Consider the following 72,089-nt stretch of genomic DNA (forward strand, 5'->3'; position numbering starts at 1 on the left):
GTTTCTTGAATATGCAGACAGTCGTGTTTTTTTCATGGATCTGATTTTTTCCCTGAATCCAGAGGCTTGGAGATCCCTGTGTTATAAACTGAGGCAAATAATTTGTTCAGCCTTTCAAGAGTCAATCAGAAATTTATTGATTACAGCAAGCAATGGCAAGCAAACAGAGCTGGGTGCAGCCGGGGAGTCAGCGCTCCGCCAACGGCTCACACCATTTCCCCCTTCCCACAGTCTTTTTATACTCTTTTTCTTCCGTGTCCGCTGTATCTCTGGGTGTACTCTGCACTTGCGCCCTCTGTTGCTAAGGGGCCTTCTTTTACTCTCTGGTGGTCGTTTGAGGAAGGCTCCTCTCTTCTTCCTCTGTGAAAGTCCACGGCCCTGTAATGGTCTTTTCCATATAAGGTTATATGTTATATGCGCCTAAGCTCAAGTCCTGTTATCTACACAAGGTTTCCCCTTTGGATTCCTGTTATTTACACAAGGCTTCCCCTTTGGTTTTCTGTTATCTACACAAGGCTTCCCCTTTTTGTCTTGATGAACAAAGAGTCTTTTCTAACTTATTACAATCCCCCCTTTTCTTTTTCTTTATTTTGTTCATCAAACCTTTTTAGTTCTTGTAAGCTAAGGGCTAAGGTTTCATTAGTCTCAGGATCCTTCGGTGTGGGTTCATATTTGGCCTTTATCAACATGAGGTGAGTGGCTTCTAATCTCCCCTTTACTATGTCTATGATCTTATTAAAAATACATGGGCCGAAGGTTAGTCCCAAAATCAGCAAAATTAGGGGCCCTGCCATTGTGGACAATAGGGTAGTCAGCCACGGGGAACTGTTGAACCAGGTTTCCCTGACTACCCCTGTGTGATCTGCATAGATACAACACTCCTCTTTGAGTGCTGCACATAGCCCTCTTTGCTGTAGGAACAGGAGGTCTAATCCTCTCCTATTTTGCAAAACCACTTCAGATGGGGATCTTACTGATTTCTCTAAGGCTGATATCGACTGCTCTATTTGCTCTAAGTCTTCGTCCACTGCTACCCTTAGAGAGTGAAATTCTTTCGTTTGTTTTACTAAGGAGGCCACTCCCGTGCTTACACCCGCTCCCCCATGAGCATTCTTGAGGGTGATATATAATTTTTGGGATTATAACTACTTGTATGCAGTAATTTGAGGTCTCATTGAAAATTTCTAGGGAGACGCAGGGTGTGAGTCCTCTTTTTGCACAGATCCACTTTGTGTTTTTAGCAGGGAGTAACCACTTGGTTGGCTTATCCTCTCGTTTTGCTGTAGTCATTGTTTCGCACAGGAACTCTATGTGCTGGGGCACTCGGCTAATGCATCTCCCCTTCCCTGTTACTAAGGCTAATGTGTGCTCTTGCAAATCTTTCTAATTACATGAAGGGGCTTACTGCCATTTGCACGTCTTGCCTTTTCTGATATTCTAACAGTTTCATAAAATGGGGGTTTAACATCAAAACAAAGCCAACAATGCTCTGTAACCTGGGGGTTAGGTACGCTCCCTCTACTAGCTTCTAAAGGGTGTTAAATCAAGAATCCTCGCTAGGGGGTATTGTTGTCTGGTTATCAATAGTAGAATTTTCCATTCCTGAGTTACTTTGATTACTGATTATTTCAACATAACCTGGCTCTCCATCTTTGGCTATTACCGGGTTAGGGCCTACTGGCCGGGTATCTGGTGGGATAGGTTCCTTCTTACTGGGTTCCATGTACCAAAAAACCCATGTTCATCCTACTGTCCATCTTGGATCTGATGGTTTAGTTACATTCAGATACACAAATTGGCAATTCCCCTGATTGACTATGCCGCCCGACCAGTCCTTCTGCAGAGCTTTACAGCCATGGGGTCCCCAAGAAACAGTAAGCCATTGATCTCCTTCTACTGACCAATCCGATGCTATTGTTTCACAGCCCCAATACCCACAGAAGTATTCCCCGGGGTAATTGCAAGATCCCTTTCCTGGATTTGATGCTGGACACATATAGAAACCTATTTTATTTAGACATGGTTCGATGGGGGCCAATGTGCATAATGACGATGTAAAACTAGGAGATCTGGACAATATCTGAGTTTGAATTTCCTTCCTATCTACTCGGGTTAGTATCCATTTAAAGGGTTGATGTGAAAATTGAGAATATCCTCCTGGCAATAACATAATCAGAATTACAATAAGGATAACTTGCCAAGGAGGATGGAGTCCTGGTTTTGCACTTAACTCATAATTCCCTACCATTTCCCTTTTAGCTTGTTGCCCTTTTTGTCTACCTGGGGTGGTTGAGTCAGTACCTTTGGGGAGATTATCAATACCCAGTCGGTAATATTTGGAGTATCTCTGCATTATTCCACGTGGGATTGGGAGGAGCCTGGTTCTTTCCCCTCTGCCTCGCCCGCCGACTCGGGTGCTTCGAGCCACGGGGATTACCATCTTCTCAGCAGCAGCGGTACTCTCCAGCGCATCCATTCCCTTTTCCCCTTCTAGCCTTATACTGCTCCCAGTTCTTATCCTTGACCAGGGATGAGTCACACGGGATTTCTTTCAGTTCTTTCTGACAACACCGGTTTACAATATGGGCAACAAAAGGGGCAGGTTCATTCAGGTGGAAACAAAAATTCTCAGGGTTAACCCCTTTTCTGTAAACCTCCCACCACTCTTCTGATTTGAACCTTACCCACTTATTCTCCAATTCCCCTACCTCTAATATGATTCTTGTTAATCCTCGCTCTAGCTTGTAGCAGCTGGAGCAAATTCCAGTAGGTGGCTTTCCTTTGCAACAACGAACCCACCACCGTTCTTGGCAAGTTTTACAAAGCACACAAAAGGATAACAATCACAATGTATTTCTTTACACACTACTCTATAATCATCAGCCAAGGGGTAAGTGTATCCTTTCTGTTCCCCTTCTTGGTCTATCTGGATTACCCACACTGAGTCCGACAGTTTTTCTTCAAGGTGACCTTCAGGTTTCCGGGTTGGCTCGTTACTCTCCAATGGTCAGCTGTAGTCCTTTTGTCTATCGGATCGTAACCTACGTCTGTCAGTCACACTAGGGGAGCACAGTGAGGCTGCCTAACAGGGCAGGATGCATACATATACTTTCATTCGTCCACATTCACTTAACTTTATTTTTCACTTACTCTCACACACAACAAAACAACCACAACAACAAGGTACCTTTTATTTTTCAACACATCTATTAGACTTTTAGGTGTCCCTGGCTAGTCCCAGTGTTCTTGGATACCCCTCAATCTAGCTGTGTTGTTCCCAACTCCAGATCCTCTCAGATTTATCTTCAAACCGGCAGAATTTTTACTCAATCCTGGGTGCTCTCGAATATTAATATCTCAGCCCAGCAAACTTAATTCTGGGTGCTCTCGAATATTAATATCTCAACCCAGCAAACTTAATTCTGGGTGCTCTTGGAATGTTAATCCCTCAACCCAGCAGGTTTAATCCTGGATGTTCTTGGGCATTCTTATCCCTCAATCCAGCAGAATTTTTAGGGGCCCCTCCTACACATTTTACCTTTTATTTTTCCCCAATAGATTATGTCAAGAAAACCCTCTTTTTACCTTTTTTTTTTTTTTTCTAATTAATTACCTTTTATTTCCCCCCCCCCCCCCACCAAGGGGTCCCACTCTTTCCCTGAGACCTAGTCCCCGTTTCCCCGGAGGGGGATTCTCTCACTCTTTTTATCACTTGCTTTGTCTCTTTACTGGCCACTTTTCGCGCGAAAAAGACGGAAACGCATCATGGGAGACTACCGCTCTTGCTTAGCAGGTCTAGGGTAATCAGCACGTCTCTCATTCACACACATTCATCCCCCCTTTGTTTACTATTTCTTTCTATTGTGCTAAAACACTTTTTTTAAAATTAATAATTATTTAAATTAAAATATTAATAAAATTTATAGTTATTCAAATAACCAAATTAAAATATTAATAGTCAAATTAATAATCAATAGTACTTCTAATATTGAAATATTATGGTGTTAATTAATTAACCATCAATTGTTGTTAATTTGTTGTTTGCCCAGTCCCACATAAATTTACGAACGCTAAAGGGTTTAATCTAAATTACTGGGAAGGAAAGAAAAGGAGGAAAAAAATTCTTTAGTTCTTCCTTTTAATACTATGGCTATGCCACTCCTTTATCTTTTCCCAATCTTCTTCAAACACGTCCCAGGTTTTAGGGACTAGGTGGCTTTTCTTACAGATTAAATTCAGTATTTCACACTTTGCTTGTTCAACCCCTGGGTTATAGTATCTTGGCAATTCAGGGGTACATGCACGACATGTGGATCTCCGTCTATATGAAATATAATACCACCTCCTCTGACACTTCAAGCATCGGAGGAGAACTCAAGCTGTGTGCCAGTCTGGCTTCTAGCAAATGGTTGTCAATCCACACACGAAGCAGGGGATTACCCCTTTCAGACCCCACCTCAAGGGGTTCTTAAGCACCCATTCAACTGGCGGTTGTTCCCAGTCAAAGGCTAGATAGCAACTTGTTGAACTTTGGTATATCCCTCCCAAGAATACTCTGTCTCTCTCTCCGTCCTCCCGCTCTATGACTACCCAGTCCCCTGATGGGTGAAGAGACTGACTTGGTTCAAGCTGAAACCACCTGTGGAGAGCCTGTCTGGGAGGCCGGGCTCCCTCGGCCTGGGCTTGGAGTTCTGCAGCCACTGTGGGCAGATCACCTCTCACTTGTAACAAGAACTAAGCAGCAAACCCCGTAATGCAAAGGATCTCCCAGTGACAGCTTTTAACAGTAAAGGGCAGTGCTATCGCACAACAGACACTTAACTCTTAGCCCAGCCGGGTTTGCTGGCTACTTTTGCAAGCCCTTTACCAACCAGCGATGCTTTTAAGCGGTGCTTGTAACTCCCAACTTGTACCACGCTCCCACTAGCTGCACTATCAGCTAGCGGCATTCAAAGCAGCTTCTCAAACCGCGGCTTGTGCCCGCGCGCCTGCTGCGCTATCAGCTAGGCTGCGCCTAAAGCACCTTTGCAAGCCCCGACTTAAGCCCCGCGCCGCGCTCCCCCCCGCTTGCCAGAGACAGCCCGTGCCATGCATGCGCACCACCCGCTCTATCAGGTAGTGTGGGCTGAGAGCTGCCCCGCGCATGCGGAGCAACTGCTCGACTTCATATGAAATGAACAGGGCTAATGCCTTTATTAATGTTCAGCTCTTTATTAAAAAGATCAGCTGGGCAGGGGGCTCGACGCAGAGCTCGCCCCCGCGGTCGTAGCTTTTCCCAGGCAGCTGAAAGGAAGGAGGCGTGCAGAGTCTGTCACTGGAGTCCAGAGCAGCAGCTGTCCTTTCTCCTTTCCTTGTGGCACACCGGTGGCCCGAGGATGAGGAGGCATGGCGTGCAGAGTCTGTTGCTGAAGTCCAGAACAACAGCTGTCCCCGCTCCTTCCGTGGTGACAGCACCAGGGCTCTCTGTCTCTACCTCCCTGCTTCTCAGAGCCTAATATAGTCTGTTCTTTCTTAGGTGATGGCGACGGTTAAAAGTCAATCAGGGGATGTGTTTCCCTCTTCCTCAGCTAGGGCATTTGTCTAGACTCCTCTACTGTGTTCAGTTTTTGATTTTTATTCCTTTTTATCTCCTAAAAATACTCCCATGATCCTAAGGGGTTTTTATTTGCATGTTAGTCCCAGAATGGCAGCGTGGAGGGGTGGGAGGCCAGTTATCTCCAGGTAGTTTAGAGAAAACAAACAGAGCAATTAGCTAATTAGCATTTCAATATGGGTACTTAGCTAGAGCTAGTAGTTTCTGTTAGTGTTGCCATGGGAACTAGGAAGGCCCTGCCCGCGTCTCTGGGGAACACGTGGAAACTGTTCATAACACATAGACTGGGTCCCGTACCCTCCCCTCCCCCCTCCCCCCCTCCTGACGTTGTTGAACAGGACGGGAACAGAGAACTCCACATTAGAAGGCAAAGAAAATGAACTCCTTTATTTCAAATGTACCGCTCTATATATATAGAACATTGAGAAGACTAATTTCATTGGTCTTAGAGTAAAAACATCTCACACCATTGGTGGGCAGTGAATGACGCACAGAGGCACAACATATCTATAAACAATGTGAATAACAAGATAGATTAAAGAATTATTTACATTCTTTCCCAACTGCTTCCCAGGCTCTTGCCTGGTTAGAAAACCTTTCTCTTTCTCTCTGACTGAGTTGAGAATACCCACACCCTCCCCCTCCCCCCCCAGGTATCTGAGGAGTGAGAGGACATGGGGGCAGGGTGCGAGGACAGGGAAGACAGGGCGGAGAGAATCTTCTCCCTGGGACAGTGGGACAGAGGTGACAGAGCCCTCCCTGTCAGGGGAGGGTGGGGCTGATGATGCGGCAGGCAGGACATGGAAGGAGGGAACGCCCACCCGAGGGGGAACAGGGGGAGGAGTGGCAACCTGATGCCTTGAGTGGGCGGTGCCCACGCCCACAGGGAAGCAGGAGGGGGTGGGGTCAAAAGCGGGGGCAAAGGCGACAAAGGAAGGGTTGTGGGAAGGAGAAACCCCTCCACGTGGCTGTCTTCCATCTTGGGAAGACAAAGACCCTGACCACGTGGCCACGGCTTCCTCAGGGGAGCAAAGAAAAAGGTTCAAGGAAACAGAACTGTGTGGGGTAGTGCTAGAACTGGGATTTCTGACCAGGAAAAAGGGATTGGAAAAGGGGTTTGGGGTCAGTTCCTCAGCGAAGTAGCTAATTTTGCCAAGGCGGGGGCGCCGGGGGGGCTCGCGGGAGCCAGAAGAATGGTCCACGTTTGTGGAGCTGCCCTGCGCCTTAGAGCGGCGGAGTACTCCCCCCTGCCTACCCGGGTTAGGGGAAGAAGGGGTAGGAGAGGAAGGTGGGGAAATGGGTTCAGGGGAAGCAACAGATTTTCTCGATGGCTTTTTTCCTTCCCGGCCCGCGTCCCGCGCAGGCTCTGTTTTTACAACTTCTCATATTAACAGATGGAGGAGCTTGGGGAAGCAGTCTTTCACGGAGGGATCCCTGTCGATTCCCTCCACTAGCCTGGCTCCTACCCGCTCCCAGAACTCCGTTTTGTGAGCATCCTCTGCAGTTACGCGTGGGAAGGAAAAGCACAGCCAGCGTACAAACTGTTTAACCGAATTTTTGGGGTAGGGGCCCTTCACCAATAAAATTCCCTTACTTTGGGTATAGAATTCCCTCTGTTGGGTAGATAGCACGGTCCCCATGCTATTTGTACCCAACTACCTCACCCCTGGTGCAGAAAAAGCGGAAAAAAAACAAAAAAAAACCACAAAAGACCCTGGCGGCTGCCGCTCACGCTGCATGCTGCATGTTCCGTACCCTCGGAAACTCAGCAAAGCCCACCCACGTGAAGGGGAGTATTAGTCCAGTACCCCCCCGCTGCTAAATACTCACCAAACCGGGATCTTCGCAAATAAAAGCTGCTACCAGGGTTTTCGCTCCCGGGAAACGTCCGTTCTTTGGCTTTCCGTGGCTGGGATGAGTTGCGCTTCCAGTCCCACATGGGACAACACCGCGTGCTTTCCTGAGGGTGGCGGAGACTTCACTGACTTACTTCGGGGACACTCTGCTCCTGTTTTCAGTCTGGCACGGAGCACTTTTCCGTCACGGAGCACAACCCTGCAGTGGTGGAGATGGTTTCCCGCGCGGACCACGCTCGCTCGTCTCGGCAGCAGTGCTCGCTGGTCATCGGCGCGGCTTCGTGGTCGCTGCGTGGCTCCCAGTGCTCTGCAGTGACTCTCTGCCTGCTCTGGCTGCTCTGCGCTGGCTGTGGCCCCTACGTGGCAGTGCGTTATTTTTCTCGGCCCCGGTCAGCTCCCGAGTGCCCGGCTTGGGCTCCTCGGCTTCTTGTTGGGGTCGGCGCTTGGGGCGATTTCTGGGCGCTTCTGCTGCCATGCTCCGGGGTGGGCTGCTGTCCGCGCTTTGCTGTCGGCACGAGGGAGGAAACAAAGAGGCAGGGAAAACGTCCAAATCCATCCGCGTGGCAGCTGGATGCTTTATTGGCCGCAGGAGCCGCGATGGAGAAGCCGCAACCCGCTCCCAACCTCGCGTGGACGAAAGTGGCCCCGGGACCGAGGGGGGAGCAGGATGATATAGGGGTAGGACAGGGAGGACGGGGAGTCCTCCCGCCCAATGAATACAGATGCCGTGGCGATGACGTGTACCACAGCGACCAATGGGAACACGGCAGGGGTGGCCACGGGGCTTCGGGGCGAGTGGTACCGTGGGAATGGGGTGACGGGCATGGAATCCTCAGGAGTTGGCAGGGAGTGGTTGCAAGAGTGACAGGGGGAAGCTCCAATGGCAGGCAGCCTGAAGCTAACCACTGTGTGGGGGGGAAAACACAGGGGATACACGAGGGTACACAGAACCAGCAAACTAACAAAGATCAGAACCCCTAATCTGAACCCAAACCTGGGATGCAACAGTCAGTGTGTCCAAAAAGGCTGTGCAACTTAGACTGGAGCTGTGCTTGTTTACCTTTCTTGTGCATAAAGCTTAGAGGATATGGATTCAGTGCTGGGGAAATGGTTTTAAGCCAGCTGAGGTAATTTGCAGTGCTCACCTCTGTTACCATGGGAATATAGAGGTGTAGGCATTTCTGTTTACTTACCAAGTCAGTGAACACTCAGTCTGTGTTCAGTGTACTTAATTTTAATGTTGTGATTTTTATGCTCCTGTAATCCTGGAACAGTCCTTCAAAATCCATTTTTGCCAAGGTAAATATATTTTCCCTTAAGTTAACTGGGGCATTCCTTTTTTACATCCCTGAATGAATAGGAGGCTATATTCCATTTTTAAGGATGTGTTCATGGACTCTGAGACACCTGAATGTTATCAAAGATCTGTCACTGCGTCTCTGAAAGACTGAAATGAGCTTTATTACTGGTGTCTCCTTCAGTAGGAAATGTGTGGTTAGAGGGGTGGTCCTTTGATGTGCAATTAAACCCAGGAAAAATAGTTTTGTGTAATGTATAAATAGAAAAGAGGAGACATAAAGGTGCTGTTGAAATTTCTTGCTGCCAGTTTGGCATCCAAATATTAAAGGTGCATGCCACTACCTCTGCGAAAGAGTGAGTTGAGAGAAACATCTTCTCCTTCCCAAATTCCAGCCCCTTGAAAATTACCATTTTACTTACCTTGTAACTACTTTTTTTCACTTGGAAAACAAACAAAAAAACCAAACAAACAAAATAATCCAAACCAACAAAAAGTCTAAGAGGCTGACTTGATTTGTCTTCCTAGCAAAAATGAATTTTTTATTAGAAGAAAATGATGGTTTCTCTCTAAGACAATGCTTTCATTATATTGATTTTCTCTTTATCTCATGGTCTTTGAGCATCAGGGATAAGGCAGCCAAACACATTTTGATTAACCAGACAAATGGAAGCTACAGTATTTGAATAAACTTCAGCTGTTACTGTCTGCCATATCTGAAGGCCTGACTGATCTCCTGACAGTTTAACATTCACATAACTCCATAGACAGAGTGGAGCTATCATGCTTTACATCAGCAACAAATGCAATTTCATCTTCTGTAAGAGCCGTAATGAGGGATGCGGGTCTCCAGGTGGCTCTTCAAAATGCAGTTTATTACATCCAAGACTTTACAGCAGTCCAGGGTTGTGAGTGACAGAGCCTGTGCCTACAGCTGTCAGCTCCAGCTGCAGACAAGCCTGAAGACCCTTTAGTTTTGGTTACAATGCATTATATACTTTTCTTTGCTGAGCATCTTAATACAGAAGAACCAATCTATACCTTAACTTTTCCCAATAGCCTATCATAACTAGTATAATTACCATATTCATGTTACTATTCTCCAATCACTAAAAGTTAGTATGTTACAGTTTAAGCTAGAAGTTGATTTTCAGTTTTCTTGCGGTGGAAAATTCTGAGACCTTTTTCCTACTTGCAACATTGGCAGTCTTGTTTGCCTGTGCTATCTTTCTGCTTGGTAAAAACATCTTCTTGTTTGAGGTGGGTTTATCCTTTGCTCTAAGCCATAAAAACCCCTTCTAACTAGCATACCCTTTGCCTTCTTAGTTATCCAGTAAGACTGGATCAGCAATTCTTTTCTTCTATATCAAAACTTGCTTCCATCTCTATTTCATTCTCAGGTTCTAAATTCAAAAATCTTTCTGCCAAGCATACATATCTGTGAGACTTTCTAGTCAAACTTTCATCCTTCCCAACAGTCTTCTGGAAGAACCAAAAAGAGTTGATGCTGATGGATGAGGAAAACTATTCAAATTCAGAACTACAGGGGAAAATATAGTGGAAAAAACAGGGATGACAAAGGGTGCAGTTATCACCCTACCATGACCTGTCTTAAGAATGTGGACATCTAGTCCCAACTGGACTTCCAAGCTCCCTGTACAGCTGAAACAGAGCTCTGGGCACAGGAGAGAGCCATGTACACTAGATATCCTAACCACCACTATGGCTATCATCTCTGTACTATCTGAATGATGTTTGCACAAAGGTTGAATCAGGTCACTGTAAAGCTGGGTGGGGCCTCTTAGGTTGTCATATCCAGCCCACAGTGAGTGCATCCCCCGTGTCCTGTAATCCCTTCAACACAAATCTATTAAGTTCTATCTTAACCTTCATTTGGTTGGTTGTTCCCACTGCTTCTTCCAGTTTATACCCTAAATTTATTCATACCCTCTTCTCTCAGGCTCTTGGAGTGAAAATGAGCCTAAAGAGCTTTATAACCTCCCTGTTATTAAATCTCTGATTTATCAGTAGACAGAAAATGCCTCTGTCTTGTTGGACTCACACAAGCCAAGAAAGGTTTTCCTCTCTTTAGAGGAGCCCAGTGGCAGGCTGCAGGACTTCCAGCTGGTTGGTCCTCATCCTGCTGAGTTGCTAAAAGATGTTTGGAAACTCAAATCATCCCCCCATGTTGGAACCCTGGTTGCTGAGAATTTTAGATTTTCTGTGCTGACAGGCACTGATCCCCAAGAGAACACTGCATTTGACCTGAGGCCATGGAGAAGGCTTCCAAAACTGAATGATAGAACTGGGATTATGGGTGTGTAGTTTGAATAAAAGTGTGTAATATCATATGGTGGAAAACTTAGAGTTTAAGGTTTTAGAATATAATACTATATATGAAGCAAGATGGAGGTTTTAGGGTGGAGGCTAGTCCTTCTTCTTCACCTTCTTCCTCATTGTTTTGGGTGGTATTGTGTAATTGGATAAAAAAGTCCGCATTGCGGGCCACAGGTGGTTGGGTCAATAGTAAAAATAATTTAGGTGTCATTTCTTAATTGGACAGTTTATCCTTAAAAGGCCTTGTAGAGAGAGAGATAGGGCTCCATTTTTAGTTTGTTAGTGTGAAGTGCTGTAGAACTCACGATTTGTGAGACTGTAATATAGATGAGAACTAATAAACATCTGAGTCTGAACAAATTTGCCCTTTGCTGTTGGACTAACTCTGTTAATGCACACAGATTTTGCAATGGTAGGGGCCACTGACCCACCCAAACTGGATTTTCTGTTTTCCAGGTTAGTTTTAAAGTGTCACATGCTTCAATGGCCCCCATTAAAAATCTGATTGAATTCTAAAACCCCATTGGAAGAGAACATCCCTCCCCCATAGTACCATTGGCACTGGTAATACGAAGGGTTTGACTGAGGCAACGTGTCCCTCAGGGCCTTTGATCTGTATCAAGTGTCGGCTTTGATAGCTGTGGCTACTCCCTCCACTACTCCCTCAAGTGCCTGAGGCACTTCAGCAAGGGAACACTGTGGGGGCCATTTGGCTTGAGAGGTAACTGTAACGTCAGCCCCTGTGTCTATGAGACCAAGTGTTATCTTTTGTCCTATTAATGTCAGGGTACATAGGGTAATATAAATTGTACCCAGCATACTTGGGATGTTCCAGTAGACTCAAATCCCCCTTTTCGCGTTACGTCTGTGAAAGGTACGCTCATGGTTTGGGGAAGTAAAATTAATTGAACTATTCGAGTTCCTTGGGGAATGGTGCAAGGTGGTCGAGATGTCCATGCTATGATCATAATTTTATCGTCAGAGTCCATAACCCCAGGGAGAACAAACAGCCCCATCAAAGAGGTGGATGACCGACCTAAAATCAATGCATGCATATGCTGCCCTGGTGGTCTGAAAACTCCTGTGGGAAGCAAATGAACAGATGAATCAAGTAAGATTACTGTGATGGAGGTTGCCATGTCTAGTCTGGCCCTCCCTGGTGTGGAGGGTTGTAAATTGCTGATAGTCTGGCAAAGGCTGCTTGTGGCAGCTGGGCTGAGGCTTGCAATGGTCCACTCTGAGGCATTGGCTGGGGCATTTGTCTCTCTGCATGGTGCCGCCCCGTGCTTTGACTCCGGTTTCCCAATATTGGATGTCCTTCAAAATCATACTTGGAATGACATTGATTTGCATAATGCCTTCCTTTACGGCACTGAGGGCAAATACTGGGAGCTTTGGATCTGGCCTCCCCTGTTGTAGTTGAGACGGTCACAATACAAAGCAACACTCCATTTTCAGAAGGCTTCAAACCCGGTTTTATTATAGCATGCATGCTTTTTATACATTCTTACAAAATTCATAAGTTTACACTTTACTCCTTGGTCAGGAAAGACAAACAAAGTGCTTATTGGAATAGACAGTTGCAGCTTTCTCTTATTTATCCTTTCTTTCTTGGTTTCTATGTCAACGACCTTGGTAGAAAATTCTTTCAGGGGTAAACATTGATCCTCTTATCAAACTTCTCTCTGGCTCACAGAAGTTGCTGTAAAACCTCTTCCACAAAATCATTAGCTATACCAGCCCCCACAGCTTTATAAGTAACTGTTACCCTATGCTGAAGTGTGCCGAGGCAATTACATGCCTCAATCATTTCTAGCAGGGTGGGTTCCTCCTTAGGCAAGGACTTAAGTAGTTTTTTACAGTCTTCATTAGCATTTTCAACAGCTAATTTTAAAAATAACACCTCTCTGGCAGTGTTATTCTCAATTTGTCTTTCAAGAGCTTGTTTTAAGTGGTCAATAAATTGCATATAAGGCTTGGCCAGTCCTTACTTTACATTAGTAAATACGTTTTGGGGGGTTGCAGAATCGGGAACTTCTAAAAATGCGATACGTGCAGCTTCAGTAATACCTTTAAGGGCTTCTCTAGGAATGTGGGCATGCCCAACAGGGTCTGAGTGCATCCCTTCTCCAGCTAGCTGGTCAGTCATGAGGGCTGCAATATTCTGGTTTGCATGCCCTACAAATCTTACAAGCAAAGTCTCTAACCCCTTTTTCCACTGAGCATCAAAAATGGCATACTGAGTTTGGGTTAATAATAAGTTCACCAGTTCCTTTAAATCATGAGGGGTTATAGGATGAGTTGACAACATAGACCATAAAAGATGAGCAAAAAAGGGAGACTCCAGCCCATGTTCTGTAGCAGTGTGACGTAGTTCCTTAATTTCCGAATAAGCGAGGGTTTCCCACTTGTCATGGTTTGACACTAGCACAATGCCAGTGTCTCCATGAAAATACACCCTCCCCAGATGAGTGCTGTGAGATGCGATCAGCAACACAGCAGAGCAGGCTCAAGCTTAGAAATAAAGGAGAAAACTTTATTACCCTACAACTACAATAAAAGACACATACAGAATTCAGGATGAAAACCTTCCAAAACATTCCTCCTCCCCCCACCCAAACTCCAGCAAACCACAGTGAGACACAACCCTGGATTCCTGATCACATTACCACCCTTCCAATAATCAATACTCAGTCCATCAAGGGAGAGAGGAGTCTCTCCTGTACCATAGACCCCCAGGAAACACAATTGCAACCTCCTGTGTTTCCATGTCACACATGGCACCGCCCAGAGAAAATCTGCCAGTGTGACACCCTCCTTTCCATGTCACAGTGCTCTCACCACCGTGCATGGACAGACTGCTCATAGGGCTCCTTTAAGGATGCTTTGCCACGGACCAAAAGAGACAACAGTTCAGTTTCTCATTTTTGGACAACAGTCCCCCCCATTTTCTCTTCCCCTGGGGCCGAGGGTCTCGAGAATGGAGATCTTCTTTTCCCTGAAGACAGAGGGCACCACCACACCCTCCTCATCACTGCAGCAGGTCACTCTCTTGGCTCCAACCATTGCATCCCCCTAAAAATGCAGTCTCTGTTGCAGGAGAAATTGGTTCAACTTGTTGCTTCTTTTCTCTCCGACTTCCTTGTTTTCGCCTGGCTCCTTTTTCCCGGGGCGCCGGAGAGAAGCAACAAACACCTTTGTGGGTTCGCTTGATACAGACAGAGCTATTTAGAGAGCGCGATCATGACCGGGATAAAGAGACTCAAGAGACTGAACACTTGTTGTGCAGTCCAAAGTAGGTTGTATTTGCTCGAACGCCGCACATACAAGGGACAATGGTCTGGGGTTGAGTTACAGGTTTTATAGGGGAAAATAAGAGATAAGGTGAAACCAATAGAACAATGCCCAGTATGAATACATTATAGGTGAAATCCAATGGGAATAGCTTCAGGGGGAAGGGTAAATACATGTAAAAATACATAATAGAAACTCCAGCTTTAGGTTTAGGAAACAGAAACTCCCATTTCAAATTCACAAAGCTTTTTGCTCCATCTGCGTAGCTGTACACTACAACAGTTCAGTCTATGGCTATACAAGAAAAGTCCAGCCAAAAGCCACTCCATCATCTCCTCCCACCTAGGATTCTTCCCCATCTTCTTCTGACATCTCAGTCCCAGGCCATCTCTCTTCTCTTTCAGATCAAGGAGGAGCAATATTTCACAAAGCTTTCATTGTCCAAGAAGGGGTTAAAAGTCTTGGACTCCCAGGCCGGCTGAAATCTCTGCCCAGAACTCCAACTCCCAAGGCTGGGCACCTTCCCATCCCCTTCTCTTTCTCCTCTGCTGGCATACTGTCTCTTTCACTGTCTCTCCCTCTGGGCGGGGGGGGGGGGGCAGGGGAACAAAGACATCTCAGATTTTCTTCACCCTTCCGTCCACAGGGGCCGACCCAGTTCCAGTCCCTTTACACCCTGGGCCTACCTCTCCCAGGCTGCATGGCTTCCCCTCCCCCGCCCAGCCTGTGGCTGGGCAGGGGAGAGTCTGCACTCTTCGTTGACCGGAACCAAAGAGAGGGCTCCCCTGGGAGTTCTCTGCTTTTAACCCCCTGTGTTCTCAGAGGCGTGTCCACTGCCTTCAGTGGTCACTCCAAGTGTCAGTATCCAAACCTGACCACTGATTGGTTTGACCCCAACTTCCTGAGAAAATTCACTTCCCTGTCAAACCATGACACCACTGCAGGTTGTTTCCCCTGGTGCCGCAAAGCCTGACTGGAGTGACTATTTTCACTGTGATATTAAAATCCTTCTCCTTAAGAGCCTTTTTCTTTAATTACATCTAGTTATCATGAGTGTCAGGAGGGAAGAGGTCAGGCTCAGCATCTGGATTTATTGGTCCCAGATTGAAGGGGTCCCCCTCCTCCTCACTGCTAGAGCCACAGTCAGCAATATAGGCTGCTAATGACCGTGAGACAGGATACCTTCCCCTCCTTTGACTGGGCAGAGCAGGGGTTGATGGCTGCGGCCGCTTTTCAGTATCAGAGGTGCCAGTTTCAAGTGGGCAGGGAGAGTCAGAGCAGGGTAGGGGGCTGGTGCTATCCACAGCCTGAGACTGGTCTTGCTTTTTCAATGTCTCAAAAATCACTCTCCAAGATGGGAGCATATGCATCGCCAGCTGTGGGAGGGGTTCCTGCTCTCCCTTGGGAGGCAGCAACAGTGTACAAAAAGGTTGCCAATCACCTGCTGCTCTCCACCCCAGAAGAGCTGTCTGTCAATGCTTGGTACTCTCCCCAGTTCCAGAAAGTTCAGTTATTCTGTTACCCCCATTGGCTCCTGTTAGAATACCACTCCTCCTCTGTACCCCGATTAGTTCTCTGTTGTCACCCCACTCTGTCTCCCCCCCTTTACCTGTTGCCCATTGGCTGTTTTGTACCCTAACCACTCCTACTCCTTTGCCCTTAATACCCGGCCCTGCCTTCCCTCAGGGCTCCCGGGGCTGGCTCCCTTCCAGAGAGCTTGTGTCCCCTCATCTTCCCCCTCCTGTTCCTGCGACTCTCCTGAAATAAAGCCTCAAGGAATACAGTTACTCCGGAGCCCTCTCTTCCTTACGGTGGAGCTATCCGGGTTCCCGCCACATCCTCCCTGCGGACCGGTCCTCCGAGGGTTTTCCCCCGGACTGGCTGGGCACCCGGGGGAAGCCCGGAGGACTTGTAATTTAATACAGCCAGCTCATGTCCTGTAGTAGCTAAATCATAGAGCTTAACCCCCACATTATCCCAAACAGCATTTGTAAAAATAGAGGAGGCAGTGACGTCGGGACATTTAACAGCCACCCATTTAAGTCCAACTTTGGCAAGGATTTGCCATGTTTCGCAAGCAAAGCAAGCATTAGTTCAAAAACACCTCTCTCTTCATTAGACATGCTTTGTCTCATGTTCCTCCTGCCCACCTCCTCCATGGAGGGATTATTTCGGGCCCGCTCCTGATTCTCGCACCAGCACTTCCAGTTCTGGGGGGCTCACCAACAGCAGCGCAGATAGGCTGGTTCTTGCTCCTCACACGGGGCACCAATTATCGGCAATGGAGAGACAGGGACATCTGAGCTTGGATCATAAGCCAATTTTATTGAGAATACAAGGTGTTTATATAGGGGTTTACTTGTATGGCATTTATATAGGGTTCTATTTTTGGTAACAAGTTCCCATTGGTTACACATTCTTCATGACATATTGTCACCTAGTAACATTATCTTATCACAGAGTTTCACCAAATGTTTCTTAGTCACTTCTTCCCCAGAGAGCAGTTATCTGTGTTTGTCTCTCCCACAGTTTCTGCTCGATCAGGCCTAAGATATCAAGCTCCTTTATCAGTTCCATTGTACTCTGTTTTATTTACCATAGACATCAGCATGTGTCAATGTCTCGGGGTTCCAATGCTGGGCTGACCCCAAGATCGTAAAGAGCCTTTGCTTCCTAGCCCGACACAGCCAAAGAAGGAGTCTGGAATGCTTCGGATCACGTTCTCAAGGTTGTTTATTTTTTCTTATCTATAACATTCTTTCTCTGACCTGCTGAGCTCTGGCTAGCAAAGAGGCCATGGCATTCTGCTCTGCCCTCTGGGGCGGTATTTACCTTTTATATCAAAAGTTACGTATAGTCTGTTTACAACAACGTGCCAATATCTAACATCTATGTTGGACAGTGTGTCTCTACCTTAAACCAATAGAAAAGTGTCACCATCACACCAAGACATGGAGGACAAGGAGAAGGAGAAGAAGGCTCCATCTTGACCCCCTGAATTACATTCTAAAAATCCCAAATTTCTACTTTTCCACCCTGTATTAATTCAAATATCACACTACTAAAACCCTTGTGGCTTGTAATTCCTCATACAAAATTGACAGCTTTTTCCACAGGCTAAAATCAAAGCCACAGATGTTTTTGACTTCATGCCAGGGTCTCTGAGCCCCCTGCTAGGGTCTCAAGACATCCAGGGCAGCCAGAGGGATGTCCTGGACTCCAACAAGCATGTATCTCATCTGTTACTATCATGTATATGCAGCTTGCCATATATGCTGCAAAATGTTCCTAGAGGTGCGTTCCTTCAGTCACTTTAATGTCAACAGTCTTCTGAAGGTAGCAAATTTGTGTTCCCTTAATGCAAGTTATGGTGAAATAGGTCAGGAATTTTGGAAAATATAATGCAATTACTTTGCATCAATGATAGACCTCTAAATTATGCTCTTGCTTATTATATGGTGCTTCAGCCAGGCAAGCAACAAAGTCATTACCCCTGTAGAAGGAGCAACATGAAATGATTTTTCTCTGTATAAAGTAGATACTGGAGTCCATCACTGCAATGGAAAGCAGCAGTCATGCATCACAGTATGACATAATTTTTCATCATCTTCTGCCAGCTAAGCTGTGATTAAGGTGTTAGCAAGTTTGTCAATTGTCAGATAATAAAACTGATCATCAGAGCTGAACTAAAATGTACAAGGCCTTGAAGACAGACCAGGCTTTCAGGCTGATCCAGCACTAAAATACTGGTCTTCAAGTTTCAGTTCCCTGAGATGATGTGCAAGTGACATCCTCATGCCCCACGTGTCCTTACTATGTGCACTGTATCAATGCTGTATCCATATTTACATCAATGTCCCCTGTGTACTCCTCTATCCATTTCAACTGAGCCCTCTGGTGGTATCTAATCTCAGCAAGACAGATACACTTAGGGTTGTTCAGGTTTCCTAGTTGTTTCTTAGTGTTGCTACTTTAGCATAAAACATAAGTTGTTACTGTGGTTTTATTCTTTTACAGTTGTTCCATGCATAATTTTTTGACATTTTATGGATCCCTGAAGATCCACAGGCCACCTCTTGAGAAACAACAGCCTTGAAAGACAAGGTATAAAATTTGTACTTGTGTATCATTGGAGTTCCTTGATACTACAGGAAAACCAGGAGGGGGAAAGTCATGGACTTTGGTTTTGTCTTGGTTTGAAAAGACAGGTGTCTGTTAAGGAAGGCAGGAGCCTCTCTTGAAATTGAAAATGGAAACCCCCTCCCTCCAAATTATTATAATTTTGAAATTAAGAGGCTCTCAGGCAAAGATATGGGAATAGGGATAACAGTTCTTTACTAGGAAAACTAAAAATACTAATGGAATAGTACAAACAAACAAACAAAAAAAAAACCACTGACAGAGTCAGAATACAACCTGACACCCTGTCAGTCATGGTGTTGGTAGCAGTACAGTTAAATGGTGGCTGCAGTCCTCTTGGAGTGATAGATGTGGTTCTGTTGAATCAGTGATCCTGCAGAGGGGTGGAGTCTTCCTCTGAAGGTCCAGTGGTGGTCTAGAAGGGTCTGGTCTTCCTCTGGGATTCCAGTGGGAAAAGACTGTCTCTGTTGTTCGAAATCTCAGATTATATCCAGGTAGGAATGCTTGGTTCCCCCCCCACCCCACCCCAGTGGAGCATCTCACAATGGGATGATGTAATTTTATCAGTCATGCAGGGAGACTCAATGGCCCATTAACAGAAGATATCTTCCTGGAGGGAGGATTGGTCATGGAAGAGATAAAGAAAACTGCTCAATTAACAGAAGATAACTGCCCCACCTCTAACAGATAGGAATAGAATGCACACCCCCATTTCCAACCTAAGACAAGGACATAGCCTCAAGCTGCACCAGGGAAGGTTTAGGTTGGACATTAGGAAGAATTTTGTTACTGAAAGGGTGATTAGATATTGGAATGGGCTGTGCAAGGAGGTGGTAGAGTCACCAGCCCTGGAGGTATTTAAGGACAGACTGGATGTGGCACTTAGTGCCATGGTCTAGTTGTGATGGTGGCATTTGGTCATAGGTTGGACTCAATGATCTCAGAGGTCTTTTCCAACCTAACTGATTCTGTGATTTTACTTGTTCTTTAAATTAAAAATCAGTAGAATATGTTTCCTTAGTAATTTTGCATTTATAGAAATATTTCCTTTTTTTTTTCGAGTGGGAAAACCAAACAAAGCTTGTTTACAGTGCATGAATCTAAATGTAAATTTGGCTCAAATATAAGACTCTATAAAGGTTTCTAACCCTTACAAGAACATTGGTCAAGAAGAATTGTCATTCACTGTACAAAATAAAGAGCTGCAACCAGGGGTTATGAATGGACTGATAAACTAATTTTTTTTCTATTTATTTTCTGTGACCTTCCAAGTTTATGACAGACCACAAAAACATTCTGCTCTGCACTATGATCCAGGTCTCCAACAAGATTTCACCAGTGACACCTTAAAATCAAAGCACCAGCAAAAAAGTAGCAACCAGCACCATCTTGACTGGTCAGCAAGCTCTGATACTGGATCCACTTCTCAAAGTTGCTTTGTTAGCACAGAACCCAGTAGAGAAGCAGTTAGTGCCACCAAGGTCTCCACTATGGAGCCAGGAGTGTCCTTCAGCAAATCCCAGGCAAAAAAGTCCTGCACCAGCAGCACATGGGGGCAGCTGTCAGACGGTAGTAAAGAGCTTGCCATTTGCAGTGCAGTCCCACCACCCAACAGCATCATTGGGGCTGCCCAGCTGAGCGGTGACTCTGAGTGTAATGGGCTTTTGCCTCTTAGAGATCAAGAGGGAGGTATGCAGCTGGAAGCCCCCAATCAGCCTACCAGGAGTACAAAGAAGTCCTGCAAAAACAACTTGCTAAGTCAAGCCATCCAAACCACAGACATCGAATGGGTAAAGAGTGCTCAGAAAGCATTTGACAGCAAATCCCATGACAGCATGGAAGGAAAAAAGGAGTCTTATTCAATGGACAGTGTGTTGGATACATCACCCTCAAATCAGAATCCCATTTCTGCTAGCAGTTGTGAAAGTGACACCAGTTGCATACAAATTACCAACCCAATAAAGTCTCCGACAACAGATACTTCTGGCCACAAAAGGAAAAAAAGGCACTCCACAAAATCTTTCATAGAGGAAACTACCCAGGAGAAAAGCCTGCCTTCTGAACTTGCTATGAGCAGTGAAGTAGCAAACAGGACTAGCTCTCAGCCAGAGGGGAGTAAAAAAGATCTTCAAGCCACAAAGACAGGAAAAGTGATTGAAAATGAGTCCCCCTTAGTAGCTACTGACAGTGGTGTGTTCATTGACAAAGCCTCCCCTAACTGGGCCACCAGACTCAGAAAACCGATCTTCCCACAGCCAGCCAATTATCTGAGGTCCAGCACCCCAAACATGCAGCTAAGTGGTGATGGACCTGTAGCCAACCTAAATCTATGCTTCAGGAGACCTCCATGACAATATCTGAGAAGCTGATGGTGGAGCCTCCTTTAGCCTATCCAATCACACCATCCAGCCCTCTTTATACCAATACAGACAGTCTTACTGCGATCACACCTGTCAAGAAAAAAAGAGGACAACCAAAGAAACAGCCTTTGCTCACTGTTGAAACCATTCATGAGGGAACCTCCACCAGCCCAGTGAGTCCAATCAATCACGAATTTCCAGGAACAAAGAAAAGGAAGAGGAGAAGGAACCTGCCCAAGTTGGCCCAGATAGTTCCAGGAAAGGACAAGTCCATCAGTGAACTCAAATTTCACAAAAGGGTCGTGAAGCTTGGGGTCTTAGATAAGAAGACCATCAAGAACATTAAGGAAATGAAAACCCTCAAGAGGAAAAACATTCTCAATCAGATTTTGTCCTCCTGCTCCATCTGCATAGCTCTGAAAGCAAAAGTCCAGACCCTGTTTAGTGTTGGGCCAACCACCATTGACTAGGGAAGCAGATCAATGTCAACAAGAGGGGGACTATCTACATAGGTAAAAAACGGGGCAGAAAGCCAAGGGCAGAGATGCAGCTTCAGACAGAAGAACCTAAGACATCCATCAAGCACTCAAGACTTGTTTCCAGCCAGCCAGAAAACCCAGCAGTGCCTTCCAACCTGCAGTCACTTGTGGCATCATCACCAGCAGCTATTCATCTGCTTTCAACACAGTTAGTGGGGATTAATGACAACCTCAGCCCTGCAAGCACTGCAACTAATTTTTCAGAGTTAAAAACTATGCCAAATCTTCAACCTATCAGTGCTCTTCCTCCAAAAACCCAGAAAGGAATGCACAGTAAAACTTGGAAGCTGTCTCCACCCTGGTTAATGGCTAATTCACCTTCTCATCTCTGTGAAATAGGTTCTCTGAAAGAAGTCATGCTGTCACCAGTGAGCGAGTCTCAGAGTGAGGAAACCATACCAAGTGACAGTGGGATAGGTACAGACAACAACAGTACCTCCGACCAAGGCGAGAAAAGCTCAGAATCCCACCGGATATACTCCTTTGATTTCTGCACCCTGGACAATCCAGAGGCTATCCCATCTGACACCAGCATAAAGAACAGGCATGGTCAGCAGCAGAAACATCTCATTGTGGATAGCTTTCTCTTTCATGAGGGTATTAAAAAGCCAAAGCACAAGAGGAAAAGGAAAAGCCTGCAGAAGAGAGATGGCCTCCAGTTTCTGGCAGACCTTGATGAACTCATCAATAAGTTTCAAGTGTTCTGATTTCTCATAAAAGTTATATATTTTATCATGAAAATCCATATCCCAGCATCTTCAGGATTAATTTTGGTCGCTACTACCCTGTGCCATATATCTAGTATGACCCATTGCTCTATCTTTGCAGGACCTCTGATATAAAGTCTAAGAAGTGTGGTAGACCTGCCAAAACCAAGGACACCATGACAAAGGTGCCTTTTTTACAAGGGTTTGGTTACCCTATTCCCAGTGGGAGTTACTATGCACCCTATGGAATGCCTTACACATCAATGCCTATGATGAATCTTGGTTACTATGGTCAGTATCCAGCTCCTCTGTACCCAGGCATTTATGAGACCTACTGTGTCCCCACTCCAATTCCATGCAAGTTCTCATATAAAGATGTCCACCACTGCCAAACATAAAGCAAAACATGGAGTGCACCTACAAGCCCCTATGGGAATGGGCCTTGGAGACATGTAGTCCTCTTTGGCTCCTCCAAAAGTTGGAGGAACAAGCATTTCAAGTGGCCGACTTCACAAAAGGAAACACAAACATAAGCACAAGCATAAGGATGAACAGATATTGGGGACACATGAAGATCTGAGTGGTCTCTTTGCTAGCAAGTCCACTGGCTTCTCCAGCCATGCAATCAATGAAAGGCTAAGCAGCTCAGATAAAGACTTCTCTTTGCTCAACGAGAAAAGAAAACACAAGGTGAAGCAGAAGCACCAGCATTGTGAAACCAGACACAAAGGCTCAAAGAGTAACTTTGAAGCAGATACACTGTCTATATTATCACTTTCTGATGCCCAGCAGTGGACACAGAGTAAAGATAATAGCAACTCAAGCAATGATCCCATTGACTCTTGCACAAAGAGATACTCTGGTAATACTGAGAGTAATGGAAGGTCAGAGTCCCTGGACATGTTTGGTGAAATGAATTCCTCAAGTGAGAAGCAGGACAAGGATGCAAGTGGGAATAAAAGAAGAAGCTTTGAAGGGTTTGGAACTTACAGGGGAAAGGACATTCAGCCCTTCAGGACAAATAGGAAGAACAGAAGTACTTATGATTCTTCAGCTTCTTCAAGTAAACTCTGCTTTATTCTATTTTACTTTACTGCATTTAAATTTTAATGTCAAAGAGGGACTTGCCATTTACACCAAATATATTTATGAGTCAATAAGTTCTCTGGATTTTTGTAATTGACTGGCAGTCTGCATCCAGACTCTGGGGAGATCAACAAGAAAGTTGTGCATGCCTTAAGCCAAAACCTTTAAAAGTCTTTGAGTTGTTGCACAACATTTTTTTGAATATTTGTCCTGCCTTCACCTATCTCTCATAGTTTGTTGAGCTTCCTCAAAAAATCTCGCCATTACATTCTGCAACAGCATCAATTATAATACCTGTTGGCAAGGTAGGTATCCCTCTTATTGGTGTCTGCTCTCACGGGGTGGTAATCGTTGCCCAGCCTTTGGGAGAACAGCCACAGTACAGAGTGAAGAATCTCTGCTCTGGCTCACAAAACATACAAAAGCCATGTGTTGATGAGAAGGACCAGATGCATGGGAAGTTGTGGAGCTGGGTCTGTGTCCCATGACTACTGTGGTGTACTGCTGATTCAGAGGGATCCATCATGATGGTGGTTGTGCTGAATATATGGAGATCCTGGGTACAATACCAGTGTAAATCTGTCACTTCCAGTTGGCAGGTGTCATGTAAAGTAATTATCCTGAGCACTGAGTGGCTATGGGAAGGGACTAATGTAATGGAAGCAATAAACCCTCACCAACTGACTCTGAAGAGTTTTAGGTCTCTTGACTTGGATATATAAGCTGCGTAGATGAAGAAGGAAGAAATTCCTTTCAGATGCTAAGGACATCTGTTCGTTGCCTGCAGAAGGGCAAAAAAAGGAATCTGAATCTTGTCTGAGAGACTGAATTGTACTTTACAAAAGGGAGATGCTTTTGTGATGACACAGAGGCAGGTGTTTTGCTGCAATATAAATGAATTTAGCTTGGAAGCAAGCCCAGAGCTCCTGCACTATCAGGTATTTATCATATCAAAAAGCAGATTTCACACTAGGATCTGGAAAAGGGTGAGCTTTACTGAACCAACCAGTGGTGGATGATGTAGCATCCCATGAACTCTCCCACCTCAGTCAGTCCCCAAGTCCTCGGCCCTGGCAACAGCAGTAACTACTTACCATAGAGTCAGTCCTCCTGGGGGGAAAAACACACTCCCAAATAGACTTCTGTGTCAATTTCCCCTGTGTAACTTCCCCTGGTTTCTCCTTTCCCTGTCCCCTCACTGGATTGGTATCCCTGGAGACCAAACCCCTCTGCCTCGCCCTTAGCTCCGCCCCCCACCCCTTCTTAAGCTGCCTTCTCCACGTGGTTGCTCTCTTTTCCTTGCTGGATTCCCTTCAGCCACATGTGATATCCTTTGCTGGAATAAAACCCTGCACAAAGAGCCTTTCTTGCCTCTATCGCTGAGCCAGCTGCAGTGAGTGTTGAGTGAGGGTCTGACTGCGTTGCCTGAAGGTTAACTCAACTTGCTTTTCTACAAGAGAGGTTGGTTGGGGACAAGAAATAGGCAGCAGCACCCACCACTCCAACACTCGCATTTTTAGGATGACATTGTGATGTGCTAAAAAAAGAGCTTAAAAAAACCCCGTAATTCATAGCTTCCAAAATGAAAAGAGAATCAGCTGAGAATTTGTATAACCTGCCAAAGTAAGGCTCCAAAGTTTTTTGTTTTTTTTTTACTTGTAACTGAGTTCCAAAGACTGCTCAGGCTTAAGCCACCTAGACATTTCCATTTCCTTCACCGAGACCAGTATCTGGACTATAGCAATGAAAAACAGTCTAAAATGAGAGCTTACCCAATGAAAACATTGCCATTCATGATACTGTATTATATCAGACCAATTGTGACACCCAGAAATGAGACACCAAAACATATTGGAAAAGAGACTGAATTCAGTCACTGGTTGTATCAGGGTTACTGCATGCCTGACAAATAACAAAAATATTCTCCAGCAAATGCTCCAGTGTCTATTGCATTAAGGAAGTTGTGTCCTAGAAGACAAGGGTTAAAAGTCTTCAAAAATTTTAACAAGGCTTTTTATTGGTCTTTTAGTGGAAGTTTATGATTTCATAGTTTGATAACAGTTGGATTTGTTAGCCGTTTTGCTTTTTGAACAAATGTTTGCTAAACCTTTACTTCCAATTTAATATATTTCACTTAGATGCAACAAATTGTCAAAATTCTCAATACTGCTGAACCCAAAAGAGTTTCCAAAGTAGAGGCATGATCCCCACCAGGCTTACTTGGAAATATAATTAGTTTAAAAAGGCCATTTCATGTTATTTTCCTTCAGTTTATTGTCCATGCCAATAAAAACATAAGATGGTGTGGTAGAACTTGCAATAGGAGCTCTGTCAGATTTGCTGTTTAAACTTTTAAAACTTTTTAAAATACTTTTTAAACCATGACACTGTCTAAGATCTCAGTGCAGCTTTTTATCCTCTCTGCTTTTGACCTTCACTGGAATTCCCAACATAGGTCCTCACTTGAGTCTAGCCATAACTGCTGACCAGTTCTCACTGAGGGGGGGAATTAAACTTTTCCATTATAATCTTGACCTTCTTTCTGCTAATTTCCCTGTGATGGCTAAACAGTGATTGACTAATCAGAAAATAAAAGGTAAAAGAAAAAAAGTCCTATAAGATTATATAGCTCTGTCCCAGGAAACCACTTCCATAGCTTAATTGCTCTTTTCATTTGGTATTTGTCATCTTTCACAATATAAAAATTATGTATAACAGAGATAAGAGGAGACACCCTAAATATTTAGATGAAAGCTGAAAATAGATTTATATCACAATTTCAGTGCTATCTTTACTGAGTGGACATTTTGGTATGCTCAGTAATACCGTTTGCAACTTCACTGTATGTTGCTGGAGATGAAATATGGAGCGAACCCACCTACATTCAGTGGAGATATCTGTGATACAAGGATCGAGAGAACCATTTAGTACTCTTAGGCATTCAGGAATTGCAGTCTGTTTCAATGTAGTGTTCTAGTGCAGGTGCCATCGAATTGTTGCTAATTTTTAATTTTTGTGTTGCAACAGCATTTAGCTATTTTTGAAAAGTTCAGTGTTCTCTGGTGGTATGTAGTGGTCATGCATATGGTAGAAAACAGTCCTGTCATATAACCTTAAAGCCTATGTATGATTTTACAATCTAGAAATATCAGGATGTCAAGGGAAGAGTTTTCCCTCTTACTTTCTGGAGGAGATGGTTGCAGTCTGTTACAAATGGAGTGAGAGCTTAGACAAGTCCTGCCCTTGACTCAGATTTCTGGCAGTAGCTCTGTTTGAAGTGGCCTACACTCCAGATGGCTCTCACTCACAAGTTCTTAAGAATGGCTGATTTGGTCTATTATAAAATGAATTATTTATTGAATAGACACAAGATTACCAGACAGAAGATTTTAAACAGACTTATTTACTTACTACACAGAATAAACAAAAATAATTATTAGTAAATAAAAATACAGTGCACAATAAAAGGTACCTATATTACAGCTAGTGAATAAATAGTATAGGTTAGGAGTCAATGTAGCTTACCACCAAATTGATGATGAAGTACACATAGAGCCCTTTCACTCAATTCCCAAGAAAGTAACCACAAAGATGCATCCAAACTTTGATGAGAAGCCCTACACGTTTCCATGGTGTGTGCAAAAGATTTCTGCTTTGTGAAAGTTTTGTGTAGCTTTTATAGTTTGTAAAGTGAAGTGTCTGTCAGTCAGAAATTTCATCTTATCTCCCTACATCTTGTTCTCAAGGCAAGATGTTTATTGTCAGCTGGGGCTTGCACCCCACTGGCACCGTAGATAACTCACTATGACAGATGTCCAGCCTGGGTTATCTCAACAATGCATGTGAGGGGGAGAATGCCCAGAGCTATCACACCAGCTGATAGACTGAACAGATAAGCTCTTCTGTGGTAGGGGGAAAGTCCTGCCTCACAGTCCTGACACAAGAAACCTGTACCAAGAGTGAAGTGTCCCACTGAGGGAGTGTCACCAACTACCTTGGTTGGCCACAGCAAAAGTCCATTCCTTGTACTGCACCAACTTGGACTATCACTGGCCATTCATTAGTGAGTCCTGTGAGCTTTGTCTTATTTTACATCTCTTAGGACCTCTTGGGGTTAAATATGCAATGTTAATGCATATGGCTATTTCCTAGCCCTGTGTCATGCATGCAAACATATGCAAGTCACACTTATGAAATGCACAAATGTATGTGTACTTTTAAAAGTTATTTTCCAATATCTTTATCTTAAAAGTGCTCTTGTTCCTTGTCCTGGGTTACAATGTGGGGTTTAACCAAAGTATGTATTCTACAACCATCTACATCACCTTCTGATGAACTGTGGAGTAGTGTCTCTTTATCTTCACAAATGACAACTTCCTCCAGGGTAGCACCCACCCACCCTGAGGGGGCCATCTCTGTTAATGGGCCATAATGGCTCAGCAGCATAATGGGCAGCTATAAGGACCTAGGCCAGTAAGAACTCCCCAAAATATCCCATGACTCCTATGATTATATCACTCCACTGTGAAACTCCTCGTCCTGGGGAGGTACCACCGGAACACCACCTCATATAATCTTGAGGTTTGGGGACTTGGAACACCACCACGACCACTGGACATCCAGAGGAGGACCCACATTTCCACAGGACCACTGCTCTCAACAAGACCACAACCATCATTTGAACAGCACTGCAACCACTGCTTAATTGGATTGTGACCACCACCCCTGACCAACAGGGGCTAGGGTGTACTCTGACTTTGTAGTTTTAAGCCAGTTTTTCTGTATCGTTGCATTTATTATAATCTTTGTATTATCCAACTTAAAATCTCTTGCAAGGTATTTGTGTGAGTGTTAATTTGTCCCACTGGTTTACCTTCGAACCAGCACATTCCTCTTAAAAGCCTTACATTGGGTGATTACACCTTCCAAAGGGAGAGTTGGAGGAATACTGGAAGAAGGGAGAAGTGACAATCAAATGAATGAACAGCATTCATCTGATGTCAGTACAAACACACATATAAATAGCCATGCTCTGCTGAGAAGTGTCATTTATCCAGATGAGATTTCTTCTCTGACAAAACTCCCCTCTATATCTCAGTTTCCTTCTGGAATGGGCCATTGCCACACAGCACTGAATAAATCTCTGGTTCATTCACTCTCATAAGGCCAAATGCATTAGTACAATTTAAAACAGGAGTTGCTATAGGCAAAACCAAATATGGTGAAATATTGGCAAAGTCACCATGAGTTTTGTTTTGGTTTGAGGGGGGTGTTGTTTGAAGTTTCTTTTAAGAAACAGCATATGCAGTTCTGGACTATTAGTCACAAAGCCTTAATCACCCACAGTTTTAGAATCATAGAATCCTAGAATCCTAGAATGGTTTGTATTGGAAAGGACCTTAAAGATCGTCTAATTCCAACCCCCTGTCATGGGCAGGGACACCTTCCACTAGACCAGGTTGCTTACAGCCCCATCAAACCTGGCCTTGAGCACTGCCAGGGATGAGGTATCCACAACTTCTCTGGGCAATGTGTGCCAGTGCTTTGCCACCCACATAGTCAAAAATTTCTTCCCAATATCTAATCTAAACCTGCCCTTCTTCAGCTTAAGGCCATTCCCCCTTGTCCTATCACTACACACCCTTGTGAAAAGTCCCTCTCCAGCCTTCTTGTAAGCCCCCTTTTGTTACTGGAAGGTGCTCTAAGGTCTCCCCAAAGCCTTCTCTTCTCCAGGCTGAACAACCCCAACTCTCTCAGCCTCTCTTCATAGGAGAGGTGCTCCAGCCTTCTGATCATCTTCATGGTGTCCTCTGCACTCTCTCCAACAGGTCCATGTCCTTCTTATGCTGAGGACTCCACAGCTGGATGCAGTATTCCAAGAGGGGGTCTCACAAGAGCAGAGTAGAAGGGGCAGAATCACCTCCCTTGACCTGCTGGTCACGCTACTTTTGCCACATCCCAGGATGCAGCTGGCTTTCTGGGCTGTGAGTGCACACTGCCAGGTCATGTTGAGCTTCTCATCCACAAATACCCTCAAGTCTTTCTCCCCAGGGCTGCTCTCAATCCATTCTCTTCCAAGCCTGTACTTGTGCTTGGGACTGCCCTGACCCAGATGCAGGACCTTGTGCTTGGTTTTGTTGAACTTCATGAGGTTTGCAGAGTCCCACCTCTCAAACCTGTCAAGGTCCCTCTGGATGCCATCCCTTTCCTCCAGTGTGTTGACTGCACCACACAGCTTGGTGTTGTTGGCAATCTCTCTGAGGGTGCACTCAATCCCACTGTCCATGTCACCAACAAAGATGTTAAAAAGTGCTGGTCCCAATACTGACCCCTGAGGAACACTTGTCACTGCTCTTCACTTGGACATCAAGCTATTGACTGCAACTCTTCGAGTGCAACCATCCAGCTAATTTTTTATCCATAAAGTAGTCCATTTGTCAAATCCATGTATCTCCAGTTTAGAGACAAAGATGTCATACAAAACAGTGTCAAATGCTTTGCACAAGTCCAGGTACACAATGTCTGTTGCCCTTCCATCACCCATCAGTGCTGTTACCCCATTGTACAAGGCCACTAAATTTGTCAGGCATGATTTGCCTTTAGTGAAGCCATGTTGGTTGTCACCAATCACCTCATTATTTTCCACATGCCTTAGCAAAATTTACAGAAGGAGGATCTGCTCTATGACTTTTCCAGGCACTGAGGTGAGACTGAAAGGCCTATAGTTCCCTGGGTCTTCTTCATTTCCCTTTTTAAAAATTAGGGTTATGTTTCCCTTTTTCTAGTCAGTGGGAACTTCACTGGACTGCCATGACTTTCCAAATATGGTGGATAGTGGCTTAGCCACTGTGTCCTGTAGTGAGGGACAAGTGCTGCACAGTTACGGGGTGAGTGTTTGTACAATCTGGCCCATAAAAGTTACTATTGTAGCTTTACAAAGTAGCATTATTTTTAAATACAATTACATTCATCAAAACAGCTGTTTGGGCCCTTGAAAACTTTTAGGAGTACAAATCAAAACTACTAAAAAGAGCTCCAAAACTGTTATCTGGCTCCCTTAGAATAAACGTACTTCTTATTTTCCTCTAAGTCTTCTGCCAGACCTGGGGAAAAGAGACCAAGCTAGCATGACTGTTCACAGAATCACAGTCACAGAATTTTTAGGGTTGGAAGGGACCACTAAAGATCATCTAGTCCAACCCCCCTGCCAAGGCAGGGTGTACTAGTTTGAAAGCAAACCAGTGAGAGACTCCAAGTCAGAAACTAAAACTTAATAGGAAAATTGAAATAAATGCAATAGTACAAAACCACTGACAGAGTCAGAATACAGCCTGACACCCTGTTAGTCAGGGTGTTGGTAGCAGTCTAATTAAATGGTAGCTGCAGTCCTCTTGGAGTGATAGATGTGCTTCTGTTGAAGCAGTGATCCTGTAGAGGGGTGGAGTCTTCCTCTGAAGGTCAAGTGGTGGTCTAGAAGGGTCTGGTCTTCCTCTGGGATTCCAGTGGAAAAGGCTGCTTGTGGTGTTCAAAACTCGGATTATATCCAGGTAGGAATGCTTGACTCCTCTCCCTGGGCGGAGCATCTCACAATGGGATGATGTAATTTTATCAGTCATGCAGTGAGACTCAACGGCCCATTAACAGAGGATATCCCCCTGGAGGGAGGATTGGTCATGGAAGAGATAAAGAACACTGCCCCGCCTGGTTTTAAAAGATGGTAATAGAATACATACTTTTGGTTACATCTTGCATTGTAACCTAAGACACAGTGTCACCTAGAGCAGGTGACTCAGGAACACATTCAGGTGGGTTTTGAATATCTCCAGAGAGGGGAGACTCCACGACCACCCTGGGCAGCCTGTTCTAGTGCTCTGCTACCCTCAATGTAAAGAAGCTCTTCCTCATGTTGAGGTGAAACTTCTTGTGTTTTAGTTTATGGTTGTTGCTCTTCATCTTGTCACTGGGTACCACAGAAAAGGGTCTGTCACCATCCTCTGGGCACCTGCCTTGGAGATAGTTATATGCATTAATGAGATCCCCTCTCAGTCTCTTCTCTTCTCTTTTCTCTCTCCTCTCCTCTCCTCTCCTCTCCTCTCCTCTCCTCTTCTCTTTCTCTTTCTCTTTCTCTTTCTCTTTCTCTTTCTCTTTCTCTTTCTCTTTCTCTTTCTCTTCGCTTCCTCTTCACAGGCCCAGCTCCCACAGTCTCTCCTCATAAGAGAAATGCTCCAGACCCCTCATTATTTTTGTAGCCTCTGCTGGATCATCTCCGGTAGCTCCTTGTCTTTCTTGAACTGTGGAGAGCAGAATTGAACACAATACTCCAGATAGGGCCTCACTAGGGCCAAGTAGAGGGATAGGATCACCTCGACCTGCTGGCCACACTCTTCTCAATACCCCCCAAGATACCATTGGCTCATAGTCAACTTGTCATCCACCAAGACTCCCAGGTCCTTCTCAGCAGAGCTGTTCTCTAGTAGGTCAGCCCCCAACCTGTACTGGTACTTGGGGTTATTCCTCCCCAGGTACAGGACCCTGCACTTGCCCTTGTGGAACCTCATTAGGTTTCTCTACACCCAAGACTCCAGCCTATCAAGGTCCTGCTGAATGGCAGCACAGCCTTCAGGTGTATCAGCCATTCCCCTCAGTTTCATATCATCACAAACTTGCTGAGTGTGTATTCTATCCCTTTGTCCAGATCATTGATAAAAAAGTTGAATAAGGCTGGAGCCAGTATTGATCCCTAGGGAATGCCATTGACTACAGGCTTCCAACTGTATTCTGTTCTGCTGATCATGGCCCTCTGAGCTCTGCCCTTCAGCCAGTTCTTGATTCACCTCACTGTCCATTCATCTAACCCACATTTCCTGAGCTTACCTACTAGGATGTTATGGGAGACACTGTCAAAAGTGTTGCTGAAGTCTGTTGCTCCATTCAGCCTACAGCATTTCTTAGAGGAACAGGCTGTTGAGGGATAGCAAAAATTATGGGGAAAGTGAGTCAAAACTTTTCTTGAAAGTATTTTGACTAAGGCATTTGAAATACAGTGGGTTTTGTTGTTGTTTTAATGCTGCCACTTGCTTTACTGTGTTGCTTCCAATGTTTGCACTGACCAAGGAGAGAAGAAACAAAAGGGAAGATGGAAAGGGAGATGGAGCTGGAGTATTTATCACCTAACCAGCCTTTTATTTCTTCTCTTAATGGTTGTATGTTTATTGCTGTGCCTGAGGCTCAGTAGAAAGTCTTTTGGACTAGTGATTAATTAATCAAATTAAATGTTATGATCCCTTTGCTTTTAGGGAGTGTTGCAAGCCCCCCAGTGTCACTGTTAAATCAGAAATGACACAGAGTCAGACAGAAGGCTAAGTGGCATAAGCACCCCATCTTTACTGAAACCTCTTCTTTTATACACTGGTCGATACAGGTGGACCTGATTGGTCATTTAATCAATACATTTCACCTGATTGGCTAATTAACAAGACACCCATTTGTAAACAATCTTATGAGAATAACAGGAAAACAGCTATTAGAAAAACACCACCTACAGGTTGTTTTTAATAATTGGCTATAATTGTTTATCTCCAGCTTCCCAGGCCGATTCTGGGAAAACTTATCCAGCTTTCTCTCTCTCTGACCAGGCTGTCACATCCACACCCTAGCACTGTGCCTAATTTCCGCCTCTTAATTTACTCTCTGTCCAACAGTCAAGCAGTCGTTCCTTTGCAACTTGGTGGCTCCCAGCTATTTATTTTTGCTCTTTATGGAAAATGCCAGAATGTCTTGTTTGAAGTTTTTATTCAGACCACTGCTATCTTATGCAGTTGTGTAGATTCCACCTTGGGTGTGCAGCAGCTTCACATCAGGCACAATTGGCTTCTCCTGGGCTCTTGGCTTTAAAAGGAAATAAAGAATCATGGCCAAATTCTCATCTCAGCCTGGCATAAATCAAGCATCTCTCTATTAAAATTGGTGAGGTTGACTTTTGGAGTGAAGTATCTGTTGAGGCATGTATTGGGTCTGACCGAGATAAAGTTCACAGTCCTTACAGTGCTGTGCTGTACATTAGTAGCTGGACAGGTGTTGATAACAGACAAGTGTTTTGCCTACTGTTGAATGGAGCTGTCCCTCTGACATTCCTTCCCCCACCAAAGGGGATGGGAGTGTGCTGCAGTATGTTATAAATGAATGCTCCGATTTAATAATTAAAGAAATTTATTAAATTATCAAATCATAAATTTGGAAAAAAACCACAAGCAATTTGACTCTGAGCCAGGCAATCAATGTCACGGAGACTTAGGACTTGGCCTTTATCACACCAAAGTCCCCGTGGGTCTCCGAGGGTCAGTTCTAAGGGGTCCATTTTTATACAGTCTCTCGGGCTTTGGAAGGGGGGCTTCTTTAGCATATTATCACATTTCCCCAGGAACCGGTGGAAAATTGCTGGAATCCTGTCAGGTGAAAATTTCTGGGATAAGCTTCTGATGATGCCTATCAGAATACCTCCTGCTGGGGTCTAGTCAGACGACAGAAATCCCTTGGAATATACATTTCTGGAGACAGTGTCTTCTTGGTGTTTGAATCTTTATCACTTAGTCTGTTGATGCTGCTGATGCCTATCAAAAATGCCTCCAGCTGGGGTCTTGTCAGATGAAAAATCCTTTGGAATATACATCTCTGGCAACTGTGTCTTCCTGGTGTTTTGAATTTCTATCACTTAGCTTGCTTGTTGCCCAACACTGGTTTTAGTACACAAAATGCTGTGGTTTTTAATTTAATTTAGCACTAATTATTTTATAACATATATTACATATTACAATCCCTCCCCTTTTATATTAATTTATTAATTCATGCTTGTTATGACAAGTTTCACCTAGTTAGTTCATTACACATTTTCAAAATTTATTTCCAACATTTATAAAATCTAGCATCTACATTTATTAAATTAACAATCTTTGATGCAATAGATTATTCTAATTTTAATAATTTTAAATTTCTATTACTACGTGTATCTTAGGATGTTAGTTTTATTACGAGGTAGCTTAAGGTTTACAACGGCTCCTTCCTAAGCAAAATATTGGTAAAAGACTCTACTTGTTTTCTATGTCTGCTAAAACTCATCCTTGTAGCTATCCCACGGCAACTGTGTTTTGTATATTTCATAATGATCTCTGAGTTGACTCATCTGGTCTTCAAACCTAGCTAAAGTTTTCGCAGCTCTGCTTTTCCTATCTTCTCTTAGTTTCATTATTCTATGAATCAGGGACTCATAAATTCCGGGAGGCTGGACAGGACAAACGCAGATCCACACCAATGTGGTGAAACATACGTTCTCCCTTTATTGTTTATAAGATGGCAGTTTATATACACTTCAATATAGTTTACAATTGTGAGTACAATCTCATTGGCAAGCAAACATTGTTTCTCTTTGTCTTAAGGTGGTTAATGTTTCACACTGCAGACCTATACTACTTCACACCCAGAAAGCTCAATTATACTGTGATTACCTTAACATAATTTCTAACTGCGCCACGGACTGAATTTCTAACTGCATCAGAGGCTTCAAGGCCTCACCAAGGCCTGTAGCTGAGGCCTAGGCTGGGGTAGCTCAACCTTCTAAATATAAATCATGCCCTCTTTCTCTCAGAAATTCTGCTACAATTCTAGATGCCTTGGGTGCTTTTGCTAGTTCAGGATCTACTGGTGTTGTTGCTATCTGCATACTTTGGACAACAGAGTGGATTAATCGGATTAAGCACGGTATTAAACAGGGTAGAAACAGTAATCCAGCTATTGAACATAATATTAAAAACCCTATATTCCTCCACCAAGCTGCTCCTCCAAACAATTGATCCCACCATGAAGCTTGGAGGATGGAATTCCACTGTTGGACTGGTACATGTGCTAGTCTCTTAATCTCTGCAGCAAGGTTGTTTATAGCCTCCCCAGGATCGTCAATTTCCACACAGCATTCTGATTCATTAAATTTTCCACAAACCCCTCCTTCTTCGGCTAACAAGTAGTCCAGAGCTATTCAGTTCTGGTATACAAAGGCTCGCTTTTGAGAGTGCTGTTTGGCCAATAGTCGTAAAGCTTCCGAAGTATGATTTGACACGACTTCTACTGTGGAATACAAAGTTGTGTTTCGTGTCATGTAAATAAAGGCAACCTGTGTAGTTGTGGTTATGAAATGTCTGGAACACAGCCATGGGACAGCTATAAAGATGAGTATTAAAAAACAACCGAGGAAAGCATGAAAGCAGGCTTTTGAACAAATCTTTTGTGTGCAAATAACAGTTATAATGTGGGAATCCAGAGCATCCCTCTCTGGCTGCCCTGGAAGGTCTGGGACCCTGGCAGGGGGTCAGGAACCCCCCTGTACAGAGCCCCGAGAGACACTGTCTCTGATCTCTGTCCATGGAAAAGAGTTTTCATTCTTACAGGATGAATTACAAGCTCTGAGTGTTCTATATAAGTAGTAATTAGTGTGGCACGGGTGCAAAAGTAGAATTTTAGGATTCTATATAAGGGGTTCAAAGGGGGCAAGATGGAGGAAAATTGGGCGTGCCTTGTCCTTTTTCTTCTTCTTCATGCCCTCCATGTTTCACCGTGGTGTTGGCATTTTTCTATTGGTTTAGGCTGGGGACACACTGTTCAACATGGGTGATAGATATTGGCACCTTATTGTAAATATAGCACATGTAGTTTCTAGTATATAATGTTTGTAACATCCCACTGAGGGGCAGAGCCCCGCACGCTGTCCTGCAAGACAGACCTGCTGCAGGTCAGAGAGAAAATATTTTAGATAAGAAGAAATAAACAACCTTGAAAACCAGCACAGACGACTTACGACTCCTTCTTTGGCAGCGGGGCTGAAAGACAGAGACTTTCTACAATCTTGGGAGCATTTAAATATCACAGATCCCGACATTATAAGTCTTAAGTTGTTCTGTAATAAGAGCTTTTGAATTATAACTTTAGAAAGTTGCTTAGTATTAAGGATATTAAACTGTAGTTCTAGAATGTATAAGTCTTAAGCTGGTTTGCAATAAGGACTTTTGAATTACAACCTTAGAGTGTTGCTTAGTACTAAGGATTTTAAACTGTAGCTTTAGAATATACAAAGGATTTAAACAGAAAGTGACCCTATCTCAAGCTCTTGATGGACATCTAGATTGCTGATTAGTGACTTTGAAAGGGGAAGTTAGACATCACTACCATAGATTAATGATCTCAGAAAATAGAAGTTGGACCCCACCATCTGGATACACATCCTGGGATATACACAATAGGGTATAGAAATTGGAAAGGAACCAAACATCACCATCATAGATTTATGATCCTGGAGTATAGAATTGTGATGTTAAAGGTAGAAATGGAAACTGTTGAAAGCTCACGTAGAAACTGGGAAAAGATTATGAATATGCATGAATATGATTGATAAATACCAGCAAGCCCAACAACCGGTGTGCAGTCGGAGGGGAAAACCCCCACCACCGTACCCAGTGCTGTCTTTGCTCATATGTCACCATATTAATTAATAAATTGCATTGCTGCTTGATATATTGGCTGAGTCAAGCATCTCATTCCTAACACTACTACAGCCTGGAATCTTATTAGTCAATTAAGTAGATAAATTTGGGTTCTATATCCCCAGCTCCCATCTTGAGCCCAAGTGGCCGGGCCATAATATGCTATTATTCTTTCTGCCGACCATTCGTCCTCTCCCCATTTTTGGTCTCCTCCTGCTTTTGGGAGTTCTAGTTTCAACTCTCTCTTTTCTCTATCCAGAGTCTCATATAGGGGTACTCTCAGTAAATTGCTCTCTGACCTAGGTAGCACAAAGAAGGAGGGTCTTATCATGCCTAAAGTACAGCATCCTTTCCATTTAGGGGGTAGTTCACTGTATGCCTTTTCCCTGCAAATCCAATATATTCCATTAGGGACTTTCCACGGGTCTTTGACAGCGCCTGGTTTTTCCCAGTAATCCTTTAGGGCCTCCAAGGATTGGTAAGGGTTAGCTCCAGAGCTCTTGTACCAGCACAACCTAATTTGGTTATCCCAGTCACAATTTATTTCTTTGGTTCTACCCCAATACCCAGCGGGAGCCTTCGGCTGCCAGGTCTTGGTATTATTGTTTGAATTTACTGCTAAGGTAGATATACAAGGGGTATAACCCACCCGTTGTGTGTATCTTTTCCCTTCCTGACTGATACAAATTGTTCCAATTATTTTACGACCTAGAACCCACCCTTCAGGCTGTATTATCATTTTAGACATTCCGGTGTAATTCCACCTCAGAAGTTGCTCTGGAGTTAAACCCTCACCCTTCCATGGCCATTTCTTGGCTGATTTGAGCCCTCCACAAATCCAGCAGTTGGATAATCCTAACGCTGTAGCAATCTCTTGCATCAGATCCATGAAGAGGTTTTTATTTGAATCGGTTGAACTCCAGCTGCTATACTCTCGGGGTCTGTGTCTCTGTGAAGTCTTGATGACCCCAAGATTGTAAAAGTCCTTTTTCTCCCAGCCCAAGCCGCCAATGAAGAGGTCTGGAATGCGTCCAATTGCTTTTTCAAGGTTGTTTATTTCTTCTTATCTAAACATTCTTTCTCTGACCTGCCGAGCTCTGGCTAGCAAGTCCACCATAATAGCATTCTGCACGAGCCTTGGGCAGCTCCCACCTTATAAACTCAAAACTACGTGTTCTATGTTTACAGTTCCTATACTAATACCTAAGATCTATGTTGGACAGTGTGTCTCCACCTCAAACCAACAGAAAAGTGTCACCATCACAGCAAGACATGGAGGACAAGACAAAGGAGAAGAAGGTCAGGACACGCCCAAATCCCTCCATCTTGTCCCCTGAACCCCCTATCTTAAAACCCCCCCAAATTCTATTTTTCACCCTGTGTTAATTTCACTATCACACTACTCAAACCCTTGTGGCTTGTAATCCCTCATATAAAACTGACAGCTTTCCACAGGCTAAAAACAAAGCCACAGATGTTCTTGACTTCATGCCAAGGTCTCCGAGACCCCTGCCAGGGTCTCGAGACAGCCAGGGCAGCCAGAGGGATGTCCTGGACTCTGACACTATATTGCTGTTCTAACTGCTCATATTGCTCTCTTAATTCTTTTAGCTTCCCCTGTTCGATCTCCTTTTTTCTTACTTCTGACTCCTGTTTCTTTAACTCTTGAGTTATTTGTTTCATTCTACTTTCAGGATCTGCACCTTTTCCATCTTTAGAGAAACAAAAAATCTCATCATACCATAAACAAATTCGATCATCATTCTCTTTTAGAAAATTAAGTAACACAGGTTCCTTATTAAGAGAAGTTATTTTCCCGCATTTTGTATTTTCTCCTACCCAGTATGTCTTTCCCCCTCTAGTAGACATTCCAATTTTGCTGGGATTGTAGCACGTCGGACTAGCCTGAACATGTGCCATAAAGGTGGATTCCATCCTTTCCCCAATCCATACTGTATGGTTACACTGATCACAGATGGGGATATTAGGTTTTAACCCAGCAGCCCTCTTATACATGTGTTAATGTTTTCATATTCCCTTTCATAGGTCATGCTGCTAACCATCGATCCTTAGGTGTTGCTCTGGGGTCATGACAAATTATTCCTCCTTCTGATTGACATAATTTATATTGAGTGCCATTATACATGCAGCTTCCCCTTTTGTTGCCATTCTTGCAGTCAAAGTTAGTCCAGTATGCCATGATTTTTGTAACTACCTGTCCTTTTAGGGTGGTCTTAAGGCATTGCTCACAGTCTTGGGCTGGACTGTGCCCCTCAACATTGAGGTGTTTCTCAATGATCAGGCTGACTGTCCTGCCCATCATTAGGCTCAGAATCATCAGAGTTCCCCACAGGCATACCCCTCTGCCTTTGCCTACGCCCACTGGGTTGCCACCAGTGGTGAGGTAATCCATCTTCACGGCAGCAGGGGTATTCTTCAAGGGACTCATAAATGGAACGAGCTGCCCACCTCCTCTTAAAGGTGTCCCACCTTGACAGTTTGACTGCATCGGCACTGCAAGGTACTTTGTTTAACCTGCGACACTCAGTTGTAATGGCTTGTGTTCTGGAGTTCAATTTACCTCTCACTCCCTCCTGGAACAACCTGTACCACTCTATAGAGTCTAATTCCAATATGCCTGCATTAGTGGTGACCACTAAGGCAAGGGTGGTTATAGCATGTTCCTCTTCCCAACATGGTGGACAAAGTCCGTGAAGTCTATATCCTCTCCTGCTATGTGCAACCCAAATTTCTTGACAATAATAACATTTAAAATGAACGACTGGATAACATTCACACCCATGTAGCAAACAACTTATCTTATCCCCTTCAGTCATTAGTATGCCAGTGCAATTTTATCTTCAAATCTCCTGGAGGAGAAGTCACTTTCCATTCCGGTGTCCTCTCCTGACGTTCAATCCTTTTTACTCGGGAAGCGTGCATCCAACCCGTCTCAACCGTTTGTATTGCTGTGTCTGTGGTTAGAAGCACAATGAAAGGACCCTCCCAATGAGGAGTTAGGGAGATTTCTTTCCAAGCTTTAATCAGTACTTCATCTCCTGGTTGTATTTTATGTATGGCAAACCCCAAAGGGGTGCTTTGCATTATTAATCCCTTTTTTCTTAGCTCTTGCAGATTCTTATTTATTGTTATTAAATATGGCTGAATTTGGCTGTCCTCCAGCTTGGGGTGTCCACCTGGCATCCCATGTTCATATGGCATTCCATAAAGCATTTCAAAGGGTGATAGTCCACTTTTTGAGTGAGGCATAATTCTTATACTGAGTAGGGCTAAAGGAAGGCACTTGATCCATGACATTTTAGTTTCCAACATCAATTTTGACAACTGGGCTTTTAGTGTCTGATTTATCCTTTATACTCACCCTGAACTCTGAGGGTGCCATGGAGTATGATATTCCCAGCAGATTCCTAGAGCTTCTGCCAACTGCTTGATAATTTTTGATGTAAAATGCGTTTCCTGATCTGAATTTATAGAATCTACTATACCATATCGAGGTATAATATCTTCTAACAGTCTCCTAGACACTGTCTGAGCTGTAGCCTTGATACTTGGAAAGGTGTCTACCCAATGTGTCAGTTGGTCTACCATTATGAACAGGTATTTATACCTTCCCACTTCAGGTAGTTCAGTGAAATCTACCTGAATCTTTTCAAATGGACGATATGCCAATGGCCTGCCTCCGAATTGAGTTTGCTGTGACCTGGCCTTATTTATCTTTTGATAGGTCATGCATCTTTGTACCTCCTGTTTAGCTACTTCATAAATCCCTCTGCACCCAAAGAATTTCAAAAATTGTTCTGCAAGTGCTTGTGCCACCCAGTGGGTCTGCTGGTGAAGCCTATTTAGAACTTTCCTTGCGTACTCTTTGGATAATAATTCTCTTCTATCAGGCAGTTTCCATTTACCTTCCTCCCACTTGCCTCCTATTTTCTCATACCATTCAATTTCCTTTGAGGAGGGACAGGAGGGATAGTCCTGGGTTTTATCCCCTCTAACTTCCGGAATATTTATTACCAATAATGCTGCTTTTTTAGCTTCCCTGTCTGCCAGATTGTTTCCCCGAGTCTGAAATTGCATCCCCAGCTGGTGTCCCTTAACATGTACTACAGAAATTGCTTCTGGTCCTCTAATAGCCTCTAGGATTTGTCTTATTAATTCTTCATGAACCAACCCTCTTCCATGAGTGCTGATCAAACCTCTTTCTTCCCAGATTTTTCCAAAGGTGTGGACTACCCCAAAGGTGTATTTGCAATCAGTAAAAACCGTCCCTCTCTTCCCTGTTAACCATTTGAATGCTTGTAAGACTGCATACAGTTCACAAGCCTGTGCCAACCGTCACCTAGAGGTCCTGACTCTACTACTTTTCCTGACTTCACATCCACTATTGCATATCCTGACTTCCTTTTTCCATCTACAAACCATTTTTCCCCATCCTCTAACTCTTCTTCTTCCAAGTCCTGTCTTATCTTTGTCTGTAATTCCACCACTTCTGCACAATTATGATTACACTCCTCCAGTGCTTCTCCGAATAAGAATCGTGCTGGATTTTGAGCAGCAGTTGTCCGTAACTCTAAATCAGGTGAATGCAACAATATAGACTCATACTTCAAAAGCTTAGCATCCGTGAGCCATTTGTCTGCTTTCTGTTGGAAAATGCTTCTTACATTGTGTGTAGTATAGACCACTAGTGGTGCTCTGAAGGTGACCTTTTTTGCTTCTTCTACTAGTAATGCTACTGCCACTATTGCCTGAAGACAAGTGGGCCAGCCTCGGCTTACGGGGTCTAAGAGTTTTGACATATATCTCACAGGTTTTTTGGCTTCAGCCCAATCCTGCGTTAGTACTCCATGGACAGTGTGATTACTAACATCTGCAAACAACTGAAACTGCTTCTTTACATCAGGAAGGCTCAGCACTGGAGTGGTTATGAGCATCTCCTTTAATCCTCTAAATTTCTCGTCATCTTGCTCTGTCCATTTTACCCTATCAGTAGTCAATTTTTCATACAGAAATTTCACCTTCTCACTATACCCTTCAATCCACTGTCTGCAGTACCCCACAAGTCCCAATAGCTGCCTAACCTCCTTTTTTGATTGTGTAGGAGGTAATGCAATAATTCCTGCAACCCTCTCGGGGTCTAATTTCTTTTTTCCTTTCGTAATCCAGTGCCCCAGATACTTGACCTCTGTCTCAGTAAACTGCAGCTTTGATTTTGACACCTTTAATCCCTTTTTCCCTAAAAAGTTCAATAAAGCTATTGTGCTTGCCCTCACTTCCTCCTCTTTAGGACCTGCTATGAGTAAATCGTCAACATACTGCAATAGTTTGATTCCCTCTGTGGGCACAAACTGACTTAATAATTTCTCGAGAGCTTGTCCAAACAGGTTGGGAGAATCTACAAACCCTTGCAGCAGAGATGTCCACCTGAACTGTTGCTTTCTATTTGTTTCAGGATCTTCCTACTGAAAGGCAAAGTAATCCTGGCTGTCTTTGGCTAAAGGACAGCTCCAAAAGGCATCTTTTAAGTCTACTATGCTGTACCAAGTGTCTTCAGGGGAAATTCTGTTCAAAAGAGTATATGGATTTGCTACTACAGGAAAACATGTCTTTGTTCGCTCATTTACAGCCCTTAGGTCTTGGACTAGCCTGTGGTTTCCATCAGTTTTCCGTATAGCTAAAATAGGAGTGTTGTGTCTTGACATGCAGGGTTCTAAAAGTTCCCTTCTTTACTAATTCATCTATCACAGGTTTTAATCCCTTTCTCCCCTCCATGGAAATGGGATATTGTTTAATTCTGATTGGATCCTGTGGTCTCTCTATTTCAATAGAAATAGGTTCCATTTCCAACCTTCCAGCCTCTCCTTGGGTATACCAGACCTTGGGATCGATTTTACTTTCATCCTCCTCCGTTAATCTGTATAGACTTACTACTAGCTCCGGCCCTTATACTCTCAAATTTATCCCCAGAGCTACAATTAAATCTCTTCCTAATAGATTATAATCTGCTTCTTCAACTAATAACATATTCCCTAAAAAAAAATGATTTTCTGATTCTATTTCCACTTCTTTAATAACTGGTACTTTAAATGGTTCCCTTTTAGCCCCCATTACCACTATTGTATCCCTACTTTTTGTAATGAACAAAGTTCCCAGGTGTTCCTGGGAACGCGGACAGGGCCTTCCTAGTTCCCATGGCAACACTAAAACAACTACTAACTCTAGCTGAGTACTAATATTGAAATGTTAATTAGCTAATTGCTCTGTTTGTTTTCTCTAAACTACCTGGAGATAACCTGCCTCCCCCACCCACGCCGACATTTTGGGACTAAAATGCAAATAGAAACCCTTGGGACCATGGGAGCATTTTTTAGGGGATAAAGACACCCATAAATAAAGAACTAAACACAGTAGAGGGGGCTAGACAAATGCCCTAGCTGAGGAAGAGGGAAACACATCCCCTGATTGACTTTTACCCATCACCATCACCTACAAAAGACTAGACTAGAGTATGCTGTGGGAAGCAAAGACGAAGAGACAGAATTTCCTGGTGCTGCCACAAGGAAAGGAGAGGGGACAGCTGTTGTTCTGGACTTCAGTGACAGACTCTGCATGCCTCCTTCCCTTTCGGCTACCTGGGAAAGCTACAACAGCGGGGCGAGCTCTGTGTCGGGCCCCCTACCCAGCTGATCTTTTTAATAAAGAGCTGAGCATTAATAAAGGCATTAGCCCTGTTCATTTCACTTTTTATACATCCCTTTGGCAGCTTCTGAACCGTGGAATGTTCTGCTCCTGAATCGACTAGAAAGGTTATTTCCTCCTTTTGGGGTCCTATTTTTAGTTTTATCAAGGGCTCTTTAAATGTCCTGGTCCCCAAAATAAAAAGCCCCTGACACCCCTAATCTTCTTGAAAAACGTTCTCATCCTGTATCCTTTTCTGACAATCCCTCTTTAAATGTCCTTTTCTTTTGCAGTAGTAACACTCAGGGCATTCATTCTTTGTGTTCTTACATGTCCCTTTTCGCAGGACAGGCTGCCCTTTTTGTGCTGGTCTCACGTGGCTTTGGGGACACTGCTCCTGCTTCTGCGCTTCTTTTACTGCTGCCACTAACACCCATGCATCTACTTTCTGTTTTTCTTCATCTCTCCTCATATAAACCTTTTGTGCTTCTCTCAATAATTCCTGCAATCCCCTCTCCTGCCAGTTTTCTGGTTTCTCAAGTTTCTTCCGTATATCTCCCCAAGATTTTGCTACAAATTGTGTTTTTAATAATACTTCTCCTACGGGTGAATTTGGATCAACTCCTGAATACATTTGCAAACCTTTTCTCAATCTCTCTAACCATTCTGTAGGAGTTTTGTCTTTCCCCTGGTATTCTCCAAATACTTTGCTAATGTTCTGCCCTCGGGGTACAGCCTCCCGAATCCACTGTATGATAATGTTTCTTAAATCGACCATATGTCGCCAACCTTCTTTGGTCTGGGTGTTCCACCCGAGCCTTTGATTTGGCCATCTCTGGTCCCCGGCTAAACCTTGGGGATTCTGATGTTCCCATTCTCCTACTCCCGCTTGTCTTATCATCTCTCTTTCCTCAGTAGTAAACAAAATTCTCAATATGGCTTGCATATCATCCCAGGTAAAGACACTGGTCTCCAGAAACTGGTCTAACCGGTCTGACACCCCCAGGGGACCATCCATCAAACTGCCCATCTCTTTTCTGAATGCCCTGATATCCCCGGTGTTAAGGGGCACATTTACATATCCAATGACTCCCCGGGGCTGTTGGAATTTCCCTCAGCGGGAGCAGGCTGTATCCCTCTTCGCCACCCTCCTCACTCTCACTGCTCACATTATTAGTTTTTTCTTTTGTTTTGCTCTGTGTTCTTCTTGCAGGAGGAGAAGAAACAACCTCGGAGGGTGCAGTTGGTCCCATGGCCCCTGCAGGCTGGGATGGAAATTGGGACGGCTGCACGGGCTGAGACGGACGTACCAGAAGTGGCTGTGATGCAGACATGGGCAGGGGTGCCGGTATTGGGTGGGGTTGCCGTGCCTGCTGAACAGGAAAGGGTGGGGGTGGTGGTATTGTATATGGAGGTAGTAAATAGTCTAAGGGGTCCCACGATTCACTTTGAGTTCTTGTTCCTTTCCTGATTTTTACTGTAAATAACCGAACTGCTGATCCCATCCAGATCTTTGCACACTCTATTTCTTCCAGATCCCGCAGTTCCTTGCTATTTATATAAGCTTTCAGGGAGTGACACACCCATTCCTCAAATGTCCTGAACATGGACCAAATCAAATGACTCCTAATCACTTTTCCTCCCCACACATCCATGCAAAAATGGATCATTTCTTCCTTTGATTTCCCTTTTCTTGAAGGACATTCCTCCCAGTTTTCCAGTAAAAAACCTAGGGGACTCTCTGGGGGAATATCTGGTATGTAGCTTTCCTTTCTTCACAGGGGTTTTTTCCTGGGTTTCCCTTTGAGGTTTGCTTTTCCTCTGTCCCATTTTACGAGGTAATATGGTATTATTTCTCAATCGCTTCTCTCCATCCGTGACCAGAACCCTCGCAGGTGGCTGGAAATGCACTACTTGGAGATCCTCTCTCACTCTGCAACTATTGTTGCGTCTCAATCACCCATGCATTCTCACACTTATTCTCATCTATGTCTAGCACACACCGTGTTTAGCAGTTTTACAGATTTACCGATCAGCGTCCAAGGAATGAATCGTTTTGTGGCATTCAATCTGGTAAGAGCTCCCTTTTATTTCTTCTGTCCTGCAACTCTCCCTGGACCTTTCCCGGTCCTAGACAAGGTTGGCTTACCAGTCCGCCGACTCCTGAGGGCATGCCTTTCCTCCCCTTGCCTTTCTGTGGCCGACGTCCAAACCTGCCTTGAGTTTTGTATTTTACATGTGCAAAGGGTTTTCTTCAGTTTCCCTTCTCCTATGACCGGCCGCCCCAACCTGCTGGAGTAAGGAACACGGCTTTTAGGATCCCACACGCCCGACCACCCCACTCAACCATGCGGTACTTAAGATTTGTCTTCCCGCGTGGATTCTTTCGTGCACTTAGAGTTTTACAAGTGAAATTTTCTGCGGTTCCAGAGGGCCGCCCCTATTGTGAGTCTTTCGGGAGCTTCTGAGCTCATTTTCTCTTTTGCTTGTGGCTTTGGCTGATTTTTCTGTCCGATTTTTCCAACAGGGTCTCTCGGTTTCACTCACACCGTCGGGGCCGCTGTAACCAGCAGGGTGCCCCACCGATGGGGAGAGAAACCGTGAAACTCAGAGTTGGATCATGTCGAGGTCACAAATTTTGTTATAGATGAATGCTTGGATTTAATAATTAAAGAAATTTATTAAATTATCAAAGTATAGATTTGGAAAAAAAAACCCACAAGCAATTCGACTCTGAGCCAGGCAATCAGTGTCACGGAGACTTAGGACTTGGCCTCTATCACACCAAAGTCCCCGTGGGTCTCCGAGGGTCAGTTCTAAGGGGTCCATTTTTATACAGTCTCTCGGGCTTTGGAAGGGGGGCTTCTTTAGCATATTATCACGTTTCCCCAGGAACCGGTGGAAAATTGCTGGAATCCTGTCAGGTGAAAATTTCTGGGATAAGCTTCTGATGATGCCTATCAGAATGCCTCCTGCTGGGGTCTAGTCAGACGACAGAAATCCCTTGGAATATACATTTCTGGAGACAGTGTCTTCTTGGTGTTTGAATCTTTATCACTTAGTCTGTTGATGCTGCTGATGCCTATCAAAAATGCCTCCAGCTGGGGTCTTGTCAGATGAAAAATCCTTTGGAATATACATCTCTGGTGCCAGTGTCTTCCTGGTGTTTTGAATTTCTATCACTTTGCTTGCTTGTTGCCCGACACTGGTTTTAGTACACAAAATGCTGTGGTTTTTAATTTAATTTAGCACTAATTATTTTATAACATATATTACATATTACACAGTATGAATAAGAAATCCAGCCCAGCTTCATGAACCAGCCTCTGGGCTGACTGACAGAGGTTTCAACCAATAACAACTCTCCTAAAATGCAAGCATTTGAATGGTCTGGAGTCTGAGAAGCATACAGACTAGACCAATGACTGTGTAGCACCAGGAGTTTTTGAATTGCCTATATAAGCTGCTCAGGAACAATAAAACAGGCTGTTTGGCTGATGAAGCAACGGGGGTCTGTCGTATGTTAAGTTTCATATGAACATCAACGTATCAGGAGTGGGCAAGATCCTGGGAGGGGACACAACCAGGCCAGCTGACCCAAATTAGCCAAAGGAATATTCCATACCATACCATTCCATACCATATGACATCAGCTCAGATATATAAACTTAGGGAGAGAGGAGGAAGTGGAGGAACTCATGAGTTTTCAGTGTTTGCCTTCTGGAGGAACCGTTATGCGTGCTGAAGCCCTGCTTCCCAGGAAGTGTCCAAACATCACCGCTGATGGGAAGTAGAGACTGACATTTTTCCTCTTTAGCTTTTGTGCGTGCAGATCTGTGCTTATTTCTTTCTTTTACTGAAATAAAACTGCCTTATCTCACCCTGCTGGTTGTGCTCCATCTTATTCTCTCCCCTGTTCCAGTGGGAAAGTGCGCCTGGCTCGCAGCGTCCACGGGATGGAGGTTCGCCGACTAGCTGTCCCGCTTGTGGCCGGAGGGCAGACACATGAGGAGCCGCCCCCGAGTCTCTGCTGAGACTGTTGCGGGTGGCAGTGATTGCTGCGGCGTGGGTAGCACAGCAGAGGCACAGAGCACAAGGAAACCGAGGCAAAGGAATAAGGGAAGGACACTTGTCTGAGTCTCCAAAGATTTAATCTCAAAGTGGGGGCAGAGCAAATGACAAATCTGAACCTGAACAGACTACTTTTATAGGGTAGAGGGAACACGGGGAAGACACAACCTTTGACCAATAGGAGGGCATTAGGGGAGGGGTGCAGGGTAAGGGCTCCCCAATAGAAGCCAACATGGGGAGGGAGCAAACCTTACAATCCAATTCTGCTTTGAGGAAGGGATGAAAGACAGGGAACACCCAGAACCAAAGGAGTGTGCTATCTTTGACAGACAGGGGTAAGACAAGGGAACAAGAGAAGTATACAGGTGGATTGACATGTGGATTGACATACATTTTGGTGGGGAAAACTGTGGTAAACAACTCAGGACTGAACCATTAGGGAAGCCAAACGGGGTACATAGACTGAACCATTACAAACTTATAACAAGGAATATCAAAACATACTACAGAAGAACAAACTGTAAAATAACAGACTACCACAGGAAAGGGAGTGATAAAGCAACTGAGTGGGCAGCTAGCACTCAGCCAAGTTCAACCCGCTACAGTCGAAAAGAGCGTGTGGGGCTGGGAAGTCTCATCTGTGGTTTCAGTGGGGGCATGCTGGAATTCTTGTGGCTGTGCCTGACATGCTGGGTGCCCAAAACAGTCTCAGTTCAGCATTTATAGGGATTTTCTTAGCTTGGAGGAAGAGGGTTGGTTAAGATTTTGACTGTGCACAGCCTGGATACTTGTATAAGTGGCGGTTTAAGAAGAGTTGGAAGGAAAAATGTGTGCTATAGCTCTGAACTATATGCAGTTCTTGCTCAAAGGCACTGATAATCTAGGTACAAGGCAAGAAGTCTGTTCAGATACATGGAAGAAGAACAAAGTAATGGCTGTATCTTTGCTATAAACCTGCTGATCAATGTGACTTAAATCTGGGCACAGGAAAAGCTGGGTTCAAGATATCTGTTGATGAGAGGGATCATAATGCACTCAGAGCAACCTGCATCCTGTCCTATTCAACTTCAAAAGTGAGAGTTAGCGTCTGTGACCTCCAGAGCATGATCTGAGGCAGCTTCTCCATTCCCACTGCTTTCCAGGAGTTTTATATTCATGTATCACAGCAAGAGAAAGCTGGAAGAGCATTATCCCAGCTGCCTTAGTCTGGCTGATTGCAATAATGATGCTGAACAACAAAAGTAGCAAGAATGTCCTGTTTTAAGGTTTCACTGAGAAGAAAGTCAGAATAATTCCCCTATAGAGCAAGGGCTGTGGGGAAGGGTGGGAAAGGAAAGGAAAGCTTTGACTGTCCATGGGGGAGTTATTACACAACCTCAATGACTTGACCCAAGGACTCATAATAGGAATCATTAGTGATTTGTCAATGAAAACATGCACCTGGGCATAGATCCCCATAGGCTTTTGCAGCAGCACTGAGTCTGACCAAGCTTTCACATAGCACAGTGCTGATTTCAGGAGGCTTCAGGAGTATGTGCAATGCAGAGTTAACTGTCAAGCAAGGGCAGGACTAGATGGCTCAGAGTAATTTGCTAATGAGATATCAAGCTCATGGGTCACTGGTTGAAATTCAATCTTCAAGAACAGTGACAGAAAATCAAATCAAAGTGCTGATGTCAGAGTGATGCTGGAGCAACAGCAAAAGTGATGCTGGTGCTTTATGCAGCACACACAGACAGCTTAAGTTTGGGAGCAAATTGTGAGGAAGTTGTCTGGTTGATCCCAGTTGCAAGATATAGCTCAGTCAATTTGTATTATACCTATCAGTAACTTACTTGTCTTAGTGTGGTTGCTTGTGAATGACAACAGCATCTCTCATCACAGAATCTGACTCCAACACAGTGTTATATAGAACTAAAAACATAGTTGTGGAGATGTCTAAGTAGAGTTTGCTCAGCAGTGTCATAGAATGTGAAACAGCAGTGTACCACAAAGCTCAGTAGTTTGCGGTTCTGCTGATAGAGTTTTTTTGCCATTAGGCCAGTAGTGATAGCTTTCCCATTTCTGGGCTCCTGAAACAATTTGATAGTTTTACCATAGCTTTTTCAGGGCTGGGGAGGGCCCACACTACTAAAGCTCTAAACCTAGCTCTTATGGTTTTCAGAGTTACCAGAGGAAAGGTTGATGATGAAAGGGACAAGGGCATCAGATGCCCTCAGCAATGGTAATGGTATGGCATGTGGAGGACAACGTGTTGGGCAGGCAAGCATGTGCTGATGTTCCTCACCCCACTGATGTTTTTGTTGTCCTTTTCACTGATTTCAAGAGCAACTCAGTGGTCCTTTCTCTGCTTCCAAGCAGCTGGGCTGAGTGTCTCCAGATAGCAGAGCTGTCCTTTCAGCTCTGTCTTTGGCCTTCCTTGTCTCCAGTGTAGGCAGGAAAGGGAACAATATTCAGCACTGTTTTCTGTGTCACCTACAATTAGTTGGCATAAAGAGCACTTAAGTACGTTGACACACCCTTTGAGTTGCTTGGTTTGCTTAAAAAAGAAAACTAAAACATCCCCAGACTACTCCAGATTCTCTTTGCTGCCTGAAGTCTAGTCTGCACCAATAAAACCTTGGGCTTACACAAAAACTGGGACAAGGTCAGTTGCAGAATGTTTGTCATTCATATATTTATATATTTTCTATTAAAAACAAATGAACAAGCAAACACATCTGGGAAAGCAACAAGTAAAAAAATTAGTTAAATCTAGATTCTTGCAGATTTCCTGTTTTGCTTTTTAACAAAACCTCAAAACTGTTTTGAACAAGCTTCCCACCTCAGCTGAGAGTGGAGTTGTGTACACTTCACATTTGGCCTCCAGAAGTGTACCCAAGGACAATAGCACATCTCCTTTGGCACAATGGGGCCAAGTTTACTGCTAGCAGGACAGTCAATATGTGTGCCTGTGTTGAAAACTAACTTTTCTATTTCCAGCAGAACAGGCTGAACAGACAGAAACTGGAGGCATTTGTTAAAGGTATGCCTCTCTGAGATTCTAGGCAGATATTGTCACTGAACTCAGGAAGAAATAAAACTCTTCAAAACTATCTTTGAAATGCCAGTGAGTCAGGCATTACTTTATTCTGGGCAGGATGTGCAGTGAAAATCATTCCAATTACACATGTCCCTTACAAGACTTTTCACATATTTGTACATTTATAGAAAACAAAGAAATTCTTGTTCATTGGTTCTACAATACACAATACTTCGATCCCTTAGTTTTAATGCTAATTTGCATTCTTTGGTTCCCTTATCATTCTTCTCTCAGACAGGATGTCTCCAACTTTGCCAGGAGGTAATGTCTATTTATCTCATCCTATCTTCTGGCTATTCCCAACATGAGAATGTTAAAATTCCAGGCGTCCCAAACTCTCTTTTTGTTTATTGAAGCTTATCAGGCCTTGCTCAGTGAGACCCAAAGCTTTGGTGGTTTAAAGATTAAACCAACAACAGAGCCCAGCTTCCCTCCACCTTGGCAAAGGTGAACTGTTAGGTTGCACGTGGCGGGGGTGAGGGGCAAAGGAGACAAAGACACTCACCCTCAGATGTTCGTGTGACAGCAAAGCAGTTTATTTCCACGCTCCCCCTTACAAAGGGCATTTTGAAAGACCTGGTCTGGATATTCTCATTGGTCTGAACTCCACGCCCCCTTGGGATCTGGCCAGTGAAATGCTTGCAGCTTCATAAGAGATCTGATTGGGAGAAGCCCCTGTCAGTCAATCCCGGGGCTTGGTAGCTAGCTCATTTGATATCTCGTAACAGTGAACAATCCCATGACTAAAAGTTACTTAAAACTAAAGAGTGTAAGAAAGTTATATAATTTCCAACAGTATCAGCTGTTGTCAGTACACTGTTGTAATTTCTTTGATTTGATCTAGGTCTCAAATCTCAGTAAAAAAGAGCAGTGAAATATATTGCACTCAAATTAATGGTTGTTGCCTGATCTCATCTTGAAGGAATTCATTGCAACCTGAAGCAATGAATGCATTTTTCAAACCCAGCATTCTTTGGCTCCTACACTGCATCATGATATGATGCCTAAAGGAGGTGAGGAAGATCTTATTTATGATATAGTGTGCTATGGCAGATAGTAATGTAGCTAGATGCCTGGGAACTCTGGATGGAGTTATGGCATTTGGGTATGTAATTCAAAGTAACAATAAGCAGTGTTTAACATTTCCTCCCACACTAGAAGCGTACCTATTAGAAGTTTAGCTAAGTCAGGTGTGCAAGTTCTTGCATAAAAAGACAAACTGCTTGTAGTGGTTTGACCTTGACTGGGTGCCAGATGCCCACTAAGCTGCTCTATCACTCCCAGCTGTGGTGTTATATTTTAGTTAAATGGTATGCTCTGTCTCACCCCTCAAAACTGAATGGTTTATTCCAAGCCTGTAATCCTCCCCTGAAGTATCATGTGTCTATAATCCCATTGGCCCAAATCTTGTTCCGCGCTGTCTTGGTTTGAAAAGACAGGAGACTGTGAAGGAAGGCAAGGGCCTCCCGTGAAATGGAAAAGGTAAACCTCCTCTCTCTGAATTACCACAATTTCAAAATAAAAAGGCTCTCAGGCAAAGATATGGGAATGGGAATAACAGTTCTTTACAAGGAAAAAACTAAATAATAATAAAAAAAATGTAATTAGTACAAACAAAACTACTGATAGAGTCGGAAACCTGACACCCTGAGGAGTCAGGGTGTTGGTGATAGTCCAGTTAAATGGTGGCTGCTCCCCCTGGAGTGGCAGATGAAATGCGGCTGAAGCGGTGATCCTGTAGAAGGGTGTAGTTTTCTCTGAAGGTCTGGTGATAGAGTAGATGGGCCTGGTCTTCCTCTGGGAATCCAGTGAAGAGGCTGATCTGATGTCTCAAGAAATGCTGATTTTATGCAGGTAGGGATGCTTGGCTCCTCCCTCTGTGTGGAGCATCTCACAATGGGATGATGTAACTTTCTCAGTTATGCAGTGAGCCATTCAATGGCCCATTAACAGAAGATATCTCCCCGGGGGGAGACATTGTTCTTGGAAGAGATAAGAAAACTGCCCAACTTAACAGAAGATACCTGCCCCAACTTCTGACAGATGGCAAACAGAATATATGCTTATCTTACAAGCCAGGACACGTGCCCACTTTGAATCTGCCTGTTAAGTGTGCCGGGAGAACAGGGCTGTCTCTCTCTTAGCTGGCTCTCCTGGCCGGTGCTCTCTCGGCCCCTCTGTCCCCCTCCGCTTTCCCCCCTCACTCCCCCTTCCCCCCCCCCCCCCCCCCAGAAACCATGCTGCCTCCCCGGGGTAGGGCTCCAAATAAACCCTCATCTAATTAGCACCCTCAGAAGCCATGTGGAATCTCCTTGCCTGCCTGCTGCTACCAGCGAACTCACAGCTTTGGGGGCCCCCTGGGGACACCCCGGAGGGTCCCCCCAAAAGTGTGGCAACACCTAGCGGAACAGGGGAGAGAATAAGATGGAAAAACAACCAGTGTGTTGAGATAAGGCAGTTTATTACAGTGAAAGAAAGAAACAAGTGAAAGTTTGTGCACCCATAAGCAAAGGGAAAAGTTATCTCTACTTCCCATCAGCAGCCAATATTCAGACACTTCCCAGGAAGCAGGACTTCAGCACATGGAGCAGTTTGTCCAGAAGGCAAACACTGTAAATAACAAATGCTCCCCTCTTCCTCCTCCTTCCCTTAGCTTTTATATCTGAGCTGGTGTCATATGGTACGGAATATCCATTTGGCTAATTTGGGTCAGCTGGCCTGGTTGTGTCCCCTCCCAGGATTTTGCCCATTCCCATCCCCTTGATGGGGGATGGAATGTTAGAGGGATAGTGTGGCAGCAGCTCTCTGGCCACAGAGAGCAGGCACAGACTTTCCCAGGCATTTTCCCAGGGAAGGCTGTGAGAAAATCAGAAGAAAAAATGAGAAACAATTCTTATCTCCACTCGTTGCACCTGCTGTTGTGTGCATGTGGAATATGTCATGGAGATTTGTTTACCAAAGGGTAATTTCTTAATTAGACACTGGATGGTGTTTGGATTGATTGACCAATTATGTCAAAGCTGTATCCGACTGGCTGTAAGGGTTACTGAGTTTCATAATAAGTATAGTATAATATAGTATAAGATGATATAATAAAGTAATTAATCAGCCTTCTACAATCATGGAGTCAGTGCTAATTATTACCCAGCTGGGGGCCTGCGGCAACAGGATAGTGGTTCTCAGCAGTAGCCAAAACACTGGTCTGTTATCAACACCCCTCCAGCTACTAATGCAAATCACAGCACTGTGAGGGCTGTGAACTCTACCTCAGCCAGACCAAATACCTTGCTGAAATGCTAATAGAAGCCACTCATGTTAAAGAGTGGGTAGAGCATACACTGACCCAAATCCTCCTCTACTGTTCATCAGGAGACAGTCTTACTGAGATCAAAGAAACCCTTAGCAGGTAAAATTGTGCCATGGTTTAACACTGGCCAAACACTAGGCAACCAGGAAAGTTGTTCACTCACTCTCCCCTGCCACAGCCAGGCAGAGGAGAGAAAAATTTAATGAAGGCTTCATGAGTTAAGGACCAAGAGAAAACACTATGATGGGGGTTGATGTTGGTCAAATGCCAGTGCACTCATGAAAATCATTTACTCATTCTCCTCTGCTATAGTTAAGCAGAGGGGGGGAAAGAAAACACTTTAATGGGATTCATGAGTTGAGGTAAGGATTGGGAAGAAATACTTCAAGGGCAAAACAAGTTCAAAACTTTAAAAGGGATAAAGAAAATTTTATTAACAGAATTAAAAGAGGATAATGAGAACTAAAAAAAACCTTTAGAACACCTTCCCCACCCCTCCCCACCAGCCCTTCTTTCTTTCCCACCAACAACACAGGGAGACAAAAACATGGGGTTTTTAGTCAGTTTGTCACTTCTAAAAATCTTTCTTCAGTTCACTTAGGGAGAGGAGACTCTTTTGCTATGCCATGGAGTCCTTCCCATGGGAGACAGTTCTCTGTGAACTTTTCCAATGTGGTTTTAATTTTCACGAGTCACAGTCCCACCTGGAACCTGCTTCAATGTGAGTCCCTCCCACAGGAAAAAAAAGTCTTCCCACAGCTTGTTTTCTGTGGGCTATTTAGTTTATGGGGTGCAGTTTTTAAGGATGAGCTGTTTTAGTATAAAAGCAGGGATCCTCTTCCTCTATGTCTGAATGCAAGGGTTCTCTCTCTTTGTTCAAGCCTGTCACCAGATCACAGCTTCTCAGCGTCCACATGTTCCAGCATGAGCACCTGTTTCTCATGGGCTGCAGGTGAATGCTTGTCTTGGTTTGAAAAGACAGGTGTCTGCTAAGGAAGGCAGGAGCCTCCCCTAAAATGGAAAATGTAAACCTCCTCCCTCTGAATTGTTATAATTTTGAAATTAAGAGGCTCGCAGGCAAAGATATGGAAATAGGAATACCAGTTCTTTTTTAAGGTGAAACACAAACTTTAAGAGATTTAGAGATTTTAGAGGAGCTAAGATTTTAGTTAGAGATAAGCCTTACTAGAGTTAATTAGAATAAATGAGTAGGCCTTGATGAAGTTAAGAGTTAGTAGTTAACTAAGAATTGATTGCTTGTCAACACAATGTTTAGTTAGCTGGGTTTATAATGGAGAATATAGAAACTGACAAATAGCTTTTAGGAACATAAGACAATTGTGGGCCTCCTCTGTTCTGAAACCAGTTGAAGACAGGGAATGGGAGTTCTACCAAGGTTCATTTGTCATATTTGCATTGAAAAGGTAGAAAGGTCAGAATGAGGAAGACTTCATTTACTTCCTCATTTTGGGACCCCTCCCCATGAAAGGGACCACCGACCCATTTCAAGGAACAAACTACGCATGCTTAATAGCTTTTGAAATTATTAGCATACAAAGAGAGGAATGGGATGTACTAAATTATGAATAAGTATTTGTGTTTTGGGTATTCAATTCTTGTGTGGATAAAAGGACTCTGTAATCATTTGAAAGGTGCGGTGTGTATTTGGGAGCTATCCCACACACTGCCCGGCGTCGCAATAAACATACACTTTCTAACTTTAAACTGTTAGAGAGTTTTTGTCCGTCACAGTTGGATATCGGTACTAGATCAATATCCATATTTCTTTAATAAATCAAGGGAAGAAAAAAAAATATAAGATAAATAATGCAGTAATACAAAACAACACTGACAGAGTCAGAATACAACCTGACACCCTGTGGGTCAGGGTGTCGGTAGCAGTCCAATTGAAATGGTGGCTGCAGTCCTCCTGGAGTGACAGGTGTGGTCCTGTTGAAACAGTGATCCTGTAGAAGGGTGTAGTCTTCCTCTCAAGGTCCAGTGGTGATTTAGATGGGCCTGGTCCTCCTCTGGGAATCCAGTGGAAAAGGCTGCTCCTCTGGGAATCCAATGGAAAAGGCTGCCTGTGATCTTCCAAATCTCTGATTATATCCAGATAGGAATGCTTGGCTCCCCCCGCCCCGGGTGGAGCTTCTCACAATGGGATGATGTAATTTTATCAGTCATGCAGTAAGACTCAACAGCCCATTAACAGAAGATATCTCCCTGGAGAGAGGATTGGTTGTGGAAGCAATAAACTGTCCAATTAACAGAAGATAACTGCTCCGCAGATAGGAATAGAATACATACACCCATTTCCAACCTAAGACAATGCTGCATCCCCCCATGCACTACATGAATTACAGGGAAAGTTTGTTGTATTATAGTCCTCACCATGACTTGAAGAAGAATCTCCGCTACAATGATTGGAGCACCTCCTCCTCCCCCTCCCTCTTTTGCAGGGACCTTAGTGTTGCCATGTTGTTCTTCTCACGTGTCTTCACTCTTTTTCCTTTTCTCTAACTCGGGAGAGAATTGGTGTTCATAGTTTTTTTTGTTCTCAAGTTCTACCAATTGAAACAGGTTTTATAGAGTTCTTCAGTGCTGAAAGGTTGATCTTATCCAGGCTTCGCATCGGGGAATCGCTCATTGTGCTTCTCGCTGTGTTGGTCACGTGGTCTCCGCTGGCACAGTGCAAGCCGTGCCGGCTGCTGGTTCCATTCTGCGCCTTTTCTTCATGCAGGGCGCCGAAAAAAAGAAAAGTTGTTGCCGCTGCTTTTCTCCTTCTGTCTGCAGCATGACTGGCTAAAAGCGGCTAAGCAAATAAAGTTCATTGCAAGCCATGCTGAGATAGCTGCAACCGTGCAGCGCCACCCTGATCACGCCAATTTTGGCCGTACAGTCCTGGCCACATGGCTGTTCCTGCACAAGAGATGGCGGCAGCCACGTGGCTGGCCTTGGCCCTGGCCCTGGCCAGTCGTGGCCTCAGGCCCACCCCCAGCACCAGCCATGGGGCCACTCCTGGCGCTTGTCCTGGCCACATGGTTGCTCACGGTGCCGGCATGGCCTGGTGGCGCCACCAGAAAGGATATCGGCATGGTCTGCCAGTTAGGGACCCAGCCCCACTGGGAAGGGGCCCCAGCCGTCCTGCCGGGACGGGGCCTGGTGGGCTCCCCGGGAAGGGGCTCCGCAGCCCATTCATCACTCCTCAGAGGGCAGAAAGCTTAAATATGTTCTTAAACATGTCATCATAGAGGCATTGCCATATTTTTTAATTTGGTCAGACAATATGTCAGTCATCAGAGCCTTTAGGGATTGGCTCTGCCAGACAGTAGAAGTCTCAAGAAGCTTCTCTCTCAGAAGCAGCCTTTGTAGCTTTTTTCTTCCCCCACCAAAAACCAGATTGTGCTAGCCTAACATAGGCTCCAAGGCTAAAACAGGTTCAACTTAGAGGTACAAAGTGAATGTAATACTAAGAAGATCAGAGGAGGGTAATGAGAGTAAAATAAACCCTTAAAAACACCTTTTCTTCCCCCAGCCCCTCCCTCCTTCCCACTGACAGCACAGTGAGACAGGGTGGTGGGGGTTCTGGTCAGTTCATCACCCAAGGTTTTCTTCTGCTGCTTGGGGACAGGAGTCCTTCCCTTGCTACGCCGTGGGGTCCCACCCACGGGAGACAGTTCTCTGTTAACTTCTCCAGCACGGTTCCAATCTCATGAGCAGCAGTCCTCCCCAAACTGCTGCAACATGAGTCCCTCCCACGGGCACACAGTCCTCCCAAAACTGCTGCGGCATGGGTCACTCTTCCACAGGATGCAGTCCTACAAGGACTGGCTGTTCCAGCTTGGAAGCAGGGGCCCCTCTCTCTACTGGGTCTTCCACTGGATCACAGCCTCCTCCAGCTATCCAGCCACTCCAGAGTGGGCACCTCCCCCAAAGGCTGTGGGTGGATCTCTGCATCCCCCGTGGACCCCCATGGGCTGCAGGGGGACAGCTGCTTAACCATGGTCATCACCACGGCCTGCAGAGGAATCTCAGCTCCAGTGCCTGGAGCACCTCCTCCCTCTCCTTCTTCACTGACCTTGGTGTCTGCATGTTGTTTCTCTCACATGTTCTCACCTCCTCCTCTGGCTTCTAGAATTAAAACTGCACCACAACATTTGTTTTGATTTCTTCTTAAATATGTTATCACAGAGGCACTACCAACCTCTCTAATTGGCCCAGCTTTGGCCAGCAGTATGTCCATCTTCAGAGCCATCGGGGATTGGCTCTGCTAGACATGGCAGAAACTTCTAGTAGCTTCTCACAGAAGCTACCTCTGTGGCCCTTCTGCTACCAAAAACCAGGCTGTGCAAAACCAACACAGTGGGCCAAACCAGAAAGAGAGTCTATGCCTCTAAACTGCTTGTTTCAAGCTGACTTGTGTTCACATAAGCAAGAGCTGTGAGCATCTGGAATGGGCAGACTGATTCATGCTGCACAGTGCTTGATCCTGATTTTTATTGGGCAACATCTCCCTGTAGCCCTGGTTTACAATTTTTTCTGTGGGTTTTTTTTTCCTAATACAGATGTTAAAAATGGGGTCTTTTCTGCAGCCATCCACTTACTGTGCGCTATGGGGAGTGACAGGAGGGATACTGGGGTTTGAGGACCTCAGACTAGCATTCAAGTATTGTACAACATAAAGAGCCAAAGTTGTGTTGTGCGTGTCCATGCTGTGCCTGGAGCAGAGCCTGGAGCACACTGTCAGTTTGGCTGTGCCTATCTTCTCTCTCAGATGGAACAAATGGCTCCCTAATGGCCAGCCAACAACTGCAGAGTGTGGAGGACTTGGATACCAGGATAGAGGAGAGGGACAAGTCAGTAGTTCAGTGTGGAAACACCTTGTCATTCCTAAGTGACAGCTAAGCCTGGGGCATAAGGGAAGGAATGCCTGTTCCCTGGCCTAACTCAATTCATGCCATATATCTGATAGAGTTCTAAAAAAGAAGATTTGAAAACAAAAGACCACCCCATCTACTGGGCTGAAAATCACTAGACTGTGCATCCTACACTTCTGGTTTTTGAGTGGTCTACCTTCAGCAGGAAGAAAAAATGCCTCTACTCCAGCCCTACCTGTTAAATCAGGCCGTGATTTACTTGGGATATGTATAATTCACTAACACTGGTGATGTTCTCTATCATCAGGTAGAGGCATTAGGCCCTCTGGATTCAAGGTGTTACATCTTTATAAGATTACATTATGTGCTATTAGGAAGATCAATTCATACCTACGTGCTTGTTGTGTCAAAGCTTGGCTTGCATGCTCTTAACACTCATCTTGCCATACATCTTTCTTCAGTAGTATGTACATTTTCACCTTAGCAATATATCATAAGTCATCACATTATGACACAAAGCATTTGTCTATCTAAACAAAAATATGTATTCAAAAGAACTCTAAATTTTATGCTGATACTTACTTGGAAGGGCATAAACCATGCTAATAGTAAGCAACATGCAATAGAATGATGTCCTAAGGCAATTTAACATATATTTTGTTTATACTTAATTTTAAGAACTGTTTACAGAAACTACATTTGGTTAACTTGCTTTTTATTGTCATCAGTAGATAACTTCAGTCAGATAGGTCTGAATCTGCAGAAGGCACTACTTTTACTAAAGCTTCACCAAAATGAAATTTGGAATTTGAATCAATGCCCAGGAATTATGTCAGCTATAGCAGATTACATTTGCTAATGTCTCTTAATTTTAGATGCATTTTTAAAACAAAGCAGATCATTCTTCCAGGCTTTTACCTTTTAACGTTTTTAGCCTTTGGGCTGAATGAACCATTTTACTTTGGGTTATTGAATATAAAACTTTGAATCTATTTTGTAGTACATTTCCATAAAAACCCATGGATATAGTCAACATATAGGTTTCAAAAGGAATTTGTAAGTAGTAAAACATGCGGTATTTTATCAGTCTTTTGCATACGGTCTCACCAGTATCCCTGCCATGTGTGGGACATGGACTGCTAGAGAATGTTCCAGGGTAAGGGAGGAGCTCTTTTCTAATATTGTTGCCATTGCTTCCACTGGCTTATTGCAGGCTGGTGCCCCTGCTGCAACTGGATCTAATTGAACTGAGTAATTAATATATAGTAAATAATATCCAACCAGTCTCTAATGGGGTCCTAAATTTTGCGTTACCACTCCACTGGCCATTCCTTTACATTTATGTACATACAGATTGAAGGATCTGGGAGCCCAAGATCAGGAGCAGACACTAAAACTCCTTTTATTGCTTTAAAATCTTGTTTCCTCTCAGAGCCCCATGCAATAGGCTTTATCTCTTTGTTCTTGGTTGCCTCAGTCAGAGATTTAGTTAGTTCCTTTAACCTAATCTTAACCCATAAAAATGACTGTTGAATTAATCTAGTCCATGACTTTGAGTTCCATCTGTTATGGTGGTCACTCAGGATTGTGATGACCCACCCTTAAAAAGAAGGAAGTTGTCGCTCTCATATTAGGGATGGCTGAATGAGGCAACACAGACTCCAGTCTCAGAAGGCAAAAGTGAAGTTTATTAGATATCACATTCTTTTTATAGACTGTTCCGAGAAAGCTGGACCTGATTGGTCCTCAGTCAACACCTCTCACATAATTGGCTAATTAAGAACAATACCCTTCTTGTAAACATCTTACAAGTAAACAAGTTCAAAACACCAGCTGCAAAGATTAAAGATTATTTTAATTCTTTCTCTGAGCTTTCTCAAGCTCCCCTAGAACAATGTCTGGGAAAGTTTATCTGACTTTCTCTCTGACCAGACTGCCAGCATCCACAATTCCCCCTTTTTGTTTTAAAGCAGAAGGTGGTGTTTGTGATCCCCTGCAGGGTCCTTTGCAGGAAGGAGAACAAACACAGCTCAAGAGGTCCCTTTAGTAATTTGCCGGTTACTAAACAGAACCTCAATCAGACACTGACTTAGAATTGTCAGGGAGATTCTCTAGCACATGCCATCGAATTCTTCACAATCACGTCTATGCACTAACATCAAGTCTTCTTGTTCATTCTTGTAAGAAGTCAGTTACTAGTTCTAATACAGTAAACAAAACATCGTTAGTCTGCTCAAAGAACTGGCAGTCTAACTTGTCAACACTCACTACTCCAGAAACAAAGGAAAAGATAGAATGCTCGTTCTCTACTCATAGAAGGACCATCCGATTGATGATCGGCATCCTGATCATCATTCAAAGGTTTCCTGTTGGCTACATTCTGCTTTTGGTGTCACAAGTCAGGGCGAACACACCTTGCAGGTATCCACCGTACCCCAGTATCTGTGGAAATGCATGCATACCCATGACCCCAAGTGATTAGCTCACACGGGCCCTCCCACTTATTAGTGGTTAGATCCCGTACCCAGACTTTTGCTTGAGGCAGGTGTGTCTCGCCTGAAGATTGCAACAAAGTGATTTTAAATGACAGGATTGCTTGAATTTTTTGGCACTGTAAGGTGATTAATTGTATATAGAGCCTTTTCCAATCGACTGTGCGGGGTTTCTCCAGGCATTCCCCCTTTTTGTTTTTCAAGAACACACTTTAAAGTGCCATGAGCGCGTTCAACAATAGCTTGACCAGTTGGAGAATGAGGAATACTAAATTCATGTGACACTCCCCATAAACGTAAAAACTGATGCATCTTCCGCGAGGCGTAGGCGGGACCATTATCAGTTTTCACAGAAGAAGGTATATCTAAGATTGCAAAAGCCATCCTCCAATGGGCAATAACATCGTGACCCTTTTCTCCAGAATGAGCAGATGCCCACATAGCAGAGGAGGTGTCAATAGACACATGCACATACTTAAGTCAGACAAATTCGACAATATGAGTGACATCCGTTTGCCAAAGCTGTGAGGCTTTTAGGCCTCTGGGGTTTACCCCTGCTGGTAAAGGTGCAGCAAATCCCTGACAGTCAGCGCAAGAACTGACAATGTCACGAGCCTCAGTTGGCATTAACTGAAATTGTTTCTGCAGAGCATGTGCACTTTGATGGAAAAAATCATGCGACGCTTTGGCTTGCGCAATTTTGTCAGGCTGAGGTGCTACCCACGCAGGGTTAGCTAACCTATTAGCCCTGGCATTACCTTCTGTTATGAAATCTGGTAAATTGGTGTGACTCCAAATGTGCAGGATGTAATACGGATGAACTCGGGCCTGAACTGCACACCACAAAGTATTCAATAACTGAAACAAAGCTGTATTATTGACTTCTTTCAGAAATTAATAATCCAAATGTTTGGTTACATCTGCTACATAATCAGAATTAGTGACCAGATTCAGAGGTACCTGAGAAAATCACTGGAATGCCATGGCAACAGCCTTCAATTCAAACAACTGGGCCGAGCCTGACTTGTGGCCTTCCAGCACGTGCCACTCAGATTCATCCTTCCAAGTAACAATGACTTTCCCTGTTTTTCCTGAGCCGTCAGTGAGGATGGTGGGTCCTTGCACCGGCCCCCAACTATTTTTTGGCCACAAAGACAAATTGGTTGATTTTGCTAACTGCAACAACTTATGACTGGGCAGATGATAAGCAGTCTGCCCTGAAAAGTTTTGCAGCACATTTTGAAAAGGAGCACTGTTAACAAAGTTCCATTCAAAGTCTTCCCACTCTACTGGAAGAATAATTTTTGCAAGATCTGCCAGGTCCCATCCCAACTTCGCAAGAGCAGATCCCTTGCTAGTCCCGGATAGCTCTTTTCGGGGCGAGAAGGGCAGCGAGAGGCACTCCCTGCTGAACCCAGCTGGACTTTAGAGAGTGCCTTCGTGGGTCCGAGGACATTGCTGATCCCACCGGCAAGGAAGGAGGCGACACTCTTCTGGGGGTAGGTCCAAGATTTATTGTGACTCCGAGGAGAGCCCCAGAGCCCAACAGCACTCGAAGAGGTCCCAGAAGAGAGTGAGCTCTGGGCCTCGAGCAGGCCCTGATATAGGGTGGGCGGGGAAACCCGATCAGCCAGTGGGAGAAGACATGGGAGTGGCCCTCCGAGGGAAGGACAGCCGAGGTATCCACTTAGCAGGGAGGAGGGGAGGGACCCCAGGCCATTGTCCAGTCACCCAGCGACCCCGGCAGAAGCTTCCAGACAGAGGGGAAGGATGGACAAGTCACCTGGGAGGGGTCAGGGGCATGAGTCAGCGTTTTTGGGATTGATGGACACACAGGTGCTGATGGGAAAACCCGGGATGAACCAAAAAGGCACAAGGGGGGTACAAAGGGATAAACCATCTTGAACATACATACAGTGGAACCTAAAAACACAACTCCACAAAGATCAGCTGCCATTAATTGCAAAAACCGTTGATGGCATTTGATTATCAAATGAGCAATCAATTCAAACAACATGGGTGCTGTCTTTTTCGGTTGATGGGGCAAGAAGACCCATTCCAAAATGTGCAAAGGATCGGACCATTTTTCACTCCATTGGCCAATGATACCTGTAGGATGAAAATCTGGATCAATAATGAAAACAGTGATATCAATGGAGGGATCTACTCGATAAACCTGATGAGCAGAAATAGCTTGTTGAATGTCCTCCGGTGCTCGTCGCACCTCAAGAGTCCATTTCCGAGGTGAATTCAGATCAGGGTCCCTCTTTAAAATGTTAAGCAGTGGGGACAATTGTATCGTGGTTAGCCCCAAATAAGGACGTAACCAACTGATGCTACCCAGCGAGTTTTGGGCATTGTTCAGAGTTTTAACAGAATCTCTTAATTGCACCTCTTGATGTTGAATGGGGGTTTTTTGTTTGTTTGTGTTTTTTTGTTTGGTTTTTTTTCCATAAAAGCATCTACTCCAGTGGCGTATCTGGGATCATCCTGAGGTAATCGCATGTTATCTGCTGCAGCCTTACCAGCCATCTGCCTCCAGTTGTCCTCAAAAACTCTAAATTGCAAAGATTGGAACAACACTTGACCCAGTTGTTTAATATCAAATGGAGCAAGCAGATCAGTGTTTAACACCCTGATAGCTTGCATAGCTTCTGAAGAACCAAGCCCATATTTTGCTATTTTATCTTGCAAATCCTGTACAACTTTCCATGCTATGACATCATGCCTGTTGACTTGTCCCATATTTGGAACAGCCTTAAACACAGGAAAGGCTTGGACACCCCCTTGTGAGGCTACACTGCCTCTCTGATCCACCTGCATACCTTCTTCAGATGCTGGAGCAACTACTTGACTTTCCTCTGTGTCCTCACCCCCTGCATCTATGGTCTTGATAATTCCTCCCCCGGGCATCCCCATCTTCTCTAGAAGGTCCCAATTCCCCATTTCCAGAGACTGCAGTTTGACCAATTCCCAAAAACATCCAGGGTGCTTTGGTTGCACAGTCACCTGACACAGTGGCAGTGTCCACAGGTAGCTCTGTGACGATCTCACAACACGTCGCTGCCAGCGCTCAGCTGCCAGGCCACTCCCCTGCTGTGGGACAATCTGTCAATCTTCATCAGTGTCACTGCCCATGTCTTGGGGCAGTGGCACATGGGAGAGCCTGAAGGAAGTGGAGAAGGGCAGGCTGGCTGGAAGCACCAAGGTGGGGGGGGGGGGGGCAGCCATAGCGGGCGCTGCAGATGGTGGCGCCAAAACAGCAGGAGGCACAGTGCCCACAATTCCGCATGCAGCAGGGGGAGGAGGTGGTGCAGACACTCGTGCAGACCCCACAGATGGGAACGGAGGGGCTGAAGGGACAATGGCTCTGACCGCATCACCTGTCTGCAGTGGAGGCACTCCCACCACCGCTTGCGATGCAGAGAAAGGAGAGGCCGGGGGGGCAAACGAAGGGGGATGCTAGGCAATTTCCATCTGGGACTCGGCTAACGATGCCTTTGCAAGCTGCGCCACAGATGACAGATACGTTGGCATTACAAAGTTACAGGAAGAGGGATACTTCAAGGGGTTGTAATCTCGTGGCAAGGGATAGATTTTACGAGCAATTCCCGTGTCTCTCAGGGGTCCGGGCGGAGCCAAGGGAAAGCCACCAGCAGCCCTCTCAGCTTCCTCGCCTTCCGACGTGTCAGTGTCCATAGAAGGATTGTCCTCACCCTCTGAGTCTGCCACATCCGTATCGCCCTCCCCCGGTGTCCAGCGCTGCAACCCTTTAGAGAGAATGCCCCATGTAACTGCTAATTCAAATGCGTCCTTAGCTGGAGATTTCTTGTAACAGCCGGTCTCCTATCAACTGTCAAGTGTCCAGGCTAAAAGCAGTCTCAGTGTCTACCCAAAATACATGAGCCTTTTCCCAGCAGAGCAGGGCGCGCAGGGAATGATCTGACACAGCAATTCCCATGCACATTAATGTGTCCTTCCACACAGAAAGGAAGATTTGTTCCTCTGTAGAGGTTTGGTTCCCCATATTGTAGGCAACTGTTCCCCAGCAGCCCGCCTAAACAGTGGTTTGCTCCGGAATACAAACTTTCGCTTTCCTGGGGCCCATCCCAACTGTAATGAACAAAGTTCCTGATACTCCTGGGCAGGGCCTTCCTAGTTCCCATGGCAACACTAAAACAACTACTAACTCTAGCTGAGTACCAATATTGAAATGTTAATTAGCTAATTGCTCTGTTTGTTTTCTCTAAACTACCTGGAGATAACCTGCCTCCCCCACCCATGCCGACATTCTGGGACTAAAATGCAAATAAAAAAAACCCTTTGGATCATGGGAGTGGTTTCAGGGGATAAAGACACCCCTAAATAAAGAACGAAACACAGTAGAAGTGGCTAGACAAATGCCCTAGCTGAGGAAGAGGGAAACTAATCCTCTGATTAACTTTTGCCCGTCACCATCACCTAAAAAAGACTAGAGTAGGCTGTGGGAAGCGGAGACAGAAAGACAGACCTTCCTGGTGCTGCCACAAGGGAAGGAGAGGGGTCAGCTGTTGTTCTGGACTTCAGCAACAGACTCTGCACGCCTCCTCACCCTTTGAGTACCGGTGTGCCACAAGGGAAGAAGAGGGGACAGCTGCTGCTCTGGACTTCAGCGAGAGACTCTGCATGTTTCCTCCCCTTTCAGCTACCTGGGAAAGCTACAACAGCGGGGGCAAGCTCCATGTTGGGCCCCCTGCCCAGCTGATCTTTTAAATAAAGAGCTGAACATTAATAAAGGCAGTAGCCCTGTTCATTTCACCAACCAGCTCTCAGGCCGGTTCCACTACCCGTGGTCAGAAAAGACTAGACTCCTCTTAGGAGGGTGTGGGGATATACTACCGTACCTCTCTTAATGGAGGACGGAGGGTGACTCCTGTTAATCAGTCTTGACTGCAATAAACGTCGAAACCACCAGATGTCGCTCTCGTATTAGGGACAGCCGAATGAGGCAACACAGACGCCAGTCTCAGAAGGCAAATGCGAAGTTCATTAGACATCACATTCTTTTTATAGACTGCTCCGAGAAAGCTGGACCTGATTGGTCCTCAGTCAACACCCCTCACATCATTGGCTAATTAGGAACAACACCCTTCTTGTAAACATCTTACAAGTAATCAAGTTCAAAACACCAGCTGCAAAGATGAAAGATTATTTTAATTCTTTCTCTGAGCTTTCTCAAGCTCCCCTAGAACAATGCCTGGGAAAATTTATCTGACTTTCTCTCTGACCAGAATGTCAGCATCCACAGGAAGTACTTAAGATAAAAGAATTCTTATTGCTTGAAAGGATCAATAAAAGTTAAAGAGTCCCCAAAGAATCAGAGAGTTTTATTAGTAAATTACACACTTTGCATGGAAATTGGTATGCTAATCCCTGACCTACTATATAGGAACATAGTAGTGGGTTTTGGATAAAGGGGTAGTGTGAAAAGAAAAAGAGAAATTAAAGTTGTAAATTAAAAATGACAGACATGAATTAAAGAAAGTGTCTTTGTTTGAAAAGACAGGAGTCTGTAAAGGAAGGCAAGGGCCTCCTGTGAAATGGAAAAGGTAAACTCCCTCCCTCCAAATTACCACAATTTCAAAATAAAAAGGCTCTCAGGCAAAGATATGGGAATCGGAATAACAGTTCTTTACTAGGAAAAAAACTAAATTAGAAAAATGTAATTAGTACAAACAAAACTACTGATAGAGTCAGAAACCTGACACCCTGAGGAGTCAGGGTGTTGGTGATAGTCCAGTTAAATGGTGGCTGCTCCCCCTGGAGTGGCAGATGAAATGCGGCTGAAGCGGTGATCCTGTAGAAGGCTGTAGTTTTCTCTGAAGGTCTGGTGATAGAGTAGTTGGGCCTGGTCTTCCTCTGGGAATCCAGTGAAGAGGCTGAGTTGCTGTCTCAAGAAATGCTGATTTTATGCAGGTAGGGATGCTTGGCTCCTCCCTCTGGGTGGAGCATCTTACAATGGGATGATGTAACTTTCTCAGTCATGCAGTGAGCCATTCAATGGCATATTAACAGAAGGTATCTCCCCGGGGGAAGACCTTGTTCTTGGAAGAGATAAGAAAACTGCCCAACAGAAGATACCTGCCCCAACTTCTGACAGATGGCAAATAGAATATATGCTTATCTTACAAGCCAGGACAAGAAAGGAAAAGAGAAAAAGAGAGTAAAAGCAAGAGAAAGAGAGAGAGAGAAAAGGGATTACAAGCCCATGCTACAGTGTCGATCCAACTGATGGGATGCCAATCCTGGTCTCAGCACCAACCCAGCTGAGGGGATGCCAATTCATGTTTCAGCATCGATTCAGGTAATAAGCATCAATCCAGCTGCATCAGTCTGGTTGATGAGATGTCCAGGGTCCAGGGGACACTGCTTAGTCCTAGAGCGGGTACCTTTTTATGGACAGATTTCTCACTTTCTACATAAATTAGTTATCATGCTCAGTCCATTCTTTCAGGCCTTTCTGGAAATGGGTCAGAGATCTTTGGGGGTCTTTGGTGGTTCTAATCCCACCTTATAGTCCATGTACACTTCCTGCCAATCATTCCTGCATATGCACTGTACTGTGCTATGGTTCTTTCTCATGGAAAAGTGCTGCCCTATCTCCACCTGGGCTCTTTTCTCCAGACAAATCTTGTTCTTTCTCATGGCATGTTAATAACAATAGTCCTTGGTTATTACCAACAGTCCTTGGTTGGCTTCACAGCCCTCTGGTAATTGGTGTTTGAGACATACACATTAGCCCCTTATCTTCTGGGAATTGAGAGCTCAAAAAGATCTCACTTTGGACTGCTGTTTATAGGGTTGTTGGAGTGGGCTTTAGTCATAGTAATTTTTCATTCTGGCTACAATTCAAGCTGGTAACTTTCTTTGAAGGTTCAGCAACAGAAATATTATTCCACATGGATTGTTATTCAGGCAAGAAAAATAAGTTTCCAAGGCTGTTTGTTAAAAAACAGGTACTCATTAGACAGCACTTGTTCCTGGGAACAGACAGTGTTTCTGATAAGCTGAAGAGGGGCTTAGTCCAGCTGTAGTTTGTCAAGGCCAAGGCCTAAGGAGCATTTCTCACATCATAGTGCAGCCTGGGGGGGGGGGGGAGAATGCAACTAAAGTTAGCTTCTCTGGGCCTCTACAGGGATCGAAGAGGTGGTGTGTTGCATGGGCACCAAAGCCAGGTCAGGTCAGGTCAAGTCACTGCTGCACTGCAACTGCTTCTTGTAAGGCTTCTCCTCCATTGGTTTGGGTGGTTCCTGTTATAGTAATTCCTATAACACACAACTCAAATCCCCCACTACCAGAAACCAGGCTGTGCAAAATCAACACAATCCATTACAATCTCCACTCCTGGTCCTTTTGAGCCAGGTTATAGTGTTTAACATTGCAATTAATTCCTTCCTTTGTTCCCAGCCTGGCTGCAACAAGGGGTTCCTTCTAGAGTCCACCATTAGTATAGTCCACATCATAGTCCTCCATGGGCTGCAGGGGGGGGGGGGGTCCCCACCCACAAGAAACAGTCCTCCTTTAATTTCTCCAATATGGGTCCTTCCCACAGGCTGTAGTTCTTCACAAACTGCTCCAGTATGGTTCCCCCGTGGGGTCACAAGTCCCGCAAGCAAACATGCTCCAGCACGGGCTTCTCATGGGGTCACACCCTCCTTCAGACATCCACCTGCTCCAGCATGGGGTCCTCCACAGGCTGTGGGTGGATCTCTGCTCCATTGTAGACTCATTCACGTCACAGTCCTTTCAGCTCAAGTTCACACTGACATTACAGCCTTTCCAGTACAGCAGCACAGAAACAGCAGCAATGACCTGGCTATCTGCCAGCACAGGCACATTGCCATGGCTGTTATCAAAGACTTCCTAGGCACAATACAGTGAGGTGATCAGCAGTACAGCAAGCAGTGAAAGCAAAAAGTGGCCACGAAAAAGCACAAGACTAATATACAGCCAGCAAAGCAAGCCTCATGGCAAGCACATCTATGCAGGGTTTATTTTCCATAATTTCAAACACTAAGAGGAACTTGAAACTCCTTTTAACGTGCTAAAAAAAACCTACTTCTGTGGTAGTGGGATTATGGGTATTTTGAAGTTTATGTTTAAGAAATTGTTTAAAATATTGTAATGGTTTGTTCCTATTACCCCTGTTCAGTTTTCCTAATAGTCTCTCCCCAAAGTTGTTTTCCACCTGTTTTCCCACCTTTCCCCATATCAGTCCTAGTGTATACCTCCCTTATTTCCAGATCCTTCCCTGTCCATCTTCCAAATCCTGCCCCTGCAGCTTGTCTGTCATTATTTGCTACACCCATTTATCTAGAAGCTTTGTTGTCAGCTATAATATTTTCTTTCACTCATTGGTATATTAAGCATACATTCTCCCCTTCTCCTTCCCTATTGGTTTTATGTTTACATGTATCCACCCCATACTCCTCCTATCTAGCCCCTGTTTTCTTGTTAGGCTGCCCCCCCTCGGGGGCAGCCCCCCTTTAAAAGCCGCTGTTTTTCTCTACTTTGCGCCCTTTGCCTTTACTTCCAGTTGTTACACTGTATCATCTGTGTCGCTGCCCCCTGCGCGGGGACAAATAAAGAGTGCTCGGAGATGCAAGCAAGGGTCTATCGTGGCCTGAAGTCCCAGGGGTCCGTCTGGCCCCCTGGGCAGCAGCCGCCATAGGTGTCCCGGATAGCACTGTGCTGATGAGGCACAACCTGTCTGGGCCCTCTGGCTAGCTCTGAGCCGCAGGCATCTTTAGCGAGCAATTGTGGAGTGATTTCAGCTTTAGTGATTTCAGCTCTCAGTGATTTCAGCTCTGTGCTCGCAAAGTGCCTCAGCAGACGCAGGGATGGAGAGAGGTGAAGGCTGTGTGGAGTTCTGCGGAGATGTCTTTATTGGCAGCTTCTGCAAAGGGTTCCAGTGACAGCTCTTCTGCTGAACTGGGCAGAGGTGAGGGTTTAAGTAGGGTACTGGGAGATTGGAAATCCTCCAATAGTTGGGGTCGAGAAGAACATGACCTATTAGCCTTACAGAGAGATAACAGGGGTCTGATGTGCGGAAGAGGGGCAGCTCTGGTCCACTCATCACGACTCTGCATTTCTTATCTTAGGCTAGTGACCGCCATGGAGGCCTTGCAGGGCCTCTGACTGCTACAAGGGTCCTCCCCTCTTCCTTTTCCTCGATCCTTCGACGTGGGTCCAGTCTTATTGGCCGCTTCTGTCGATAAGGGACCACAGCGGACAGCTGAACCGCTACCCTCTGCCGGCCAGTGGCTGAAGTGGGGAGCAGCCGCTCGTGGCGCGCGCCAAGGGGGAAGCGGGTCGGAGCTTGCTGGCAGCCTGCGTCACCCCGTTCTCCTGCGACTGAGGCATGGCGTTGTCACGATCCGCTTGTTGTGGGGTGTCGTGATCGTTCTTTTCACCGATCCTAAAAGTGCAAAAGGGCAAACCGCAGGGGACTGTCAGCTAATCACAACAAATGCACCTTTATTAGGGGCCAAAACAGTAAATGAAATAGTGGGGGATCAGAAAGGAGATAAAAGGATAGAGAGAGAGAGAGAAGAGGGGGATGGGAATAGCTACCAACGCAAGCGAGATTCTCAGTGGTCCAGAAGATGGGGATCCATCTGTCATGTTGGGGAAGTCTTCGAAGTTCTGGTCAATTCAGGGGTCCAGATATAGTCCACAGAGGAAAAAGGGGGGAACATGCAGGACAATGAGAGTCTATTGTGATTGCTGCGGGGGAACAAGTAAGTCCACTGAAACCACCAAGGCAGGACAAACACAATGAAGAATAAGTCCATTGGAATTACTGAAGAAAAACAGGTCATGTCATTAGTGGTTTCCCCACTCCCTGTGGTAGGTGTCTCAGTCCTTGGGAGGAGGGTTCTCGATCTCCATCTGTCACGGTGGTAACGAGGCAGATGAGGGGTCTTCAGTGAGAAACCACTAGGGTCACCCCAAAAGTTCATTGGGCTTAAAGGAGGAGAGTGGGCAAATATGCAGTGGGCCGTTCCTTGCTGGGTCCATGCCAGGTCTTTGCTGATTCCTTGCCAAGTCCTTGCCAAGTTCTTGCCAAGTTCTTGCCAGGCCTTGTTCGGAACAGCTAACGTAACGGTACAGCAGCTGCACCTGCACTGCCGCTCCCTCCAAGCTGGAACTGTAGTGGGGGAAGGGGTTTCTCCTCGTGGCAATCGGTAGGCAAATGTGGGGGCTTCAGATGGCCTCTTACAGGCGTCATACTTCAACCTCCCTTCTGTGTGTAGTGTGCCGAGGAACTCTACTTCTCCTCGTGTGGTATGAGGTACTTCACATCTCCTGCACAGTCTGAGGGACATAAGCCTCTCCCTGTGCAGGTCTCCAAAACCCATCTGCGTCCTAGGACAAACTTGAGCCCTCCCACCTCATGCCTTACAGAGGCACCACATCTCCTCTATGTGCACTTTTTGCTGATTAGGCTGCACACCTGCTCTCGATTCATTACTAATAATTTCACCAAATCTGCACAAAATGCCACACCAATGGAGACACTCAAATCCACCTTTATGCAGAATCTGCTCAGGGAATTTTAACACTAACCCTTTGGTTCCTTCCTGCTCCAAAGGATCCTAGGTGAATTCACTCAGTGCTAGCAGTTGGATCCCATCTGGGTTGCCTAAATGTTAAGGAACTAAACTTCACCTACTAAAGACATCCATTAAGGTGGTTTTGATTGTTTAGAAGGCCCGAACTAATCACATTGGACAATCATGTGATGGCAATATTATCACAATAAGTATAGACCAATCTTCTTT

General features: G+C 44.7%; 1 pseudogene; it reads left to right on the plus strand.

Annotated features, from left to right (window-relative positions):
- Positions 1 to 9,578: 9,578 nt before the first annotated feature.
- On the plus strand, positions 9,579 to 47,468 carry LOC128821378 (SET-binding protein-like; annotated as a pseudogene).
- Positions 47,469 to 72,089: the final 24,621 nt, after the last annotated feature.

This window comes from Vidua macroura, chromosome W (assembly GCF_024509145.1).
Source record: "Vidua macroura isolate BioBank_ID:100142 chromosome W, ASM2450914v1, whole genome shotgun sequence".
NCBI lineage: Eukaryota > Metazoa > Chordata > Aves > Passeriformes > Viduidae > Vidua > Vidua macroura.